Consider the following 72,089-nt stretch of genomic DNA (forward strand, 5'->3'; position numbering starts at 1 on the left):
GCTTTTGTTTTTAATCTGTTTTACAATAAATAGCAGAACTTCACTATGGCCCGTTTTTTTTCATTTTCTTCATGGTAATTTCTTCTGTTGGAGTCCATTCCTGGCCAGTCCCATCCAGGTACCAGTACAGACCTTAGGCCACCAACTGTACTAAAGCTCCACCTGATCCTTTTTCCAAACGAAGGGTCGTGGTGGTCTGGTAAGTAGGCACTTACCTCTACCTCTCACCGGGTGTCGCCAGTTTGATATCTGTTCCGTGGTGATGGTTTCTACTTTCAAGTCAACCATTTGATGCATTGCAGTCGACAAATCTGCAGCAACTGCATGATGCTACCATGTCAACATGGACCAAAATCTTTAAGGAATTCCAACACCTTCTTGAATATATGCCACAAAGAATTAGCGACGTTCTATAAGCAAAAAAGGGTCCAACCTGGTACTAGCAAGTTCTACCTAATAAAGTGGCTGGTGAATGTATATAGTAAGCTGAACTCCAGCAAAATTACCTTCAGTCAGACTCAGGGCCGTCTTTAATATGGTTTGGGCCCTGGGCAAACATTTTTTTTGGGCCCCCCTCCAGCTTATTTTGGGCCTGGCTGGTTCACATGTATGTTTTGGCGGTCCTCATTTGTGCAGGTACAGCAGTCCATTGATTTGAATGGGCTGCCATGCCTTTGTTTCCTGCAGAAAAAAGGTGCATTCAGCATTTTAAAAATACAGTTGCCTTGAAATCCATTCTGCTTTTGCACCATGCTACTTACCTGCAGTTCTTGCACACACAAACGCACTGTGTTTTTAAAAGCGTGACCTAAACGTCTAAAAATGCAGCAAGTTTGACAGTGCGGGAACTGCAGATAAGTCACAGCAGACAGCAGAATGGACAGACAGTGCTGTATTTCAGTGCTTGATGGGCATAGGTGTGCCGTGTACGCAGCCTATTACATGAGGCATGCGCTTTTCTTTGCAGGAAACGCAGGCATGGCGGCCCATTCAAATGAATGTGGGCGGCCAAAACACATACATGTGAACCAGCCAGGCCCAAAATAAGCCCATCAAGCAGTTAAATACAGACAGTAATGCCATGTGCTCTGAGGCCTTACTCAGCCTGGACTGCAGGTCTGGTCTGTGATTTAAAGAGTTCCTCTATTTTACACATGGCATGGGGTCCCATAGTGCTAAAGCAGAATGGACAGACGGTGCTGTGACCCCCATGCCATGCCATGTGTAAAATAGAGGAACTTTTTAAAACACTGACCAGACCTGCAGTGAATCATCAAATATTATAAAGACTTTGGGCACACTCTACAGAAAACTTCTATTTACAATATAGATTAGCAAACAGTGACATACCTTGAGGAGCAGGACATGAAGAAGTCAGCCTCGGGAAGAGCAAACTGGGGATGTTATAAAATCACATTCTAATTCACTTTTATATACAAGCAGCACCCAGTGGCAGGAAGGGAGAAGTGCACGTCTAAAGGGAAGCCAGGGGTGCTGTACATTTTAAAACACTGGGAAGGGAAGCAGTACTGTCACTGGCTGCGTGCCGCTGATGATTTTCAGCCTGATTTGTGGGCAGCACAGGGGCTTAACGGGCGGCAGGGATCAGGAATTATGGGGCCACTTACACAGCTTCAGGCATGGGCCCCCTGGAGCAGAGAACCGGGGGGGGGGTGCTGCCGCCTGAAATTGAAAAGCAGGGGGGGGGGTTCCGCGAATTTAGAAGCAGGGGGCCCTTTACAAAAAATAAATAAAAAATAAATAAAAATATATATAAAAAAAGGGGTGTAGCCATCCGGGGCCCTGGGGACCTCTGAGCCCTTTAATAAAAAGAAAAAAAGAAATAAAAAATATATATATTTTTTTTAAAAAGGGGGTTGCCATCTGGGGCCCTGGGGACCTCTGGGCCCTTTAATATTTTTTTTTTATAAAAATAAATTACAAAAAAAGGGGGTTGCCATCCGGGACCTCTGGGCCCTTTAATAAAAAATAAAAAAAATATATATAAAAAATAAACATTTATAAAAAAAAGGGGGGGGTTGCCATCCAGGGCACTGGGGACCTCTGGGCCCATTAATAAAAAAAATATAACAAAAATAAAAAAATAAACATTTATAAAAAAAATTAAAAAGGGTGTTTGCCACATGGGGCCCTGGGGACCTCTGAGCCCTTTAATAAAAAAAAAAAATTATATATATATATATATATATATATATATATATATATATATATATAAAAGAAATAAAATAATATGAAAAAAAAAATATATAAAAAAAGGGGGGTTGCCATCCGGGGCCCTGGGGACCTCTGGGTCCTTTAATAATAATAATAATAATAATAATAATGATATATTATATATATATATATATATATATATATATATATATATATATATATATATATATATAAAAGAAATAAAGAAATATATAAAAAAATGTTTTTTATAAAAAAAAGGGGGGTTGTCATCAGGGGCCCTGGGGACCCCAGACCTCTAAAAAAAAATTGGCCCTTTAATAAAAAATAAAATAAAAATATATTAAAAAAATATATTTTTTTTTATTTAAAAAATAAATAAAAAAAGGGGGGTTGCCATCTGGGGCCCTGGAGGCCTCTGGGCCCCTGGGGACCCCTAAAAAAAATGGTCCCTTTAATAAAAAAAACTAAAAAAAAAAAAATTGTCCCTTTAATAAAAAATAAAATAAAAATATATTAAAAAAATATATATTTCTTTATTTAAAAAAAGGGGGGTTGCCATCTGGGGCCCTAGGGGCCTCCGGACCCCTAAAAAAAAAAAAAAAAAAAAAAAAAGGTTTTTTTTTTTAAAGGGGGTTGCTTTGGGCCCCCAACAGTGACAGGGCCCTGGGCAGCTGCCCCATTTGCCCTGTGGTAAAGACGGCCCTGGTCAGACTCCTCTCCTGGACTTGCTTATTCTAATTTTGCTGCACACTGTAAACTTTTTTAAAATGTGCATTACAAGCTTGGCTTGTTTCCTGGCTGAAGCATGCCCATTTAGCCCAGGGCTATTGAATTAAAATTCATGGAGGTCAACTTCGTAAATTTTTTCCAGTGAATGTTCAAATCTTTGTGCAATAGACTTAAATTAAATCCTTCATATCACTGTACCGATCACTGACTCTTTATTAAAACAAGGAAGGGGCCAGTAAATGACACATTTACTGGCTCCTTCCCCACTCTCCATCCTAACAGATCCCCACAGCAGCCAGCCAGAGGTGGGAGGGGGAATTGCGATAGCACCGCAGAGGGGGCCAGGGAAGGACACAGGAGTCCTGTATCAGAAGAACAGGCATAGGGAGGCTATGAGAGCGACGTGTGGAGGAGCCAATGCCATCCATTTCTCTCCTTCAGCCGCTGAATGACTGCTGGAGGGATAGAAGGGTTCAGCTGCACGGGGGGGGTCGGTTTGTCTACATGCCACCGCACCCACCACCCTCCTATCCAAGATTGGTTCCTTTACATGCCACCGCATCTACCACCCTCCTATCCAATTAACGGGGGGGCACAGAAATGGCAACCCCTGCATGTGCCCCCCTGTTGATGCGTGCTGAGCAGTATTGTCCTGCCTACATCTTCTGGCTATAAAGGAATGCTCCTGCAACCTCAGCACTAGGGAATATATACTGAATATATAAGCCCAGACCAAACAGTTTGAACATTTGTCCAAATGTGGATGCTCAAAGGGAGCGGAACATCATATATAGTAGTGGTATTCCTACAGTACAGTTTCTATATATGACAGCTTACTTCCTGTCAGTGGTAGTTAAGGAAGTGGCTGGCTATGGCACACGCCACATCCTTAGCAACCAATTAGGTCACCCGGCCTCATTAATTTACTGGCTAGGAATGCCTGGTCATTTAAACAAAGGAGTGGGTACATTGCTGACAACACTGACCAAATAGGATCACATGACATCACCTGGGAAGCCGTGACCCTTTGCTTATATCTATTGGCTGGATGCCAATCCATAGTGAGAAACAGGAGTGGATTGTGTTAGTAGTCAGTGGAATTTCTTGCTTGTGGTGAGCTATTGGGTGCCGTTCTTCATGAATGATGTAAATCAGTATTGCTGTTGGCTATCGAGCCACTGGCCATTAGTATCAGAGCCAACCCTCGCATCGCCGGTTTCTGCTATGGAGATGAGCAGAAAAAGGTGATGTTATACGCGGACGATACCCTCCTTTTGTTGGGGGATACGGACGCCTCCCTTAGGGAGGCTATGGTAGCGATCACAGAGTTTGGCCGATTTTCTGGTTTACTTATTAACTGGTCAAAGTCGGCCTTGCTTTTACTGGACGGTGATGACACGCAGGTAATTAATTCCCTGTGCCCTATTCCCATTACTTCCTCCTTTAAGTACCTAGGGGTACAGATCACAGCTAGGCCACGGGACTTCATTCATCTCAATATATCCCCCTTGTTACTACGGTTCAGGGACAAAATTAAAACTTGGAAGGCCCTGCTATTGTCGGTTGCAGGCCGGGTGAATTTAATCAAGATGATACTTATGCCACAATTGTTGTACTTCCTCCATAACACCCCCATGGTCATCCCCTTGAAAGTTTTTCACACGGTTAATAGTATCTTTCGTAGCCTCATCTGGAAAGACGGGGCTCCTAGGATCAAATTAGAGCACTTACAGAGACCTAAGGATAGCGGGGGATTGGCATTGCCAAACCCCTGGCTATACTATTTGGCGGCCCAGATGCAGCAGCTGGTCGGCATGTTTCGGCCGGCGGTGCGATCCTCTGCTCAAAAGCTCCTGGAGCACACCGTGGGCAGAAGTCCGATCCCTGAGGCGCTGGAGGCACAGGCCTTTGCCAAACCACATAAGAAGTACCCCACTTTTAGTCTAACTCAGAAGGTATGGAACAAGGTCAAATATGTCCAGAATGCGGAAGGCTACACGAAATACAGTCCAATATGGCAAAATGACACCTACACTGAACTGGCCAAGTTGCAATCGGGGACCAGATGGAAGCAATACGGGGTTACACACCTCACACACATATTCCGTAATGGAGTGCTACATACGTTCCCTGCGCTGCGAGAGGAGTTTAGCTTGCCGCAGTCAATGTACTTCTCCTATCTACAGTTGAGACATGCAGTGGTGGCGCAGGGTCGCTCTTCTGTGTGGTGCCTGTCGCCTACCCCTGCTTTTGATCTTTTGGGGGATGCTGGGACGTCAAAAGGCTTTATCTCCCAGTGCTATGCCATTCTGTTGCAATATGTGATGAAGCAGCATCCCCTGAGGATAAGAGAGAGGTGGGAAGCAGATGCGGGAGAGTTGGATGGTGAACAGTGGGAGGAAATTTTTCAGGCGGTGGGCAGGTGCTCCTTGAATGTATCACAAAGGCTCACCCAGTTGTATATCCTATTGCGTACCTATTACACCCCACACAGGCTTAATAAGATGAATCCGCAACTTTACCCTACCTGTACACGTTGTAAGAGAGACCATGGAGATTTGATTCATATGCTATGGAGATGTCCCAAACTCCACACTTATTGGGCAGGAGTTGTGAGTACCGTTAACTCAGCATTTGGTGTGGCTCTTCCACAGGACCCGAGGGCATGTCTCTTGGGGGCTCTGGAGGAGTACGAATGGGAAGAGGCGGACAGGGAAGCGATACACAGGGTGTTGTTCCAGGCGAGGAAGCTCATCATGGTTCATTGGAGAGCAGATGCTCCCCCGACCCATGCTGAATGGATTGCCAATATTGGGACAACGATGAGGAGGGAGAAACTGGTATATCAACACAGGGGTAATGCCCACAAGTTTGAGAAGTTATGGGCAAAGTGGCTGGATGTACCGGGTCTAGCCCCGGTGGACTTGGTGATGGATAGGTTGCTGGGTATTAATGTTGGGCGAGATATGGAATGGGAGTGGATGTCCCGAGAGCGCTGTCCGGAGTGATGGTGGGGGGGGGAATTTACCTCCAGAATGGGGTTGCTATGTCTGTACATGTTATTTTATCTCTGATCTTTATTTCTATTTTGTTTATGTCCTCGACATGTCGAGGGGATTTTGTATGCCTTGTACCTCTGCAAACTAAATAAAACTTTTGTTGGATTTTAGAAAAAAAATCAGTATTGCTGGATGATATGATTGATCTTAGATGTATATTGTGGGAATTGTGGGGTATTTTATTCTTTTTAAAAGACTTGTCAAAAAATGTGGTTACATTTTTTGTGAATCATTAGGGGTACCCCTTGTTAATTCGCACACATTTTTGTTAAAGGGAGCTTCCAGAAGCCAGGAGCCCACCCACCTGCAAACCCCTACAACCATTGGGCCAGGGTTCTGGGGAAGAAAGAGGCCCTTTTCCTCATTGACATGGGGACAAGAGGCTTGTCCCAAGTGCACACTTACATTTAAAGCGGATGTGCCACTAAAAAAATATATTAAAAGCCAGCAGCTACAAATACTGCAGCTGCTGACTTTTAATATAAGGACACTTACCTGTCCTGGAGTCCAGCGCCGATCGCAGCAGATGACGAGCCGATCGCTCGTCACCCTGCTGCTCCCCCCTCCATCCACGGTGAGGGAACCAGGAAGTGAAGCGCTCCGGCTTCACTGCCCGGTTCCCTACGGCGCATTCGCGAGTCGCGCTGCGCCCGCCGATTGGCTCCCGCTGTGTGCTGGGAGCCGAGTGTTCCCAGCATACAACGGGGGACGGACGGGAAGCAAGGAAAAAACCCGTCTTTTGCCCGTATCGTAGGGCCGGAAGTGGGTGCAGATACCTGTCTGTAGACAGGTATCTGCACCCCCCTCCCCCCTGAAAGGTGTCAAATGTGACACCGGAGGGGGGGAGGGTTCCGATCAGCGGGACTCCACTTTAGGGTGGAGAACCGCTTTAAGTGCATAAAAACAACATTTGCCAGCATAAAATGGTAATGATTGCCAGCGATTTTCTACAGCCATGACAGCACTCAGCTCTTCCGGGACGTTGGCGGAAACAACGTCACAAGTGTGGACTGACTGGGCAGATGAACATTGCCTCTCTTCACTCAACACTAACGTTTGCATCTTTAGCTTCAGGCCATGCTCTTTCAGGGATTATGAGAAATGAGAGGAACCACAATAAATCACAGCGCAAATAAATCAGAAACCCTGAAAAGAACTCTGAAGTGGTCCATGCAGAGTACCTGTGTCCTCCATCTTCCCCTCGTATATCACAATCCACCTGTACCCTTCTCATCTCCTATGATTTCCCTATATATGACATTTGCATTTATGGTGTTCGTAGCTCCCCAGATACGTTTACAGGCATGATAGCTAGGATAACCAAAGCACTGGATCCATATAGCAATAAAAGTGAGTCACATACTTGTAAGCAGGGATGGGGTGCGGTGATTCACAGAGGGAGACACACGTAAAGTTCTCTGAACAAAAGCAACGTTTATTACCGTGAGGTGGAAATCGTAGCAGTCATCACAATAGAACGGCAAACAGTTCCTCTCCAGGCCTGGAGACACAAATATGCAGTACAGAGTCTGTAGTTCACAGCTACGTGGATTTCTGAGCTCCGCAGGCACTTCCCGCGTAATGGCATACTTTCCGCACTCACATCGGGACACCGGTTTGCCTGGTAGCAGCTGGCGTCTTCCACCTGAACAGGGTTAACACTCAGGCCTACGTAGGAACCCTGCACTATTCTTCACAGCAGGGTCTCTGCCTCAATCTGCCTACAACCACGTTCTGCCCAAAAAATGTGTCAGAGCTTCCTATATAAATAAACCACCCCAAAATGGCCGCCCAAATCTCTCGAGATCTAGTGCGGCCTATCAGGACACCGGGCTCCTCCAAAATGGTGTTGGAGACATTCCAGAGGTCAATAGTGTTAAACATAAGTACATACATAAACATAACAACTCAACTGCAGTGTGAACACATACGATTACTTTACCACTTGCTCTTGCAGCTAGCTAGGCTGCCCTACCACTGACAGCTGCTTACATACTTGTGCCCTTTCTTTCCTGGCCAGCCCCCATGCCATTTCGCTGACAATCCTTTTTTTTTTTTTTTACTTTTAGCTCCTACTGTCATCAACAAAGCACCTGAACCTCAGCCAAATTCGTCCAACCCACCATAAACCAAACCCAGGGACGCTCGGCACGCTTGCATACATCTGAACATCATAAGTCATTTGGCTGATGCTTACATTCGGATTAGTCTTTAAGCCTCCTGTTTACACCGGTATGTCATGCGATTTGACTCATGTTGCAGAGATTATGAAAAAAGGTTTGTGCACTACTTTTTCCAACTGCACAATGAAAGTGGCGCGATTTCAAAGCCGCACTGGTGTGAACAGAGGGCTAAAGAACTTTTACTTATGTTGAGCCAGTCTTGTGTAGCAGCAAAGGGCACCACTCGATTACAATGTACAGCTGAATACCTATATTACAAGGCCTGCTGCTGACCACAGATTGTGGGCTGCCAATGTGTTACCATACTCACATATTTAACTGTTATTTTAATAAACGTGTCTTTTTATAATGAACAAGAAGATCTGTGTGTGCTCTTTACTTGCTTGTTACCAACATGGTAAAGCATATCTGACTTGCACTACTGGCTCAGCCTGTTCTAGTGTGGGCACTTCTATGCAGAGAATTGCAGGAAGCGGTTGTATAAAATTAGATTTAGCTAGTTGTAGCTATGTTTAAAACGTCTATTTATAGTGAGCATCAGGCGGGAAAAAAAAAAAAATGAAAATCCACACATATATGCATACAGTATGTTTTACACAAAATGTAGTTGTTTTTTCAATTGCAAAGCATGTGTGTTATGGGACCTGTTCAGATACACACAGATGAAGTTAATTTACTATTGCTGGAGAGTGCAAAATCTGGTGTAGCTGTGCATGGCAGCCAATCAGCTTCTAACGTCACCTTTTTCAAGTAAGCTTTGACAAAAAAAAAAAAAAAAAACCTGGAAGCTGATTGGTTTCTATGCAGAGCTGCAGCAGATTTCGCACTCTCCAGTTTTAGTAAATGAACCCCATAGCATACCTCTCAAACTATTAAGACAGGAACAAGGGACACCAATTAGCAAAAATATGTACGGTAAGCATATGACACACCCCCTGCCATGCCCCCTTAAAAAGGAGAATTCCATTAAAAAAAAAAAAAGGTTTAATAATAATAAAAAAATGTATATATATATATATATATATATATATATATATATATATATATATATATATATATATATATATATATTTTAAACCCACAAGTGCCATTTTTTTTACCACTACTATTAAAATTCACAAATGCAGCAATTTAGATGAATTGTTTAACGCTGGGAAATACTTTTTGAAAAAGAAATGGTGCATTTTATATACAACTAAATAGATCTCATTTGTCCCTCCATTCTGTGTGGAGAAAGGAGGGGCAGAGGGACTTTGTTCCCAATCAGGGACAGTTCGGAGCTATGCCATAGTGCCTGACAAGGTTCTTTTTTTTTTTTTTTACCAGGGAAGAGCCTGACAAGGTTCTTACATTGACTGGTAGGACATATTGGGACTCACTCGTAGTTCCCCAGCAACTGTACCTCTGTTGTCAGCACACCTGCCTGATACTAAACAACATCTCCGGTTTTAAACATGGCCTGTCTACATTCAGCAAATGACATTGTGTTTTGCAGATCAAAGATTTGCATCGGTTTGCATACTGTACAAGGTTCTTTTGCATAGTAGCTAAAAAGACTTAAAGGAACACTAAAGGTAAACTTTAAATAACAAACATGTTATACTTACCTCCACTGTGCAGCTCGTTTTGCACAGAGTGTCCCCCAACCCTGTCTTCTGGGGTCCCTTGGCGGCTATCTCGGCTCCTCCTCGCAAAAGCTTTCCACCTTCATGTAAGCTCCCTCGCATGGTGGAAAGCTTTTGCGAGTGCGCTCCCGTGATACAGCGGCGGGCATAGCCGCCGACTGTATCACTCGGCCCCGGCGACGCGTTATCCACTGTGATTGAAAGCAGCGCCAGCCAATGGCGGCGCTGCTATCAATCCGTCCAGCCTAGCCAATCAACGGCCAGGCTGGAAACCGAAGAGAATTACGTAGACGCGCGTGGGACTTTCGAGGGGTCAGGCAAGTAAAACGGGGGTTCGGGGGGGGGGGCGGTACCGTCGGATGTTTTTTCACCTTAATGCATAGGATGCATTAAGGTGAAAAAACATTTTCCTTTACAACCCCTTTAAATAAGAGAAGTGTATCAGAGAAAAAAAAAAAAAAATGTATGTGTATAATTGCTACACAATTAGGAGATACTAAAATGATGAGTGAAAGAGTAGATGACAGAGAAAAAAAAGATCTCCATTGCAACAGAGTTCCACAAATCTTCTAAGTGGCCTTCTGCACAGAGCTTGAGTTCAGCCTAAAAGGCAGCCCTAGTACTGTTAATACTTTTCTGCATTAGGATTTTTTTTCCCCCCTTTATGAAGGGGATAAAGAAAAATCACTTTACAACGGGATTCTGTGTTTTTCCTTACAATACCGGGGTAAGTCATGTGAATATCAAACACTCAAGAACAAGGCCCTCCGTAACACTCCAACTCCCTTGTGGGGGAGTGTAGCGGCTGGCCATGCTCTTGAATGGAGCCATGTTGGGATGTGGTTAGGATCTCCTAGCTGCCCTCTGGATCTCTGCATTTACAGTTGTCCCCTTTTGGGACCCTTTCATCATGGGATCACATCACAATTCCAGGCTTTGTGTTTTTAACCTTCATCTGTAGGCTTGCAACTGCCAACTTCTGTATTTATGGCCTTGAAACAAGTCAGACACTAAGGGCTCTTTCACAGGGAGCGGATCCGTATTGATCCGCCCCGTGTGTGTCCGTCTGCTCAGCGGGGATCATCCGTAAATCCCCGCTGAGCTGTCGGCGGACAGGGCGGTCCCCGCACACTAAGCAGAGACCGCCCTTTCTTTCTTTCTTTCCTCCGCTCTCCCCTATGGGGAATCGGATGACTACGGACCGTGTGTCCGTATTCATCTGATCCGTTTCGCCAGACGGAAGAAAAATAGGGTTTTCTTCTGTCTGAAAAAGCGGATCTTTGCGGAGGCGGATCTTTACGCCCGTGTGAAAGGGCCCTAAGACCGTTACACGGAAATGTATGAGAATTGTATACTGTATGGGAGTTTTGTACCCCTATGGTCTAAGCCTAAGTGCATGTTTTTGAGACATGGTCTTCGGTTTCGGAATTTATTTTTTATTTCAGGTACTTGTATAGCGCTGTCAATGTAAACTGCACCACACACACACACAAATATTATTCTTATAAAAAAAAATAAAAAAAAATAATGAATATACATATATATTTATTATACTATACATACATACATACATACACACGTGTGGTGTTTTTTTTTTTTTATTTTATTTTATTTTATATTTGGTGCCAGGAAAGTCCCATACACACCCATGATACAATTTGTTGGATTGTTCATCCAAAGTCTGTTTATTTTGTTCCGTATATCAGGGAAGGGTTGGAGGCTTTCGTATGGTATTATTACACATCCAAAACTTTTTTTTTTTAGTACAGTAGGGAAGGGTCAGAATTTCTAATAAATGTATTTTTTTTTTTATTTATGGGTCAGTGACAACTGCCCCCCATTTCTGTGGTCACAGCAACAGGAAGGTAAAATAATTATCCAGTGAGGTCACCGCAGAATTTTTTTTAACTACAATGAAGTGACACTTTTATTACAGCCTTGTGGAAGGAGACAAGCCACAATTGGAAATATGCCCACTGAAGCTGCCCAGAGATACAGGAAGCGGGCAGGCAATGCACCAGTGCCAAGGCAAAAACATTTTTTAGCGAGTCTGACCTTTAACACTTATTAAACATACCTGGGCCGTGTAATAGGTTCTAGTAACCATGATACTTCTTTTGCTGTAGACTGCTCAGGGTCATGCAATCTATTTCTAAGGGAACCCTAATGTAAAGTATCAGCTGCTCTGGAGGTGTAACTGAAGCATTGCATTGTTCGGAGTTTGTAATTACACACCGCTAGAAACTAGACAATGTAAATATGTGTCACACAGCAGCCATTAGTGATCATCACATAACTTTCTGTTGCTTTTAGTATATGTCAGCCTTACTAAAAAAAAAAAAGCAAGTTCAAAAGAAAACTATGATATACTACTGCCTATTAAGCCATTTTGTCTGAGCAGAGCCACAACATAAAGAGTTGATGACCAACTGGTCTTTCACCATTATTATTGTCATAGAGGCCTCCTATGAGTTACAAGAGACAGGCCATCGCATGACTTTCCTTTACAAATGGTGTACACTGCATTTTATTAAACACACACACACGCGATACCAGTCATTACAAAAAAAACAACAATTCGTTATTTGAACATTCGTTATTTAATTACACTTGCATATATAAAATAAATGGCATTGCACATTTTTGAGCTACCTGGCACCATCGCAGGTTTTATAGGTTAACACTTTTTGTGCCCTCAGCTACTTGTTCACTTGCATATGTTCCTGTTGAAGAATTCGAAATGGCTCAAGGGTACGGCCAATCATGCAGCAGTCTTAAGGGATTTCTCTGTCGGTGGCTTAACGATTCTCGAGTTTTGTAGTCCCTGACCTTCCAAGGTTTTAAGCCTGTCTCTACCAACTTTAGACACATTAATGCAAATTACAGGAGTCATTGTTTCTTATCTAGGAGCCTGTAGGAAGTGTTGAGGAGCAGGGAGTATCTCTACACCGACTATAGGAAAAAAACCCTGCTGCAATTTTTTTCGAAATAATCCACAACTTAGTTTTGGAGTTTGCCCAGGCACTTAGCTTAGCTTAGGCTCCAGATCTTGTTGATCAAATCAGACCATAGGGCAAGATAGTCCAAACAAAGATCCATCAGAACAAGGACTACTTTTATATCAGTCCCACATTTGGCTAGCAAAATTCAGGCCTATTGGCAACCTGGTACAAGGACAGAATTTCAGGCATACCTTTGAAAAGGCATCTAATAAACAAACATTGACATGATGCACGGATAAGGAGAGAAACATCAATTTAAGAATAATCAGATTTAAAATAGACTCTACAAACATTCTTTCAAACTAACCAAGCTTACATTTGGACAAGGAAAAAAAAAGAAAAAGAAAAAAGAAAAAAAGGACAATAAAATGAACAAAAATTCATAGAATAAGGCTTCATGAAAAGTTTTTTCCTCCTTTTGTTTTTATGACCTTACTGACAATTTTTTGGCAGTTACATCTACATTTAGTTATATCGAGACTCTTAACAGGACTAGATGTGTATTCTCATTTGGGTTAACGTCTTCAAAAGTGACCCTCTCGATAGTCTGGAAAAAACACAAAATATAGTGAAGGCACAAGTACCATGTAAAAGATTAGTTACAATTACCTTCCAATTTTCACTCTGTTCAACAGCTATGTCTGCTGTTGGCATCTGAAATATCCAAGTGTGTTAAATGCCTTGTGCTTTGTTGAGTGCTGTGGTTCCATCTGCCATCCTCTAAAAGACCCAGTAGTGACAGAGGCTTGTAAATGAAACCATGGCATTCAGCTGGGGACCAGGAGTTCTAACTAATGGTATAGAGGCCAGCAGACGGAACCAAGCATCCAACACAACTGAAGGATGCCAGTGGCAGCCATTACACATGAGCAGAGTGTAGATTGGAGTTGCTACCTGCCCGACAGGTATAAATCTTGTACAGGGTGCTTGCACCTAGATTGTATCAGACTAGTGAAAGGGTGGATTTAACAATAAAAAACAGGTTCCATTGTGTTTTATTTATAACAACTTTTACCCCCAAAAATTTTAAATAAATATATCATACTTGGTTGAGCTGTTACCACATCACAAGTAAGTTCCATCAAAGAATTTGACGGGAGTAGATGCATGTCTAACAGTCAAAGGGTGCCTGGACAATACAAAGGTTCCACAATTTTTAAACTTTGCAGCAAGTTATACCCAACAACAAACTGTCAGCTCTACTGTTAAAACATTTGCGTACACGAGTTCTAAAGCGTACATAACTCAGAACTGTATGTTCGAATTTTCCTTATAGAAAAGTACAGCAGAAAAATTTACCAACTTCATGAATTCCTTCTTAAATTTTAACCCTCATTAAAAATAGTTCCTTCATCTTGCAGATCTGAGCCAGACATTAAATATCTGATCTGCTACCGGAGTGTTGAATGTAAGACATTAAATACTGTCAATATTTCATATTTAAATGAATCAGATTACCAAGAGGCATCAATAATTTAGCCACCTAAGTGCCCCATATGGATTACTGCACACATTATAGAAGTGCAAGTAGTATTTAGTGATCATAGTGTAGATTAATAAACAAAAACAAGGATTGTACCAGCTAAAAACATGTGCCTTGGCATTAAGAACACTACAAACTTGATCCAACAATTCAGAAAACGATTCTCTTATTTTAAAGTCTTGGACTATTTGGCAACTGATCATACCCAGTGGAGGCAGACCAGCCCCTTGTGATTGCACAAAATGGGATCACCTTAACAAGAATCCCATGTAAAAAAAAAAAAAAAAAATTATAATAATTGGGGGATTTTTAGAGATCTTAAGTTTAAAAGTTTTAAACCAACAAAAACTTGCAGACGTTCTCTGCTCCTCAATCACTTTGGGAAGTCTTTTTGTTTTGTTGCTCAGAGGGTAAGTCACCGCTTGGCTAGACCAAGTTTAAGAGAAGGCTTTTAAGAGATGACACAAGAATTTCGACAACATGAACAACACTTGCAACAGGGATAGCAGCAACAAGGTTTTTCTTCATATTTTGGAGGCGCCGAGGTGTATTGTTTGTCCAGATCAACGGTGTACATGGAAGTTGGGTGACCTCCATTTTGGGACTTGTCAGAGGCGTATGGATTATATGGTCGCCTCCATGAATCTTGGGTGTGGATTTTGTTGCCCTCCCACGAAGCAGACATTGGGGGTTGGATGTTCACCCTGTCTGGTGTCGAGTAGCTGGGGTAGCTTGGTACTGCTGAGGGGTTTGTAATAACTACCCCATCGAGGTCCTCGCCAATAGCGTTCCGGACAAAGCTGCTCTTGAGTTGTGCTCGAGGTAGATTGACCCCGGCATAGGGATTTGCGATGCTGGCTCCCTTGTCCATTTTTAAAGGTGGAAGGATTCAAAAGTTTATCTTCTGTACGCAGTAAAGTGTTTCAAATTAATACCACCTAGGAAGAAATAAAATATATTAAATCACAGGTACATAATAATAATAAATAATAATAATAAAAAAAAAAACACACACACACACACACACACACACACACCTCTAAGACCCGGTTCACACTGGGGCGACTCGTCAGGCGACGCAGCCGCCTGACAAGTCGCGTCCCATTCTAGTGAATAGAACCGTTCTAATAGGAGCGACGCAAGTCGCTCCGACTTAGAAAAAGGTTCTTGTACTACTTCGGGGGCGACCTGCATTGACTTCTATACAGAAGTCATTTTTCATGTCGCCTGGCCGAGTCGCCCCCGAAGTCGTGCCGCCCCTGTGTGAACCGGCTCTAAAAGTTCGAGGATTCAAAATTAAAAACAAACCCTAGCCAATATTTCCTATTGAAAATCTGGCATGGGAGAATATGAAATGTGCCACTTCTGTACTTTTCTTTTGAAAAACGTTAGCTGCTTGGTTGTCATACCAAGTCATTAGTTTCAATAGTGCGAGTTATATATACACAATATATATTATACAACAAGCATGCAGACCCTGCTTGAGGTCAGAGACTCTGAAAAACAGCAAAACCAAAGAGCCAGTCAGCTGATATTTTTTCTGGGGCTAAGAAGGCCGTTTCCATGCGTCATTACGAGGTCCTCCATAGTGGTTGTCCTAGTGACACAGCACATAGTAAGGAGGTTTGGGATACACATAGCATTTAAAAAAAAAAACAGAGATCGCAAGAGAAGTCCCAACTCACTGGTCTGCTTTAAGTGCAGTCTGCTCACTTAAAGCGGAGTTCCAACCACAAGTAGAATTTTTTAAATGTATGTCCTTTCATCCTGCGTTTTTATAATATAAATCCGTTCCACTTACTATTTTACAATCCGCCGCCGATCCGCATAGATATTTAAAAAAGATAGTTTATAGAACTATGTCTACACCGTTGTCATTTTGCTTGTGGGCATTGTGAAGCTTACAAGCACTTACTTCCTGGAAGTCTTGGATGGGGAGTGATAATTGGACAGCGCACTGCATCCTGGGAAATGATGACACACATTTCCCAGGAGCATTAGGCTGCATTCACACCTGAACGCGGCGTATTGTACCATTTGCCGCGACAAATTGCGGCGTTTCTGTCCCACGATTTGCCGCGACAAAATGCGTTGTTTTTAGCCTACAATACGCCGGAGGGGTGATTGAAACATTGCCGGCTATGCCGAACGCCGAATGCCGCCTGAAAAAAAGGGTCCGGGACTTGTTTTGAGCTTCAGGCGTACGGCGTTTCGGCGTGGAGATGTGAACCATCTCCATAGCCGACAATGTTAAATCACCCCTCCAGCGTATTGCAGGCTGCAATAGCGTCGGGCGTAAAAACGCCTAGGTGTGAATGGAGCCTAAGAGGGAGATGATGTCAGAATCCTAGGTGGTTTCAAAGGCAGATACACACACAAAAAATAATATCAAAACCCACTACACCACTACCTGATCCTGCCACTTCCTGTATGCCCTCTATGACAACCGTGGTCAATTTACGTCCCTTGGTCATCCACAGCACTGCATCTCTCCCCCTCCTTCCATGCCTGTGCTTATCTCCGCCCTGCCGCTATTATACATTAAAAAATTCTCAATGCTCTATGCCAGCCCCTCGATTATAGCCTGCACACTGTACATGCATTTTAGAAAAACGAGCGTTGTAAATACGGATTTATGCGACTCTCAGCCGGTTTCCAGGGCTACTGCAGGAGAGGCTGATCGGCCATGTGATCTCCCCTTGTGACGTCAGAGGGAGATCATGGCCCCTCCTGCAGTACCCATCAGAGGTATAGAGCGGCCACGAGTCATGTGACTGGCCTGAAGATCACTCTAAAAATGCTATTTACAAAGCTAGTTTTTTTTTTTAACTGCTTGCCGACCAGCCGCCGCAGTTTTAGGGAGGCAGGTCAGCTCTGCTGGGCGAGATCACGTAGCTACAAGTCATCTCCGGCGGGCGCGATCTCCGCCGGGCACCCGCGATCGCTCGTTACAGAGCGAGGCCCGGGAGCTGTGTGTGTAAACACAGCTCCCGGGCCTGACAGGGGAGAAATGCCTGACCGTCTGTTCATACAATATATGAACAGCGATCAGTCATTTCCTCTAGTGAGTCCACCCCCCCTACAGTTAGAACACACCCAGGGAACATACTTAACTCCTTCCCTGCCAGTGGCATTTTTATAGTAACCCAATGCATTTTTATAGCACTGATCGCTATAAAAATGCCAATGGTCCCAAAAATGTGTCAAAAGTGTCTGCCATAATGTAGCAGTACCGGAAAAAAAAAAAATATATAGCTGATCGCCGCCATTACTAGTAAAAAAAAAAAATATTAATAAAAATGCCAAAAAACTACCCCCTATTTTGTAAACGCTATAACTTTTGCACAAACCAATCAATAAACGATTATTGCAAATTTTTTTTTACGAAAAATATGTAGAAGAATACGTATCGGCCTAAACTGAGGAAACAAAAATTGTGTTTTTTTATATATTTTTGGGGGATATTTATTATAGCAAAAAGTAAAAAATATATTTTTTTTTCAATATTGTTGCTCAATTTTTGGATTATAGCGCAAAAAATAAAAACCACAGAGGTGATCAAATACCACCAAAAGAAAGCTCTATTTGTGGTAAAAAAAAAGGACGCCAATTTTGTTTGGGAGCCACGTCGCACGACTGCGCAATTGTCAGTTAAAGCGACGCAGCGCCGAATCGCAAAAAGTGCTCTGGTCTTTGACCAGCAATATGGTCCGGGGCTGAAGTGGTTAAAGACATGTACAGTGTGCTATGCCAGGCTCTAATAGAGGGTCTGGCATAGACTTAGTTCTATAGGTTCACAAACACTTTACTGCAAAACATGTGTAAAATGTTCTTAATAAAAAAAAAACACTTCATTCTATATTTAAATGTGATTATATATGTACGTTGTCTGCAGGCTCTACTCCTTACTTTGACGTCACTGGCACAATAACATTTGTTTTTTCCTGCACTGAAGGCCGACACCCAAATGAATTGAGACAAGTACCCAAAAGTAGCATATCAATGTTTTATTATTATTGACTAATGGCTACAATTAGTCATTATTTTATATTTGTATAGGGTTGTAGCCATGTATTGTAAGCATGACTGGTATGTAGGGCAGAGTGACATCATTCCAAAACCTTCACGCAACTCATAATTTTATTGCAGCAAATTGCTTTGTTCCTCCCAACACTCTTACTAATATTCCTAGCTGCTTAAAATACGGTGTTGGTTTATACAAAGGGGATAGGAATAACAGAAGAAAAACAAAAAAGGCAAAGAATGCTTGCTCCAAAAAAAAAAAAAGTATAAATATATATATATATATATATATATATATATATATATATATATATATATATATATATATATATATATATATATATATATATATATATATATATATATATATATATATATATAATCAAAAAAGGAGGAGGAGTTGGAAGCATGGTATGTTCAAGGTACAAAGAGCGTTGGAGGGGAAAGGGGGTGGTTATGAGGCAGCCTCAACCACAAGTGCCGAGGCACAGCATGGTTAACTGGAAATTGTTCTGGGCCCTTGTAGATTTTGGCAAATAAAAAGATTTTTCCCACTTTGGTGATGTCAGCACCTGTCCATTTGGAGTAAACGATGCTTAATGTTCTTGTATTAGTTGCATTATTAAATTCGGTCTATGGGGCTTGTTCTCGGACATCTGAAGAGGACAACTTTCTCCAGGCAGGAACAAAATCTTCCGATACCCTGGCTGCAGCTGGCGGGATCAATTGGGCCACTAAACAACGTGTCCAGTGCACAACCGTCTTCAAAAATTTGGGACCAAGCAAAACACTAGAGCCTTGTGAAAGCATGTTCCTCCATTGTGGGGACACTCATTGTTTAGAGTTAGGACCACAGATTAAAAAGGGGCCTTGGCACGGCTCTGTGGCTCACGCATGCGTTTGCAAATGCGTGCGGACAAAACCCCTGTTTTTAACGCATACTGTTAGACAGGTTAATTTGGTTGTTCTGCAGGCTGGTCGGTAAGAAGGCTTGGTTTTTCCCTGGGCATTCCCCAGGTTTTATTGTTACTTGCGATCATAAACCCTAAAGGTGAGGAGAATGAAGGAATCTGGGAAGGAAAAATGTAAAAGGTTTGTGGAAGGATATTTAGGGACTGAGTAGTGGTTAAGCGGGTCATACATGGATTGAAATTACGCTAATTAAGCAGAGACCAGCCATAGTCGATCTATGTATGGGCTAGCTGGTTTTACACAAGTCAATCTATTATCGGACTTGAGTACAACCAGCCTGTCAGGTTTTTCCCAAAACAATCAGTGCTGCCACCTATAGTTCGCAACACTGATCATTGTACTCACAGGCAGAACACAATAACACTGCAGGAGTTGTTTCCCCATCCACAGGTCAGCAGGTGAGAGGGTGTGTGGGGACAGGCTGGGGAGAGATACTAGTCAGTCCCTGGGAAGGCCCTGGCTAGTATCAGAGCCAGATACACACAGGTTACATACGCCACGATTGTTAGAGCGAGAGCAATAATTCTAGGACTAGACCTCCTCTGTAACAAAAAAAAAAATTAAGCATCGCTTAGTATACAAAAATAAATTGTGCTAACTTTAGTGTAAAAAAAAAAATATATATATATATATGTTTGGGGGTTTTGAGTAATTTTCTAGCAAAAAAAAAAAAAAAAAGATGATTTTTACGTGTAGGAGAGAAGTGTCATAATTGGCCTGGGTGGCAAGGGGCTAATTACCATACGTAATATACAAATCATTATTATAAGCCCTGTGATCTCAGTCTGCTGCAGAGTGTGTCAGCTTGTATTTAAACTGGCCGCTCTGTATGTAACTTCTGCCAGGCTGCGCAAGCAGCCCCGTATCACCGGAACCATAAATAGGTGCCCCATATTTTGAGCAGTGATGGGGTGGGTGTTCAGCTACATACTTCCCAAATGTGTAGTCTCTGTGACCCCTGGTCGCCGAGCTACAATTCTCGAATTCGTTTTTTTTTTTGGGCAAATGGGCCTATCTTGAGGAAAGGGCCTGGAGCTGCAGCTCCAATAGCCACTATGTTAATCCGGCCCTGAGTGGAACCCCAAATTATGTGTACAGCAGGGCTGCCGCAAGGCCACACTACACAATAACAAACGTAAAAGGAGACCTTTTCTGAAGAAAACATGGAATATGCCACGCTGATCAGTAAAAGTCAGCATGATGTCCAGTTGATGTTCCACTAGCATTTGCAGAACCCCAAAGGCTCTGTTCTTGAATTGATAATTTTTCTATGGTATGGAAGACAAGAGTTTGATTCAGTAGCTCAGCAGCACTGTTCTGGAATGTATTTCCTAGCTATGTAGGGCCCAAACAATTGGCTGCCTTGCCCTTGCCCCCATACTCGTACCCCAGGGTTTGACAAATTTGCTTGGAATCTAGGAGCCAGCTAAAAAAGTTAGGAGCCATAAAACGCACCCCGTCCCGACGAACTCGCGCGCAGAACGAACACATACGTGAGCAGCGCCCGCATATGTAAACGGTGTTCAAACCACACATGTGAGGCATCGCCGCGATTGGTAGAGCGAGAGCAATAATTCTAGCTCTAGACCTCCTCTGTAACTCAAAACATGCAACCTGTAGATTTTTTTAAACGTCGCCTATGAAGATTTTAAAGGGTAAAAGTTTGTCGGCATTCCACGAGCGGATGCAAATTTGAAGCGTGACATGTTGGGTATGAATTTATTCGGCGTAACATTATCTTTCATAATATAAAAAAAAAAAATGGGGATAACTTTACTGTTGTCTTATTTTTTAATAAAAAAAAAAGTGTAATTTTTTTCCAAAAAAGTGCTTGTAAGACCGCTGCGCAAATACGGCGTGACAGAAAGTATTGCAACGATCGCCATTTTATTCTCTAGGGTGTTAGGATGAAAAATATATATAATGTTTGGGGGTTCTAATTAGAGGGAAGAAGATGGCAGTGAAAATAGTAAAAAATTACATTAGAATTGCTGTTTAACTTGTAATGCTTAACTTGTAATACCAACGTCCACCACCAGATGGCGCCAGCTTACACAAGGAAGAGCTGGGGACTTCACAAAAAAAAAAAAAAATTTTATTTTTTTTTGCCCACCTTCCAAGCCAAGTCGCCAGGAGGCCATTTCTAGTCGCCATGGCGACCGGGATTTGTCGAGCCCTGTCGTACACCATTATAATGTTCATGTTGCCAATACATACCGGTAGTACCCAGACATTTATCACTCCATCTCACAGCGGCCATTATATTCTAGAAGAATTGGTCCCAAGCTACAGTATCTCATCAGGAGGGAAGCCCAGCTCTGCGAGTTGCTACTCTCCATGCCGACACATACACACCTTTCACGATTAGGGATAGTCTGACATGGAGCCTTGCAAGCCACAGATATGATGAACAGGTGTCATAGAATGACCAGTACAGAATACAGGGTTAGTTGTTGAAAGCTTCCAGTGTGCAATAAATCTTTGATTTTGAGGTTCTGATTTTTAACAGTTAAAAGGGGAACTCTTATTTTTAAAGGAGTGTGCAACCTATGAGGTCACTTATGCATTTTTCCTCCTGCTCCATATTTGACGACTATTACACACGTAGAGATAGAGAGAGATATATATATATATATATATATATATATATATATATATATATATATATATATATATATATATATATAAATAAAATACCCGCACACACATCCATAAATGCTTTCCTGCTCATATCAAAGGGTCTTTGCCCTTTCTAGCCATCGGCAACACAGATATACATAGCAGGAAGATTTCATGTAACAGATCCACCTGGCAGGTAACCTATTCCATCCGTAACATAACTCGAGAGCTTGATAATGACACCGCTCTCTGGGAAAGGTGATGTACCATGGCCAGAAGGTGTATGCAAAGCGAAGCCTAGGAGATTAACCACAGGAGATTGCATGGGACAAAAAAAGAAAATAAATAGCTTTTCTGTCATACAAAAAAGTTTCACAGAGCAGACGGCAGACGTAAAAAAAAAAAAAATCACTGTTGTATATTTGTCGAGTAACCAGCGGTTGAAACATATCTATTTGCATATCTAGAGTCCAATGATGAAGTGAATTGTGGCTATGAAGGTATAAGAATCATTGAGATCATGGTGAATAGCTGGGAGGAGACACACAACATATCTTCAGTACATGTCTCACTGCTGACAAGTTCCTGGAATGTTGTCTATATCAAAATAATACAAGTGTCAGATTTACAGTAACAGTTAACATAACTAGTGGAGAGGCCAAGGTCTCTTCCTCATGACTGTTTTATGGCCACAAACAAACGCCCAGCTCATTAGACAGTGATTAGACCTCTGAAAGATAAATTATAAACTTTTGAAGTGGCTGAGCTCATCCACACTCCCTTTTCTCCCACAACTACAAAACACTCCCAATCTAGGTCTAGAGACCAGTGGCATAGCGTGGGGGGTGCGAGGGGGGCCTAGGCCCCGGGCGCAAAATTTGGGGGGGGGGGGGGCTCGCAGTATGTGTCACTCGTCACAGAAAAAAAATAAAAAAAAATGTTCACTCCATTATGTTAATACCATGGCCTATTTGTAAAAAAATCCAAAAGCAACCCAATACAAAAATATACATCTTATTATAGCCAAACGTATAATTATGCACCATTAATGCTAGAATCCTCCTATTTATCATCTTGGCACCTACCAGCGGCATCAGCTTTACCTGTGCCCTAACATTTTTGAAAAAAAGTCATTGGTGGACAGTTTTATCCCGTCCAATGTCACCCAGCATGTATGGGACTTTAGAGACCCTGCCACCAAAATAATTGCAGGAAAAAGCAAAAAGGGGAATATAGAGCAGCCTTTTTAACACAGAGGAGCCCTCAATATAAAAATCAGGTCTCAGGGAACACCACCTAATAAATGACTATACCCACAGCTTAGTGTACCTTAGCATCGTGATCAAAGGGGAAACTGCTTCTTAGGCAGGGGCGGACTGACCATTGAGTCACTTGGGCACTGCCCGAGGGCCTCATGCCACTGGGGGGACCCATCAGGGTTGCCAGGCTTAGTAAAACCAGGGACAGTGTGTAAAAATCTGTGTTTTTTTTACATCTGTCCCTGATGTGTCCGAAACCGACATGCTTTTGATGTGAAAATCCTGAGATTTTAGCTGCCCCGCCTCTGCACTGCCTCCTGGTGTGGTGGCCATCTGTAAGCCCAGGGGCCCCATAATCTTCTATTGCCCGGGGGCCCCATGAGTTGTCAGTCCGCCCCTGTTCTTAGGCTCCTTTCACACAGGCAGTCTGGTCAGGTCCAGGCAGACCTGATCGAACTCTACATTTTCCTCTTTGGGCAGTCGGATGTAAACAGACTTGTGTATGTTTACACCCGGCTACCTCCAATATGACCCGATCCAGCAAAAACAAAGGGAAGGTGGATCCATTCCCTTCCATCTGGCCAGATCCAAGGGCAGTCAGGTGTAAACAGACAGCAGGTCTGTTTACATCCGACTGCTCATAGAAGACAGCAGGCTGTGTCTGTGTCCGCTCTGTATAAGTGGAGCAGACACGGACCGGTCACCCAGCAGCTCCACTCAGCTTAGCAGGGGATCAGTGACAGATCCTGTGCAGAGCAAAACCAGATCCAGCCCGTATGAAAGGGGCCTTGATTGATGGCCAGTGGGTAAAATGTCCTGAAAGCTGAAAAGATCACTGGATGCAAGTGGTAACTTACTTTAGAGGTAAAAATTGCTTAAAAAAACCCCTAGCAACCTCTGGAGGAACCCCAATGTTCTTTAGAGAGTCACAACTCAGTCTGCTGGAGCTTCTGATATCACATCAAAGATGGTGGCACCCAGCAGCAGTCTAGGACTTTCAGATATTCTACACAAATAAGGCTTTTACAGTTAACATGCATAAAATCAAAGCCCATACAAAACGTATACGATGATTGAAGATGCTCTGTTGGCTAACCAAACAAGTGCAGGATGTGTAAAACAAAACAAAACAAACAAAACAAAACAAAACAAAAAAAAACTCTGAGCTTTGGTACTGGAAAACTGGCAGTACTCTACAGAGGCCTACACGGGACGTGGCATATGCAGTCCTACCTTCGGGCTCTGTGACAATCTGGGATTTGCCAGGAATTACAGGCAGCTCATATTTACACTAATCCATCTCAAAGGACCAACAATGCAAAAATGACAGCCTGCTTTATGTGAAGGACCTACTAATATAACGTATGCTGATAACTACGTGTAACCTTAGTAGGACCGTGTTGCATTATTGTCCACTTTGAAAATATGCAGATTTGTCCAAACTGTAGAGAATCTTACAATTGAGGCTTTAAAGCGGAGGTTCACCCAAAAAACAAGTATATAACATTGCATTCAGTATACCTCAAACATGTACAGTATGGTTTTTTTTTTGGGGGGGGGGGGGTAAATACGGTATTAATCTGTATTTTCCTCCAGGCTTCCGGGTACTCGCTCCCGCGGGACTGGGCGTTCCTGTGCAGTGCCGCAATGTCATCTGGGACTTCGCCCATATGATTGACGTGCCTGAGAAAAACTCCCACCGGCGGATAAGGCGCATCATGACTTTCCGAAAATAGCCGAACTGCGAGTCGGCTCTATACGGCACCTGCGCAGTCAGCTCTACACGGCTCCTAGTCGGTGCGCAGGCGCCGTATAGAGCCGACTCACAGTTCGGCTATTTTCGGAAAGTGATGACGCACCTCATCTGCCGGTGGGAGTTTTTCTCAGGGACATCAATCATATGGGCGGAGTGAGTACCCGGAAGCCTGGAGGAAAATGCTGATAATACCATTTGTACACCCCCCCCAAAAAAAAGGTATACTGAATGTAATGTTATATACTTGTTTTTTGGGTGAACCTCCGCTTTAAGCCTGGTACACACGACCGGTTTTCCCAGCATGAAAACTGCCGAGAACCTGCTCTCCATTATCTCATCGGGTTTTCCGGCAGAGTGTTTCCTGATGAGAAAACCGGTCGCCTGTATGCTTAACTGTCCCAGGTAAACCCGCGCATGCTCGATAAGAGTTTGATGCATGCGTGGTAACATACAAGTTTAGTGTGGGGTGTAGCAAGATGGCATTTTACAGGGGGGGGGGGGGGATTGGACAGTGTCAGTGTGTGTTTTTTTTTTACAATAATAATTTTTTTCTATTTATTGCTATATTTTTTTTTTAATCAGCCCTGTTGGGGGGCTTTGGTGAGATACCAGGGGGTCCAAACAGACCTCTGACATCTCCCCTTTGAGACAGGGAAAGGGACACAGATTCCCCAGTCCCTTATGGTCTGTGGCTCTTCAAATAACCGAGTACCACAACCATGCAGTGCTTAGGGGGTGCACAGACCCCCCATCCCCAAAAATGGACACGAGGAGGGCTTGATTTACTGCTACTCCCCCTACCCTTTTGTCTGCCCACCCACACTCCTATGCACTGCATTCTGTGTCTCAGGAAATGGATGTGTGGGCTGGAAATTTGAAGCTCAGCAGATATATCGCGGATGAAAGGTAGCGATACCCGAGCCTCACCATCCAATGTCTGTGACTAAAGTGTACCCCCTCCATCAGAGCGAGTGGGTACACTAAGGTAAAAAGGGACTCAGATGTAAGGGGGGGCTTTGGAAACCCTAATTTAAGGGGGAAGGCTTAAAACATGCAAGTGGGAGGTTTGACGAGCAGAAACCTTCTTACATCAGAGTCCACAGCGTTTACCATTACATTTTTTTGCCATGCGCCACTAAAAAGTGTTCGGGCTTGGCTTGAAGAAAAGGTGCCAACTGCTCTTCAGAAAGAAAAACTACATTTGTTATTTTTTAGAATTTTTAAAATGTTTAAAAGTTATTTTTTTTACAGTTTACTATGCTCCAGTGATGAATGGAACCAGGCGCGTTCTGTACAGATTGCTCACTGTGTTCATTCAGGAAAGGAATCCACATAGGGGGGCCTGACAGCAGATGGAAGGGGGCGCAGATCCTAAAACTGATCCCACTGTAGCCAGAGGGTGAAGGAGGAGGAAAAGCCAGAGGGTGCTGCAGGGGGATCCACAAGGCAGTACAGCCAGCCCTCCTGCTTGGCAGGTGTTTGGGCACCGGGAAAAGAAGGTTGGCTGTACTATCTTATCAGCCATCCTGTTGATAAAAAAAATACTGTATCTACAAATGAGCTTCCTAGTGAGAGTGTCACTGATCGTCTGCTCCCTGTCATAGTGAATGACGATCAGTGACGTCACACACCAAGCCACACCCCCACACAGTCAGAATCACTTCCTTAGGTCACACTTAACCCCTTCAGCGCCCCCTACAGATTAACCCCTTCACTGTCAGTGTCATTTTCACAGTAATCAGTGCATTTTTATAGCACTGATCGCTGTAAAAATTACAATGGTCCCAAAATGGTGTCACAAGTGTCCGAAGTGTCCGCCATAATGTCACAGTTACAAAAAAAAAAAAAAAAAAGGATGATCGCCGCCATTACTAGTAAAAAAAAAATATATTATATATATTAAAGCGGTTGTCTACCTGCTGTCTTTTTTTTTTAAACCTGAAAAGCAAAAGCCATAATCAGCTAGTATGCACCGCATACTAGCCGATTATGAAATACTTACCTTGGAACGAGGTGAGAGGAACTTACCTGGTCCACGCCGAGGGAGATGTCATCATTCCTCGGCGTGTCTTCTGGGTATCGCCGCTCCAGCGATGTGATTGGCTGGAGCGGCGATGTTGTCACTCCCGCGCATGCGCGCAGGAGACTTCTCTTCGGCAAGGTCTGGTGGCTGCCGGCCCTTTAGCCGAGGATCCCCCCTTCGCATGCGCCGCTGCAATCAGCGGCGCATTGCGGGGAGGAATATCTCCTAAACCGTACAGGTTTAGGAGATATTCTTTATACCTTCAGGTAAGCCTTAGGCCCCTTTCAGACTGGGGCGGGAGCTGCGGTGGCGGTATAACGCCGCTAAAAATAGTGGCGCTATACCGCCGGAATTGCCACGGGTATCAGCCGCTAGCGGTGCGGTATTAACCCCCGCTAGCGGCCGATAAAGAGTTAATATCGCCCGCAATGCGCCTCTATAGAGGCGCATTGCGGGCGGTATTGCCGCGGTTCCCATTGTTTTCAATGGGAAGGAGCGGTGAAGGAGCGGTATACATGCCGCTCCTCTCACCGCTCCAAAGATGCTGCTGACAGGAGATTTTTTTGTCTCCCGCCAGCGCATCGCCTCAGTGTGAAAGCCCTCGGGCTTTCACATTGAGTCTGCAGTGCAGGAGTTTTTCAGGCGGGATAGCAGCGCTATTTTTAGCGCTTTACCGCCTGAAAAACTCCTCAATGTGAAAGGGGCCTTATTATAGGCTTACCTGTAGGTAAAAGTGGCAGTACAGACTTTACTACCACTTTAATAAAAGTGCCATAAAACTACCCCCTATTTTGTAAACGCTATAACTTTTGTGCAAACCAATCAATAAACGCTTATTACGATTTTTTTTTACCAAAAATATGTAGAAGAATACGTATCGGCCTAAACTATGGTAAAAAAATATGTTTTTTTTAATATATTTTTGGGGGATATGTAAAAAAAATAGATTTTTTTTCAAAATTGGCGCTCTATTTTTGTGTTTAGGGCAAAAATCAAAACCGCAGAGGTGATCAAATACCACCAAAAGAAAGCGCTATTTGTGAAAAAAAATAAAAAGACATAAATTTTGTTTGGGAGCCACGTTGCACGACCGCGCAATTGTCAGTTAAAGTGACGCAGTGCCGAATCGCAAAAAGGGGCCAGGTCCTTTAGCAACAAAATGGTCCAGGACTTAAGTAGTTAAGAGAGTGCTCCTAATCTCAGCTTGTTACCTGTATACAAGACAGAAAATCTTGCTGATTCATAGGGGGGGGGGGTCAAATACTTATTTCACTTATTAAAAAGCAAATCAATTTAGAACTTTTTTCTGAATATTTTTGTTGGTTTTCTGTCTCTCGCTGTCAAAATAAACCTACCATTAAAATGATAGACTGATCATTTGTCAGTGGGCAAAACGTACAAAAACAGCAGGGGGATCAAATACTTTTTTTCTTCATTGTATGAATGGTCAGTGAAATCTGTGCACGTGTATACAACTGTTCTACAGAATCATTGAATTCTGATTGCGGCTTCATGTCTGTGGGTACATTAAAGTGGACAATGGGGTCCACAAAAAAACAAAAACACACACACACACACACACACACACACACACACACAAGATCCATTTCTGCATGCACGATTGTACCGCATTCCAGTGCAGGAAAAATGCAGCATGGTCTACATTTTTCCCCTGGAACTGGCCACACTGGTGTGAACTATGCCATTTGAAACCTTATAACCTAACTTTCCATGCGTTTTTGATGCAGAAAAAAAAAACGCATCGGACTGCATGTGGTGTGAACGGGCCCTAAACTAACATACAAGTTACCGTATTTATCGGCGTATACCGCGCACTTTTTTGCCCTGAAAATCAGTGCAAAATCGTGGGTGCTCGGTATATGCCGATACCCGCTTTCCCGCGCCGAGTTTGAATACTGCGCCGGCATATACCGAGCGCAGTACACTCGTGTATAGTCGGGCAGGCTCGGCTCCTCTCATGCTCACGTCCTGGACGTACAGGACGTGAGCATGAGAGTAGCCGAGCCTGCCCGACTATACACGAGTGTACTGCGCTTGGTATATGCCGGCGCAGTATTCAAACTTGGCGCGGGAAAGCGGGGAGGACGCCGGACCCGACGAAGAGGACACCCGAAGCCGCAGACGGACGCCGGACCCGACGAGGCCGCAGACACCAAAACTGTAAGTACTAAAATGTTTTTTTACAGGAATGTCGGGTCCACTTTAGGGGTGCGTGCTATACGCCGGAGCGCGCAATACCCCGATAAATACGGTATGTATTCTTAAATCAGACAAGGACCTTCTATTACGCTCAGCTTTCTCCAAATTCCTTTTTTCCTGCTGATGTGATCCAACTTCGGTGGTCCCTCTGGATGTAGGAATGTAGCCATCCTCTTGCTCAGTCACCCCTGAGATGGACTAGGAACTGGTAGTGTACATATATCTCCCCTCTCTCTTCTTCTTCAGGGGCATTAAGAGTGTAAGGATTGATTTTGGAGAATAGGAATACTGTTTAGTGTCATTTTTATTTCCCCCATGAGAACTACGCCAACTGGGATTTAGATTACCAAAAAAAAAGATAGATAGATATAGATACATACACAGGGCTTTTTTTTCCAGGGGGAACTCAGTTCCACCACCTCTGGCTCAGAATCTTGGGTGGGACTGCTCACCACAATCACTTGTAAACACAGAAGTCCGGTTTCTGTGTTTACAAGTGACAGCTCTGCACTCTGTGTGTAATGCAATCCTGGTATTTAAAGCGGGGGTTCACCCAAAAAAAAAAATTCTAACATTACATTGAGCCGAGTTGAGAGAATGACATTAGGCTGTTTTTTTTTTATTTCCTTACCGTACATACCGTTTTATCTATATTTTCACCGCGGCTTCTGGGTATGTCATCTGCGGGACTGGGCGTTCCTATTCACATGTTGATTGACATGCTTCCGACCGGCGCATACAGCGCGTCACGAGTAAGGATGAGCTCTGGCGTGTTCGCATATAACACGTGCAGAGCCTGCCAGGAAGTGTGCACGGCGCTGCGCTAATCACAGCCAGGGAAACATTTCCCGATGCTCGCCTGCAGGGATCGTGAAATGTCTCCCTGACTGTTATTAGCGCAGCGCTGTGCACACTTCCTGGCGGGCTCTGCACGTGTTCTATGCGAACACGCCAGAGCTCATCCTTAGTTACGAGTTGCCGAAAGAAGCCGAACGTCGGTGCGCAGGCGCCGTATAGAGCCGACTCGCAGTCCGACTACTTTCGGCAACTCGTGACGCACTGTATGCGCCGGTCGGAAGCCTGTCAATCAATTAACATGTGAAATAGGAACGCCCAGTCCCGCAGATTACATACCCGGAAGCCGCGGTGAAAATATAGATAAAACGGTATGTACGGCAAGGAAATAAAAAAAAAAAAAAAAACAGCCTAATGTCATTCCCACAACTCGGCTCAATGTAATGTTAGAATTTTTTTTTTTGGGTGAACCCCCACTTTAATGCCCTTTTAAGACCCTCCTACTGTTCATGAAATTTGACTGACCACACCCACTATTAGATGTGATTTGGATGGTGTGTGTAAGGTAAGGGGGGGTTTTGGGGGGCCGTAGTTGAATTCCAGCACCTATTGTTTGAGAAAAAAAAAAAAAAAAAAGGTGCGTGTATTAAAAAAAAAAAAAAGGTGCGTGTATTAAAAAAAAAAAAATCACAAAAACAAATCGATATTGGCAATTACCACCATGGGGACGATTATCAAAGCAGTCAGACTGGGCTTAAAGTCAAACTAGAATGGTGAATGGCAAGGTCTGCCAACAGCTCCAATAATTTGATGAGGTTCTAATGGGCAGGGGGGCAGAGAAAAAAAAAAAAGGGGGGGGGGGGAGGCGCGACATTAAATTGTGATCAATTACAAAAAACACCCAATCAATTAACATACACAGACCTTTACTTCCACATACAACTAATGTATCCCCCCCCCCACAATCTGACAACAGGTGTGGCCTAGAAAGTTCTTGATACATCCATATGGGTACAGCCCAAAGTCTCTGAAAGATTAATGACTTTACAGCCAATAAAACGAGTCTTTGGACCGATCATAGTACAAAAAAAAATAAAAAGGAGAAAATGATTTCATGCCGGGACAAAGGTCACCAAGCGCCAATGTCCTGTAGGATAAAGACCTCATAGTACACCTCCAGGACCGTGAGAGCCCACCAAAGTCACCTTGCTCATTGTTTACCTGGGGAGCCAAGGGTCAGCTTCCGTCGTTGCCTGGAACTAAGCTAAACCCAACATTCCCAAATAGGGAAACCTTTGAACAGCCAGAATGTCAGGTGTAACTGCTCAGCTCAGGTGGGTTCAAAGTGGACTTACCTGTACTGTGATCATTCCAGGACTAGTCTAGATCCATAAGCAGCAGACTCTGGGTGGAGGGGGATCCTGGATCCGGGTGGAAAGGGGATCCTGGATCTGGGTGGAGGGGGAGGATACTGGATCTGGGTGGAAAGGGGATCCTGGATCCGGGTGGAAAGGGGATCCTGGATCTGGGTGGAAAGGGGATCCTGGACTTGGGTGGAAAGAGGATACTGGTTCTGGGTGGGGGGATACTGGTTCTGAGTGGAGGGGGATCCTGGATCCAGGTGGAAAGAGGATCCTGGATCCGGTTGGAGAAGACGAGGAGATCTGGAAGGAGCGTCCCTGTGAATGTGGAGAGAAGTGTGCTTGGAAAGTGTTGCACCTGCTGAGTTTTCTCCGTCAGGGGGAGGGGAGCCAGTATCAGGCTGGGTGTGACATACAGGTTTCACATAGCTGACTCTACAGTGCCAGGGCCACTTATTGACAATTCAAATGAGCCTGCAAGCCCCACCTGGGTGGAGGGAGGAGGCGATGGGCGCTCCTCTGATAACCATCACAGCTCATCCACCAGGAAACAAACCAGGATTTCAGGATCTCAGCTAAAAACTGTCTGCGTTGCCCAGAGAAATAAATCTGAATAAACTTGCCTGGAAAATGACGTCTGTAGAATTATGACGGCCATAGATGTGGCAATTTCAATCAGATTTTAATCACCAAGACGATCAAAAGGAACTGAAAAGCAACCACTTAATAAATGATATTAATATTGAAAATGTCGGCATTTTTATAGACTTAAAATAATAATTCCGAACACATGTGCCCTGTACACACGAGCGGGATTTCCGTCGGAAAAAAAAGTTGGATGGTTTTTCCGACAGAATTTCACTCAAGCTTGGCTTGCATACACACGGTCACACAAATGTTCTCTGAACTTTCAAGCGTTGTGAACACTGTGACGTACAACACTACGACGAGGTGAAAAAAAGAAGTTGGCGTGGCAAAGGGTGTGTCCTATGCCTGCATACTTTTGCTAATAGATGTCCCTCATTCCCATCTCAAAAAGTTTGGAGGTATGAGTTTGGGGATGATCCTACCTGTTCCAACATGACAAGGAAACAAGGTCCATAAAGACATGGATGAGTGAGTTTGGGGTGGAGGAACTTGACTGGCCCGCACAGAGTCCTGACCTCAACCCAACAGAACACCTTTGGGATGAAATAGAGCCAGGCCTTCTCATCCAACATCAGTGCCTGACCTCACAAATGCTCTTCTGGAAGAATGGTCAAACATTCCCATAGACACACTCCTAAACATTGTGGAGTTAAAGCTGTTATAGCTGCAAAGGGAGGGCCAACTCAATATTGAACCCTACAGGCTAAGACTGGGATTCCATTAAAGTTCATGTGTGTGTAAAGGCAGGCGTCCCAATACTTTTGGTAATATAGTGTATATACAGCCCCCCCCCCCCCCCCAACCCTCTGTATGCTGTCAGTAGGTAAGGCTCCATTCACACTAATGCTTTTTTTTATGCATTTTGAAGAAATGAAGGGAATTTTTTTAACATGGGTTCCTATGGAACATGTTCACATCAATGCTTTTTTGTGCCTCTGCGTTTTTGGAAAGGGTCGGGGACTTTTTTCCCAGCAAAAAGCAGCGTTTTGCATGTAATAGAATTCAATGGACCTGCATCCAAAACGCATTTTGCCGCGATTTGCATTTTTTTAAATTAATTTTTTAACCTGTTTATAGCTGGTTGTTAAAGGAAATGTAAAAAAAATAAAATTACTGGCTAAAAAAAAAACGCAAAACGCAAATCACGGTAAAATCGCGGTAAAAACGCACGTCAAAAAACGCAGCAAGCATCGCAAAAAGCATTGCAAAAACTCTCAAAAGCAACATGCATAGGTGTGAATCGAGCCTAAGAGCTGGTCTGCACCTTCAGCTTACCACACACATTACCATCTGATTGTACAATCTACTTTAGATCTGCCAACAACTACGCAGTACAAGGGTGTGCCTGATTGGATACAGATTGAATGGATTTAGGTAGGTCATCATCTTACAGTTTAGGCACATCTAAAGTTGATGGTATTGTCAGATTATAACATGCACTGTAAGCATTGTAGTGTGAGCTCCTTTTTCCTTATTACTTGTTGTGTTTGTTTTTGTTTTGTTTGTGTTTGTTACAAAATAAGTACTCCATATATTAAGAATACCTTGCTTGCATCAAACTGACCAGGACTTAGGCTGCATTCACACCTGAGCGTAGCTTATTTGGTCGTTTTTTCCGGCGTTTTGACGTGCGTATCCATGCGTATTTGCGCGTTTGCATACAGCGTCGTCCAACGTTTATATATATATATATATATATATATATATATATATATTAGCAGAGAATCTAGAGAATAAAATGGCGATTGTTGCGATATTTTATGTCACATGGTATTTGTGCAGCGGTGTTTTAAAACGCAACTTTTTGGGAAAAAGACTTTCATGAATTAAAAAAAAATAAATGAAAAAGTAAAGTTAGTCCAATTTGTATAATGTGAAAGATGATGTTACGCCGAGTAAATAGATACCAAACATGTCACGCTTTATAATTGCACACACTCGTGGAATGGCGACAAACTACGGGAAACTAAAAATCTCCATAGGCGACGCTTTAATTTTTTTTTTTACGGTTACCAGGTTAGAGTTACAGAGAAGGTCCAGTGCTAGAATTATTGCTCTCGCTCTGACGATCGTGGCGATACCTCACATGTGTGATTTGAACACTGTTTACATATGCGGGTGCAACTTCCGTATGTGTTTTCTTTGCTGCGCGGGGACGGGGGTGCTTTAAATTTTTAATTTTTTTCTTATTTATTTTATTTACATTTACATTTACATTTTGTTTTCTTTTTTTTTTTTTTATAATATAAAATTGTGTTAAAAAATTAAATAAAATGTGTTCACTTTTATGGCTGTCACAAGGAATGTAAACATCCCTTGTGACAGTAATAGGTACCACCTTTTACTGTCACAAGGGATGTTTACATTCCTTGTGACAGCCATAAAAGTGAACACATTTTATTTATTTATTTTTAACACAATTTATATTATAAAAAAAAAAAAAAATAAGAAAAAAAAAATGTAAGGTGTCCCTGCGAGCTCGCGCAGCAAAGAAAACACATACGGAAGTAGGTAGGTACTCTTTATGGAGGGATGGGGGGTCTAAAAGACCCCCCATCCCTCCTTTGCACTTCAAAGTATTCAGATCGCTGAAAATAGCGATTCTGAATACTGTGTATTTTTTTTTTAAACCGGACCCATTGGCAGCCAAGTAAACCGGAAGTGACGTTGTGACGTCGCTTCCGTGTTTACATTCAGGAGACTTTAATGCACTGGAAGCGACTGATCGTGGACCGGGTCTCCCGGTGGGACAGGAGGCCCGGTCAGAGGTCCTCCGGTATAACAACCAAACGGCTGGATAGCCAATCATCTGCTCTAAACAACGGTACTGGGATTATGGTATGATCGCGGTATAACCCCCAAAAGCTGAACGCTCGGTGGGAAGGGGATAAAAAAATTAATCTGATTCCCCCCATCCACGCATTCAATGTGGATGGGATGGGTTGAATCCTTCCTGCTGAGCTATTGTATTCTCACAGCAGGGAACTTTCCCCGTCGGCAGAATACAATGATCAGTGTTGCTGGTGGCACAGGTCGTTCAGGAAAAACCCAACAGACTGGTTGTACACAAGCTGACCAATAGACTGACCACAGCTAGCCCATACATGGATCGAAATTCCCTCCTGAACCTCCTGCGTAGCCGGCTTCACAAGGCACAAAATTAGGAATACAGTGGGATGAAGATCTGTTTGATGCGTTTCCAGTGCATTTTCACCTCCTTTTTTCTTCACCTTAAGGGCCAATTCAAACCATAGAAACGCAGTCCGGATGCATTTCTGCATGCGCATTTCCGTTATATATTTTTTAATGCATTTTTGATGCTTTGCGGTACATTATTTTCCCTTTTTTTTTTTTCCACCCTTAATGGGGACATGTTCATTCTGATGCACCCCCCCCCTCTGTTTTGTTCACACCTATGCAGATTGCAGTTTGCATTTTTTAATAAACGCTTTTGAGCCATTGAAGTCTATGGAACCAAAAACCAGAAAAAAGTCCCTGGCCCTTTCCATAAAACGCATAGATGTGAACTACATTCATAGGACCCATGTTAAATGGACTGTAGTGTGTTTCTGCAAAACTGAAAACACGCTAAAAGTGCATAAGTGTATATATATATGGCCTAGGGGCCAGTTTACACCATAGAAACGCAGTCCGGATGAGTTCCAGGTGCATTTCTGCATGCGCATTTCCGGTGAATTTTTCATGCTTTGCATGAAATGGGGCTTAAATGGGGCCATGTGTGTTCCAGTGCACCCCCCCCCCCCTTTTTTTTCCTTCACGTTAAGGGCCAGTTCACACTTTTTTGGTGCATTTTTGATGCGGTCCAGTGATTTTTTCCTCATGTTTTTTCTTAACCTTAAATAAGGACATGTGTGCTCCAGTGCGTTTTTGCTGCATTTAGGTGCGTTTTTGCAGTACAGCTCAGTGCAAAAAAAATGAAGAATGTTCTACTTTTTTTTCTGGAACTGACTGCACCGATGTATTTGGAATGTGACGTGAACTGGTCCTGAGGGATTGTTTTTTTTACCTGGAGCTGTCTTCTACTAATTGTTACAGTACTAAAGCAGGCCATAGACGAGTAGAAAAACACACGATCCCTCGAAAAAAACAATCTGTTTGATTTAACATGCGGGACTGTCCCAGGCAATACGGGACACGTGGTCACCCTACATGCAGGACGCTGGACGCATGGATTCCCATGGAGGTTTTTTTTTTTTGAAGCACGTGATTAGGGCCAGAGGCTCCAATAGGCTTCAAAAAAGGGTGGGCTTTGGGGCGAAGAGCACTGCGAACTGAGCCCACCCGGTACAATTGCGAATGAATATTTGCTATTTTCACACAGATTCTCCTCCCGGCCAATCAGGAAGTGTGTCTGAGACCTGTTTGCTGATTGGCCGAAAAGAGAAGCATTCAGATTGGCCGCCGAGGAGGAAGGAGACGGAAGCCGGCGTGATGCCCGCGGAGGAGAGCAGGGGAAAGGGAAGCCGTCCGTGATGCCCGTAGCTTGTCACCCGGGTGAAGCGTTGCCCTGCCCGGGTGGCTGTGGGTGCAAAAAGAATTACAACCAGCCGCCACTGGCAAAAACGCATCAAAAGCGTGGAATTAAAAATGCAAAATGTGCCTGAAACCCACCTTCCTCCGAGGCTGCATTCACACTATTGCTTCTTGTGAATACGTGCTAAATTGCGCAATTTTCAGAAACGTGCAAAAACCATGTTGTGATTGCGGTGCAATTCATTGTTACTGACACCCCAAATGCGGCAGGCAGTCTCCCAGTTTTTCACGTGACAAATGCAGCTGTTAAAAAAAAAAAAAAACGCACACTGCTTGAAGCTGACGTAGGTGCATGGGCTACTCTGCCGCATTTGTCATGCATATGGAAACCCAGTGAAATGAATGTGTAGGGTGACAATGTGCAAAATAAAATAACAAGAATGCACATGTGTGCAACGGCTGGTGTCATGCGTCATACTGTAACGGGGGGCCTAAGTCAGTATTGTAGCACAGACATTGGCAGTAGCGGAGCTCATGTTTTCCCCAGACAGGGGCTGATCCAGACAGCGGTGTAAATAGGTCATATTTTAAAACTACATTAAAGTTATAGTTTTTTTTTTTTATGTGTTTTCTTTTTGCGGAACTGCGGAATTTTAATCCTGTCACAAAACACGCCCAGACTTGTGCTGTGATCTGCAATGTGCTTTTTTTTTTTTTTTTTAAGCAGGCGAATGGTTCTGCTTTTGTTTCTGTCGCCCTCAAGAGTGCATGGATATCATCAGAACACTACAGAATAAAACAGAACAATCCAGATTAAGGCTAAAACAGCCCATAGATGAGTCCCAAAAAACAAAAAGATCCAATCCCCCATCCACACATTCGATTTCTCCCCGTGATATTGGGACCGATACCAAGCATTTGTGCGAGTACTGCACAAATGCTCCCGATGTCTGACCCGATACTTGGCCGGTGGCGAGCGGACTCAGTGGGCGGAGAGGGTGGGCTGCGTCAGTAGGCAGATCGGGCCACCTCAGTGGGCGTAGTGGATTCAGTGGGCGGGGAGGGTGGGTGGTGTTCAGTAAGCGGATCGGGCCACCTCAGTGGGCAGGCGGCCTCAGTGGGCAGAGCCGTTACTGTCAGCTTGGACATCCTGATGCCCATCTTGGCACACCCTGCTATGCATACTAGCTCATTATGCCTTTCTCTTGCAGGCTTACTTCCTCTTCAAGCACTTAAAAAAATGTTCCTGTAAAAAAAAAAACTGCAAGAAAAAGGCATAATGAGCTAGTATGCATAGCATACTAGCTCATTATGTGGCACTTACTTGAGATCGAAGCACCCGAAGCGCTCCTCGTTCTCCTCCTCCGCCATGTCCCCTCGGAGTGTCTTTCTTGTATCGCCGTATCGCATGCGCCGTAGACATAGGTGCAGTGTTTTCTGCAAATATTTTCTGCATAGGTAGACACAGGTGCAGTGTTTTCTGCAAATATCTCCTTAACCGTTTAGGTTAAGGAGATATTTCTTGCACCTACAGGTAAGCCTTATAGCTAGATTCAGTAAGAGTTAGGCCGGCGTATCAGTAGATACGCTGACCTAACTCGGAATCTGCGCAGACGCAAATTTAAGCGTATTCTGGAAACCAGATACGCTTAAATTAGGCTAAGATACGAGCGGCGTAAGTGTCTTACACCGTCGTATCTTAAAGTGTAATTTTTAGGCTGGCCGCTAGGTGGCGCTTCCATTGTGTTCGGCGTAGAATATGTAAATCACTAGATACACCGATTCACGAACGTATGCCTGGCCAACGCAGTACAGATACGCCGTTTACATAAGGCATTTTCAGGCGTAAAGTTATTCCATCAAATAGCTGGACTAGTAATGTTAAGTATGGCCATCGTTCCCGCGTCGAAATTTGAAAATTTTAGGTCGTTTGCGTAAGTCGTCCGTGAATAGGGCTGGACGTAATTTACGTCCACGTCGAAACCAATACGTCCGTGCGGCGTACTTAGCTGCAATGCACACTGTGATATGTACACGGACGGCGCATGCGCCGTTCTTAAAAAACGTCAATCACGTCAGGTCACACTTCATATACATAAAACACGCCCCCCACATCCTCATTTGAATTAGGCGCGCTTACGCCGGCCCCATTTACGCTACGCCGCCGTAATTTAGAAGGCAAGTGCTTTGTGAATACAGCACTTGCCTCTCTAACTTACGGCGGCGTAGCGTAAATACGATACGCTGCGCCGCCGTAACTATGCGCGCCCCTACCTGAATCTAGCCCTAGCTCACTTACTTAAAGCGGGGGTTCACCCTATAAACAAGAAAAAAAAATACTCACTGTGTAATCGTACATAGACGATTCCGACTCCCCACGGGGAATGGGCGTTCCAATCCAGATCGAAGGTGATTGACGGCCGGCTCTGGCGCATCACGCTTCTCCGGAAATAGCCAAAATAGGCTTGGCTCTTCACGGCGCCTGCGCATAGCCTGTGCGCAGGCGCCGTGAAGAGCCGAGACCTACTCCGGCTGTCTTCGGGGAGCGTGACGTGCCAGAGCCGGCTGTCAATCATCCTCCCTCTCCATAGGCACGCCCATTCCCCGCGGGAGTCGGAATCTATAATGTACCAGTACACTGTGAGTACGGGGATAAAAAATTTGAGACAGGCATACTGTAGCTCGCGCTACAATGCCTGATTTTATGGTACAATGTTGACACTTAGGGTGAACTACCGCTTTAAGATCGAAGCACCTGTAGCGCTCCTCGTTCTCCTCCTCCGCCATGTCCCCTCGGAGTGTCTTCCTTGTATCGCCGTAGACATAGGTGCAGTGTTTTCTGCAAATATCTCCTTAACCGTTTGGGTTAAGGAGATATTTCTTGACCCTACAGATAAGCCTTAATCTAGGCTTACCTGTAGGTGCAAGTTGTCTGGTTGGGTTTGCAACCACTTTAAGGAATGAGTAGGTAATTGCAGGTGAAAAAAAAAAGTAGCTGTCAATTAAAACACCTGGAGGATTCTCCACCAGTGAATGCTTGGCAAAAGCCCCTTTCACTGCAGATCAGGGACTCACTGGATCAGCATGCCAGCCAGTCAACTAGCATTTTCAGGAGGAGCGCAGTGGCAGCACATTTCTCTGCGTTCAGATTTCCTTGGACATTCCTATGTATTAATATGTAACTTCTGAAGAAGATAAGACAGTGTGTCACTCCCGGTGGAGACACATTAACCTGATTTCCCTCTGTGGTATCTTTTGGCAGTCATGAAAATATGACACTGTGATCATTCAAGACGTCAAACATTAGAAGCTGAAACAACAGGATCCACCACGCAGAAAGGTGCTTGGATCTATAATAAATACTTTCTGAAGAACTGCTCCAACTGTATTTATTAACTCCTAGCAGACAATTTTAGAAGGGGGAAAAGTTTACATTTTTGTCACATTTTTTCTGTGTCTGACTCCAATGGGGCTATTTAACTCACTTCCTGTCCCAGTGACAACCATACCAAGTAGGGATTGTGGTCCTACTGTGGCAGAATGGCTCAGATATTCTAACCCTTCCCTACTCTACTCTGTTTGTGTCCCTGTCATAACATTTTTCCATTTCTTCCTGTGTAACAGAAAGTGAGTAGAAATTTCCTTAATAGGTACACAAATGGTAAGTAAAACACAGAAGCTCTAACCCACAGACTCTATATTTATACAACTTTGGTCTCACGTTAAAAATATGTGCTACAGCACCTACAGTAATTGTAATGCATCTGCACTTACCGTTTTCTCACAAATACCTGTTGATCCTGCAAGCGAAGTCCACCGACTTCCTGTGATGGTGTGGCAACAATGCTGCACTGTTCCTGAATTCAGAGCAGTTGTCTTTCTCAATGAGCTTGTGCCTGCTTGCACTACAGTCTCATGAATAAATGGTGCAGGGGGTGTGGTTACAGCATCATCATTGCTGGTTCACAAGCTTGTAGTTTGTCAGAGAGCATTTGGCCACACCCAGTCCTGCAAGCTGCTTTCTGAATGGACAGGACTGCCCATGTTGCTGAGACCCTCCCACTGTGATCTGCAGTGTCTGGGAGGGGGAGTGTGTGAGACCCAAATGAAGAAGGATTTGGCCCAGTCAGGGAAGATAAAAGAAGTCCCATTTACATTTTCAGTCTTGTGCTATACATAGTAACTGGATTTGAAACTTGTCTAGCTTGTCATACAGGATCCTTTAGTTGTACTTTACATTAACCATGTAACCCTGGGCAGCCCTTTAAAGCTTAAGCTTGGGGACAGCTTGGTATGTGCGCTGGGAGCGTACAGCTAGCGCAATCTCAGCACACAACTGTTGACACCAGGCCTGGACTGGCCACAGGGCATACCGGGCATATGCCGGTGGGCCGCGTCGGCCTGCGGGCAGCAGGTCACGTCTCTGTAACGTAGGGGGGGTCTGTATGGCCTGTATTGTAGAGGGGGGTCTGTATTGTAGAGGGGGTCTATAATGTAGGGGGGTCTGTACTGTAGAGGGGTCTGCACTGTAGGGAGGGGGTCTGCACTGTAGGGAGGGGGTTTGCACTGTAGGGAGGTCTGTGTAACATGCAGGGCGTCCAGAACTGTTAGGGGGTGTCTGTGTAACAAACTGTGGGGGCTGTGTAATGTAAAGGGGTCCAGAGGTGCAGGGTGTTGTGTAATGTAAAGGGGTCCAGAGGTGCAAGGTGCTGTGTAATGTAAAGGGGCCCAGAGGTGCAGGGTGATGTGTAATGTAAAGGGGTCCAGAGGTGCAGGGTGCTGTGTAATGTAAAGGGGTCCAGAGGTGCAGGGGGCTGTGTAATGTAAAGGGGTCCAGAGGTGCAGGGTGCTGTGTAATGTAAAGGGGCTCAGGGGTGCAGGGTGCTGTGTAATGTAAAGGGGTCCAGAGGTACAGGGTTCTGTGTAATGTAAAGGGGTCCAGAGGTGCAGGGTGCTGTGTAATGTAAAGGGGTCCAGAGGTGCAGGGGGCTGTGTAATGTAAAGGGGTCCAGAGGTGCAGGGTGCTGTGTAATGTAAAGGGGCTCAGGGGTGCAGGGTGCTGTGTAATGTAAAGGGGTCCAGAGGTACAGGGTTCTGTGTAATGTAAAGGGGTCCAGAGGTGCAGGGTGCTGTGTAATGTAAAGGGGTCCAGAGGTGCAGGGTGCTGTGTAATGTAAAGGGGTCCAGAGGTGCAGGGTGCTGTATAATGTAAAGGGGTCAAGAGGTGCAGGGTGCTGTGTAATGTAAAGGGGTCCAGAGGTGCAATCTGTTATGTAATGTAAAGGGGTCCAGAGTGCTGTGTAATATAAAGGGGTCCAGAGGTACAAGTTGCTGGAACCCCACATCTCATCATTAACCGGTGCAGCGAATCAGGTTGGGTGCTCTAGACAAGACGCCCACATCAAAGAGCCCACACAGAAAACTGAGTGTGCCGACTTTAGCACAGCTGTGGATACCATTATCAGTTCAGCCGTTGGATGTATTTGCAGCTTGGCATCATTTCTAACACAAATTAATATTTACAATTTTGTGATGTAAATTATATATATTTTTTTTCAGGCTGCAGAAATTAACACATTATCTACTTGCCCTTATTTTATTAAAGTCTCTCTGTATCTTTCTATGGCCAGGTATGTCACCTTTTCCTGTTTTTGTAATGAGTAGGTCTTGGCTGTCAGTTACCTAACAAAAGCCTCATGGTGTGTCCAGAAAGAGATCTTGGCGGGTTCCTGGAAATTCCATAAATTCTTGTGATGTAGATCCTAAGTTGTCACTAGGAGGGACACAAAGAAAGAATCCTGGAATGTAGTCACACAAGAAATGCTGATTCTGCCCATCGGCCTACATATACATACTTGAGAACTGAGTCAGGGTATCATGCTGATGTTCAGGAATCCTACGTACATCTCAGGAGTTCCGATCTCATTGGCTGCCTACCTGTTCTGGGTTCTTACTGGAACTGTGAGTCTCAGCTCTGGATGTTTGGCACTTACTGTACCGTAAGGGCAAAAAGAAAGTAAAAGTTTTCCAAAAAGCGCCATAATCCACAAATGGCACGCTTCATAGTGGCAATTTGTTTTACAGTGCAAGTGTAAAAAAATAATTTTCAGCTTTAAAGTGGATGTAAACCCCAATTATTATTTGTTTATGTCACAATGTAGAGTTAAAGATTTCCTATCATCTGTGCCCAGTCTTGCCACAAAGAGTTAATCCAGCTCTGAGCAATCCTCTTTTCTTTTTTCAGTGAAATAAACGGACAAACAGGAGAAAACTTTAGTCCGTTCCTCCACCTCGCTGTGAATGACAGGTTATTTACATATCTCATGCAGTAGCCTGGAGACAGGCATTATTTTTTAATTCCCACCCCCACTTCTTTTCTGAAGTCATGTGGTTACTTTTCTGGATTTTTATTGGATGTTAGGGATCATAGCAGAATTTAGAGTAAGTAATGCACAGGAGAAAATGCATGTTGACAAGGGGAGTGTAGAGGAGGGCGGGGAGTCTACTGACATCACGACTCCACCCACCGAGCTCCGGCCACAGATCCACCCACAGAATCTGCAGTTTTTCAGTTCTTATAACAGACAGAGGGGATATATTTGTTAGGTAAGGATACATGCAGGAGGCATCTATATTCTTAGAGATCAGCACTGTGGCAGTAGTTTAGAAAGGATGAGAGTGGGTTTACCTCCACTTTAATGTTTGTATTAAAAAGGCTTCACTCAACTAAGCCATCCTCAAAAGACCACTATGCATACACCACATAAACCCATCTCACCGTGCCCAATTTGAGCCCCAACAATGGACTTGACCTACACCATAACCGACTCTTCTATACTCATTCGTCTTTTGGAAACCATGAATCATGGCCTCTACCTCCATAATCATACATAGATAAAACCCTGAATGAATAATTTTGTTTAATTTACATGTTGCTCCAAGTTGTTGGTTATACGAACCTGTAGACTAGGGTTGCCACCTGTCCGTTTTTGACCTGGACAGTACGGGATTTGAATCCAGTGTCCGGTTTTGAGTTCATCTCAAAACCGGACAAATCATTAAAATCAGATTGCGGCTTTCTCCATTGCTGGCTAATGAGGAGAAGATTTAGTGCCCCCAGTGGAGAGCGGAGACAGTGCTTTGTGTGTCTCTGAAGGCACAGTGAGTGTGACACGGAGGAAACCTCCGGCTGGCTCAGGTTACTCTCTTCTTTTTTGTAACACAGACGTTGGCTCAGCTCTGGAGGTAGGATAAAGATCAGGTGATTGGGTAGCTCTGTGTCTAGTCGGACTGTGTGTAGTGTGCTTGGGGTGGGGAGGGGCTCTTCATTATTCAATGCTCTCCAGCTGTGAGCTGTCAGATCTCTGCATGGATAATTCTATAAAGTTTACTCATCTTCTGCGTTTTATTGCAAGTTCTCCATAGTTCACAAGTCATATGACAGCTATGTGTGGTAGTGCCGGTGTATTTCTGCAGTCACCACTCCATGCAGCGCAACCACGCTTACAACGCACTGCATCGCATCTGTGTAATCCTGACAGTACTGTGTGAGGCTTCACATAGTACTCATACCTAAGCTAAGGCGACCAGATTTTTTAAATGAAATCCGGGGACTTTTCTTTTTTTTATTGGCAAATGATAAACTATTTTGTAAGCATATTTTCCTCAAATGATACGTAGCGCTTACCCCCGAAGGAGCCGCTGGTTGATTTGGGACCGGCCTATTAAGTTACCCTGGCGTTGTCTAGGGGTGTAGTTGTGAGAACAGAGATAGTGAGCGAAGGTCCAGACGGTGAATAAAGGGTTTTTCCAACGCTTTATTTTCCAGGCCAACACGGCCAACATCAATTGGGAAGGATAAAGTTGATGAGTAGATAGAGAGGGAGAACCTTGCAGTATCAGGCCTGGATATTAACCACTTAAGCCCCGGACCAATATGCTGCCTAAAGACCCAAGGGGTTTTTACAGTTCGGGACTGCGTCGCTTTAACAGACAATTGCGCGGTCGTGCGACGTGGCTCCCAAACAAAATTGGCGTCCTTTTTTCCCCACAAATAGAGCTTTCTTTTGGTGGTATTTTATCACCTCTGCGGTTTTTTATTTTTTGCGCTATAAACAAAAATAGAGTGACAATTTTGAAAAAAATGCAATATTTTTTACTATTTGCTATAATAAATATCCCCCAAAAACATATATAAAAATATTTTTTTTCCTCAGTTTAGGCCGATACGTATTCTTCTACCTATTTTTGGTAAAAAAAAAAATCACAATAATCGTTTATCGGTTGGTTTGCGCAAAATTTATAGCGTTTACAAAATAGGGCATAGTTTTATTGCATTTTTATTTTTTTTACTACTAATGGCGGCGATCAGCGATTTTTTTCGTGACTGCGACATTATGGCGGACACTTCGGACAATTTTGACACATTTTTGGGACCATTGTCATTTTCACAGCAAAAAATGCATTTAAATTGCATTGTTTATTGTGAAAATGACAGTTGCAGTTTGGGAGTTAAACACAGGGGGCGCTGTAGGAGTTAGTGTTCACTTTGTGTGTGTTTACTACTGTAGGGGGGTGTGGCTGTAGGACTGACATCATCGATCGAGTCTCCCTAATAAAAGGGATCACTCGATCGATGCGCTGCCATAGTAAAGCACGGGGAAGCCGTGTTTACACACGGCTCTCCCCCGTTCTTCAGCTCCGGGGAGCGATCGCGACGGGGCGGCTATAAACGAATAGCCGTGCCGTCGTCCCGGATCGCTCCCCGAGGCTTACCGACCGCCGCATGTACCGGGGGGGTCCCGATCGGACCCCCGACCCACGTCAAGCAGAGGACGTATAGGTACGTGCATGTGCCTGTCCGTGCCATTCTGCTGACGTATATTTACATGAGGCGGTCCTTAAGTGGTTAAATGGAGCAGTGAGCACTGCTCTGTATAGTACCAACTTGTAACTCGTCACCACTCCAACTGAGTGGGTAAAGTGCCGCCGTACAGACCCGTTTCTATAAGCCTGGCAGCCAAGATGTCACTTAGGATTTCTGGGAGGAACAGGCCTGTCTCTAGGCCTGGCTCTAGGGCCCCTATCACAGGCCAATTACAATGACTGAGCTAGATAGATAGAGCGAATCCTCCCAGTAGATTTCTGCAGTGGTCACCAGATGACAGAAAACATACCTGTCAGTACTCTGGTCACCGGATCCCCAATTGGTTTGTCCAAGCTCTGTTGGACGACCTGCCTCCGGGTCCTTCTCAAACCGACTCCCCAATCGAACAGCACCCAGCCTGGGATCCTTTCAGTAGAACCGGGAACCCAGTAAGTCACTGGGGTCCCCTTGTACCTCCGGATGAGGGTTTGTGTGGCCTGCAGTTTTGGCCAGGTGGGCCACGCCGGGGGGGTCCTTGGATGTGCGCACCCTGAAGGTGGATGCCGCACCTGGAATGGGACCCCGCGAAGCTTTTAGAATACATGACACCTGTCACAGATATACTCCTCTCCAGCACGCCCCGCAAGGGAAAAAGCTTCTCTGATTGGCTGCTAGAGAAACTTACTCTGCCAGAACCCCTCTGGTGCCAACTGCCAGCCAGGGATGGCATTGCATCCCTGGACCACAGACTGACCCAGTGGACTTTTCTGGTATGACAGAAGTCCCAAATTTCAAACAAATAGTGAATGGGAGCAAGGTAACTCTCCCATTTCCCACTAACTTTAGCGTAGTGCCCATACTGAAAGTAAGGGGGCGCTTCAGATATATGCAGTGTATGTGTTATGTGTGTGCGGAATGATTGTATGATATATACGTTATTTCTGAAAATCATTTCATACCAGCCCCATAGGATTATTATACCAGCCCAACAGCAGAAAGTCATTATTTTCTTGTTCATAAAAGGGAAAACCATGCATTTTAAATCACATTTGAAGAGTGCTCAGCCTCCCAGCCTTTTCAGTGCCCAGCAGTCCAGCCTGTTCAGTGCCCAGCATCCCAGCCTGTTCAGTGCCCAGCATCCCAGCCTGTTCAGTGCCCAGCACCCCAGCCTGTTCAGTGCCCAGCACCCCAGCCTGTTCAGTGCCCAGCAGCCCAACCTGTTTAGTGCCCAGCAGCCCAGCCTGTTTAGTGCCCAGCAGCCCAGCCTGTTCAGTGCCCAGCAGTCCAGCCCGTTCAGTGCCCAGCAGCCCAGCCTGTTCAGTGCCCAGCAGCCCAGCCTTACCTGTGATCAGTGCATAGCGAGCGAGGAGAGGAGACAGATTATACAGAGTGGGGATCTCCTGTTTACCCCGCATGGCCGCTGTTCTCAGACGAAGTCCCGCCTCATTTGATAGAAGTCACCAGTGTGCTGCCTATCATAAGAGACGGGACTTTGCCCGACAGCCGAGTAGCGGGAGATCCCTGCTATGTATAGACCAGTGACGGTTTCCTCAATCTGGGGACTGTCCCCGGAAACCAGGGACATCTGGTCACCCTACCATATATACATATGGCTGATGGAAAAGTACCCTATTAAAATGATTTATCATTACAGGCATTGATATAGCACTGATAATTTACAAAGAGCTTTACATTCTAGTCATTCGTATCAGTCACTGCTGACAAGAAGCTTACAATCTAACATAGAATAAAAAAAATATACCATGAAAATAGATGATGTGATGTAGTGATTGTTCGCACCACTGAGATGTACCAATCACAAGGCCGCTTTTGTGTGCTGGGGGACACGGTGCAGATGCTCCAATCCTGACTCATCACAGTATTTACTTTTTTTTCCAGAGTGACACTTTAATACATTTGTACTCACCACAGTGGTGTTGAAATGCGGTATTTCGGGTAGCAACAAGCTGCACTTGGTTACTCAATACTTTGAGAGCTCGTCCATTTTGGTGACATGCATGGAACATTCAGTATTCAGCTGCCACGTTATATAACATAACATGGTCAAAATCCATTGCATATCTTCCCGATGAATCAGCAGAGCTGTTCAGAGATCTATTTCCTCATGACTGCTAATAGAAAGATCCTTTGTTGCATAAGTGTCATGCAGTCACGTTTCTATTTTTACATAAATGATATAAAAATATAATTTTTTTTTTTTAAATATAATAGTTTTTCTTTCAATAAAAACAAATCAGGACCAGGAAACCTATTTAGGTTCATGCAGGTGGCAAAGGGGTGGTAAAAACAGATGGTCGATCTATATTTATAACGTCCCTGACAGCCTACCTGCAGATTAACTTCCTATCAGGTCCGCTCACATTGCCAGGGTCGTGATGGGTCGTGATGGTTCATGGTATGGTACATGTCACATTTGGCAACTGGTGCCATTTGTCGAAGGCACCCATTGAAGTCAATGGGATGGTGCCACACCCACATGCCTAATTCTTGGTTGTGTGCGGGCAGCGTGGTATTTCAATGTAAAGTCTCCCTAAAGCGGAAGTAAACCCATCTATTTGATAGTTTAAAAAAACAGTTAACATTCCCGGCATGCCGAAAATGCTAGATGTCACATTTGCTTGTGCTCTCAACCAAACTGTCAAACCATCCAATGGCTGGTTTCATAACTGATCACATGTGCAGCATCATGGCAGTTGCTGATTAAACAGAGGCCAAGATGGCAGCTTCCTTGGCTGAAAACAATAGGAGGGTTTACTTCCACTTTAAGATCCAAAAAAGAGTAGAGTAGGTAGATGAGGGTAGAGTAAGGTAAAGTCCCCCGATGGTGTGAAAGGGCCCGGCCAAGAGCCATAAATGTAATCTTTTTTCCAAGCTGGTTTTGACAACATTTATTAACGTCAGGACTGCATGAGATCATCAGATGTATAAAGTGAACTTCTTAATGCATCAAGCTATCCAAACCAAGCATACAATGAGAAAATGTTGTCTGCCAGCCGATGAAAAAAATATGGCAAAGCAAATAAGTAGATACAAAGATCTATCAGCAGCTGAAGTTATATGCAAATCCTTACTATTACTCTGAAAGTCTAACTTGGTCCTGACCCCTTTCCTACGGATGGTCCCATTTACCAATGGAGAATAAGAGAGAAAGTGGGAGGTGTTTGGGGCGATTGTGAAAGTACCCTGTCTGAGATTATATGTGAGAACCCCACGGGGGGGGCCGCTATTAGATATGAGGGGCATCCCCATTGAAAGCAAACTGGGGCTGCCAGCTCCCGCAGCTAATCGTGCCGACTTGCATGTGATCACTGCTTAATTGACTACATGCCAGTGGGTGCAATAAGCTGCGGGAGCTGGTATCCTCCCATTGCTTTCAATGGGGATGTCTCTTGCAGCTAATAGAGGGACCCCCTCCCCCTGCTGGGGTCACACAAATATTGTCTAACATAACAGCTACCATTTTATTTTTATGCAGGGATGTGGCAACAGTATGGCCAAACCGTTGCTTTCTAAATGCCCCACTTAAACTTCTGTTTTTTTATGAAAATTGGGCCAGATCCTCAAAAGAGATACTCCGACTTAAGTGCTGTTCAGTCTGTGTGTAACTTTGGAAACGATCCTCAAAAGGCTTTTTCCAAAGTTAGACAGAAGATCCGGCATGTGTAATTGAATTACACTGCCGAATCTTAGGATGCAGTACCGCATCCGCCGCTGGGGGCATTTCGAGTCGAAATGCCGTTGCTAGTATGCAAATTAGCACTTAAGGCGATCCACAAAGCTTTCTAGCTTCCTTTTTGCGCCGTAAGTGTTATTTTGCAAGTGTAAAATTAGGGCTCGTTCTACAAAGTGTAAAGTTAGTCACACCTTGTAAAGGCCCATTCCAGCGACGGCATTTGGTATGCTTTCCCGAGGGAGAACTCCACGTCAATTTGTAAAAACAAAACCGGCATGGGTTCCCCCCCAGGAGCATACCAGGCCCTTAGGTCTGGTATGGGTTGCAAGGGGACCCCCCCTACGCCGAAAAATCGACGTAGGGGGTCCCCCTACAATCCATACCAGACCCGTATCCAAAGCACGCTACCCGGCCGGCCAGGAAGGGAGTGGGGACGAGCGAGCGCCCCCCCCCTCCTGAGCCGTGCCAGGCCGCGTGCCCTCAACATGGGGGGGTTGGGTGCTCTGGGGCAGGGGGGCGCACTGCGGGCCCCCCCACCCCAGAGCACCCTGTCCCCATGTTGATGAGGACAGGACCTCTTCCCGACAACCCTTGCCATTGGTTGTCGGGGTCTGCGGGCGGAGGCTTATCGGAATCTGGGAGTCCCCTTTAATAAGGGGGCCCCCAGATACCGGCCCCCCACCCTAAGTGAATGGATATGGGGTACATCGTACCCCTATCCATTCACCTGGAGGCAAAAAGTAAAAGTTAATAAACACACAACACAAGGCTTTTTAAAATATTTTATTATTCTGCTCCGGACGCCCCCCCTGTCTTCGTTATTAGCTCAATTACCAGGGGGGGCTTCTTCTTCCGCTCTCCGGGGGTCTTCTCCGCTCTCCGGGGGGGTTTCTTCTTCCGCTCTCCGGGGGGGGGCTTCTCCGGACTCCGGGGGGGGCTTCTCCGGACTCCGGGGGGCTTCTTCCATCTTCTCCCCTCTTCCGCTCTTGACTCGGCGAACCCCGGTTCTTCTGCAGCTCTCCGGTGCCTTCTTCTTCAGCGCTGGCTGCCTGCTATGTTTGTGTGTTAGCTCGATTTCAAACAGGCAGCCAGCGCGGTCTTCTGTGGCGTCAGGGTCTTCTCTTCCTTTCTTCCGATGTTGCCTCGTCGCCTGTTGTCGCTGTAATGATGGAAGCGCGCCTTGCATCACATTTATATAGGCATCACCGTCCCATCATGCTCCGGCAGGTACCCACGTGGTGGGTGCACGTGGGTAGGCACCCACCACGTGGGTACCTACCGGAGCATGATGGGACGGTGATGCCTATATAAATGGGATGCAAGGCGCGCTTCCATCATTACAGCGACAACAGGCGACGAGGCAACATCGGAAGAAAGGAAGAGAAGACCCTGACGCCACAGAAGACCGCGCTGGCTGCCTGTTTGAAATCGAGCTAACACACAAACATAGCAGGCAGCCAGCGCTGAAGAAGAAGGCACCGGAGAGCTGCAGAAGAACCGGGGTTCGCCGAGTCAAGAGCGGAAGAGGGGAGAAGATGGAAGAAGCCCCCCGGAGTCCGGAGAAGCCCCCCCCGGAGTCCGGAGAAGCCCCCCCCCGGAGAGCGGAAGAAGAAACCCCCCCCGGAGAGCGGAGAAGACCCCCGGAGAGCGGAAGAAGAAGCCCCCCCTGGTAATTGAGCTAATAACGAAGACAGGGGGGGCGTCCGGAGCAGAATAATAAAATATTTTAAAAAGCCTTGTGTTGTGTGTTTATTAACTTTTACTTTTTGCCTCCAGGTGAATGGATAGGGGTACGATGTACCCCATATCCATTCACTTAGGGTGGGGGGCCGGTATCTGGGGGCCCCCTTATTAAAGGGGACTCCCAGATTCCGATAAGCCTCCGCCCGCAGACCCCGACAACCAATGGCAAGGGTTGTCGGGAAGAGGTCCTGTCCTCATCAACATGGGGACAGGGTGCTCTGGGGTGGGGGGGCCCGCAGTGCGCCCCCCTGCCCCAGAGCACCCAACCCCCCCATGTTGAGGGCACGCGGCCTGGCACGGCTCAGGAGGGGGGGGGCGCTCGCTCGTCCCCACTCCCTTCCTGGCCGGCCGGGTAGCGTGCTTTGGATACGGGTCTGGTATGGATTGTAGGGGGACCCCCTACGTCAATTTTTCGGCGTGGGGGGGTCTCCTTACAACCCATAACAGACCTAAGGGCCTGGTATGCTCCTGGGGGGGGAACCCATGCCGGTTTTTTCTTTGAAAATTGGCATGGAGTTCTCCCTCAGGAATGCATGCCGCTGTCATTTTTTTTTTCCCCCGACGCAACTTTAAGCCGTCGCGATCCTCAAAACTCGGCGTAACGTAACTTCGCGCATGCGCAGTACGGCCGGCGCGGGAGCGCGCCTAATTTAAATGGGACTCGCCCCATTTGAATAGGAACGCCTTGCGCCGGCGGAATTTTAGTTACACAGCCTGAAATTTCTAGATAAGTGCTTTGTGGATCAGGCACTTAGGTAGAAACTTTAAGGCAGTGTAACTTAAATTGGATTTTTTAAGTTACGTCAGGTTTTTGTGGATCTGGCCCATTATGTTTTGTGCTCAGGATACACAGGGTTAGATGCTATTAAGTGAGCAAAGTAATTTGGTTAGCAAATAAGCAACCCCATTATTATGAATCTACATGTATAACATAAGTCTACATAACTTTGTTTTTTGCAATTACCCTTTAAGTTGTCCTTACCCCTCGTATTATCCCCCCAAAGACTTATACTTACCTTTCAGTGCTGGTGTCACACAAATATTATCCAACATAACAGCTACCATTTTATTCTCCAGTGCCTCTTCTTCAGAAAAAATAAATTATATATGTATATATATATATATATATATATATATATATATATACACACACACACAGTGTCTCACAATAGTGAGTACACCCCTCACATTTTTGTAAATATTATAATATATCTTTTCAAGTAACAACACTGAAAAAAATACACTTTGCTACAATGTAAAGTAGTGAGTGTACAGCAGGCCCGGACTGGGACAAAAAATAGGCCCAGGCATGGGGGCTTGCGGCGGTGGCGCTTCACGGCGGCGGTTAATGATGGGATTCCAGCACCTTGTACCTCTGGACCCCTTTATATTACACCCCCTACAATACAGACCCCCCTACATTACAGACCCCCCTACAATACAGAGCCCCCCTACAATACAGACCCCACTTACAATACAGAACCTCCCTACATTACAGACCCCCCTACAGTACAGACCCCCCTACATTACAGACCCCCCTACAATATAGACCCCCCTACATTACAGACCCCCCTACATTACAGACCCACCCTACAATACAGAACCCCCCTACATTTCAGACCCCCCTACAATACAGAACCCCTCTACATTTCAGACCCCCCCTCCAATACAGAACCGCCCTAGATTACAGACCCCCCTACAATACAGAACCCCCCTACATTTCAGACCGCCCTACAATACAGAACCCCTCTACATTTCAGACCCCCCCTCCAATACAGAACCGCCCTAGATTACAGACCCCCCTACAATACAGAACCTCCCTACATTTCAGACCCCCCTACAATACAGAACCCCTCTACATTTCAGACCCCCCCTCCAATACAGAACCGCCCTAGATTACAGACCCCCCTACAATACAGAACCCCCCTACATTTCAGACCGCCCTACAATACAGATACCTCCTACATTTCAGACCCCACCTACAATACAGAACCCCCCTACATTTCAGACCCCCCTACATTACAGACCCCCCTACAATACAGAACCCCCCCTACATTTCAGACCACCCCTACAATACAGAACCCCCCCTACAATACAGAAACACCCTTCAGACCCATAATGTACCTCAGATCAGCGCGGGACTGCATGTCGGGTCCCCTCCCCCTGTGTAGACATAAAGGAGGAGGGGGAGGCGGCTTCACTCTGCTCGGCTGTGTGAGACAGCCGAGCGGAGACTGATCAGATCATCAGAGCCACGGCCACTTGCCAGAGAGAAGGGGATCGTTGTGGGTCCCGGCCCCCGGATGTGCTGACGGGTGTTACTTTAGTGCAGCTCCGACTCGCAGCTGAGAGTGCACTGGGGGGAGATGTGACATGCGGCCCACAGGCCACCGTGGCACACCGGGCGTATGCCCTGTATGCCCTATGGCCAGTCCGGGCCTGGTGTACAGCTTGTATAACAGTGTACATTTGCTGTCCTCTCAAAATAACTCAACACACAGCTATTAATGTCTAAACTGCTGGCAACAAAAGTGAGTAAATGTCCAAACTGGGCCCAAAGTGTCAATATTTTATGTGGCCACATTTGCAGGCTTTCTTGTGCATCATCTTTAGAAGAGCCTCCTTCTCGGACAACAGCCATACAGAACAATTTGATGCAGGGTGCAGTGTATGGTCGGAGCACTGACAGCACCACCTCTTCAACTTCTGCAGCAATGCTGGCAGCACTCATACCTCTATTTCCCAAAGATAACCTCCCGATATTTGTGCAGGTAGTGCTGTGGTTGGCATTCGAACCAACAACCCTGGTGCTGCCAGGTGGAAGTACTAACCACTTAGGCACTGTACTGTTTGGGGGTGCTGGGTGATTTTCTAGCAAAAAATGCAGCTTTTGATATGTATGTGAAAAAAATTCACAATTGCCCGGGACAGCAGGCAGTTAAATTAGTCAAGGACTGCTTACCAGCGAGCAACTGTTAAGACAATGAACATTTTGATGAGAGGTATGTAATGTCCAATATGATGTATACAGTGTATTCAGTGCAGGACTCTGTAGGGCTGAGTGCAGAGGTCAGGAGTATGTAACGCACAGTGTTGTAGTCAGTGCAGGGTTTAGGAGCACAAGACACACAGAGCAGGGGATAGAAGTGTGTAATTCAAAGAGGGGGTCTGGAACACAAAATGAAAAGCGTTCAGACGTCAGGGGTGGGTAAAGCATGGTGTAGGGATTGAGAGATTGCAACATTTCCCCCTCAAGCAATACTCTTTTCCACTTTACTGTTTTAGCAGAAATCACCAACCCCCCCCAAAAAAAATCCAGCACTGTTTGGCAGACTCACTTCAATTCCTCGCTACCTTCTAGTACAAATCTTCCTCCCAGTACAAATTTTATCCCCCAATCCCATCTCCTAGCACAAATCGTCTCCTCCCTCCCAACACAAATTCCTCCCGCAAATCCTTCCTTCCAGCACAAATCCCATTCCCCCCTCTGACACAAATCCCCCCTTTAAAATCATTCCTTACAGCACAAATCCTGTCCCCCAGCCGATCCCCTTCTAGTACAAAACCTCTTTCCTCCCTCCAGCACAAATCCTCTTCCGCTATAGCACAAACTCCTCCCCCACATTTTTTCCCCTTTCAGCAAACATCTCTGTGACCCACCACCCCCACCCCGAATCCCCCTGCAAAAGTCCTCTTAATTTTCTTGTACAAATCTTTTTCATCCCCCCCAAACAGTCCTCCCAGACAATCACCTTCTAACACAGTCTAATCATTCCTCCTCCCAGGATAAATTCTCCATCACAAATATTTGTTACCTGCCCCTCCCCTAGGTTATTGTGCCCCCCAGTGCAATTTTCAGACCTCAGATCAGCACAGCTCACTGCAGGGGGACATCCCTCCTTCTAGGCTCCTCCTCCTGTTGTGTCATGGTGCATATCAGAGAGGAGGCGGAGCCTCCTCAGTTTTTTTTTGGTGGAGAATGCGGGCATCGATGAGCTTCCAATCATAATAATAGAGTGGGTGAACATCTGCACCTGGGACCCAGGGCACATAGAGAAGGGAAATTACTGCTCAAGGCAAAGTGATAAACCTCTTCACCAGATCTGAAGCCACGGGTGCTGGCAATGCATATGATAATGCAAAATTAAGGAAAAATATCTGGACAGCCGCACTCCAAAAATGTTGCTTTTATTGTAAAAATACAGCATACATGTCACAGTAAACAGGATAACCCCCTACTGACGCGTTTTGCACCAAAACTTAGTGCTTAATCATAGACCCAGGGCACCCCGCAGGAGATGTGGGGCTAGTGTCCGGTACTGGTGCACCCCTGTGAGGTACTTTGGTGGAGCCCAGTGCTGAAACTCATTCTGACACTGGACTCCAGCCTGGATCCGCCGGGGGGGCGGGATTTAGTTGAAATCTTAGGACGGTGCTGCGGAATCCGGGAGTGTTTTCCCTTTACATTTCCACTCACTTCCTGCACAAAAAAAAACAAGAGATGAAGGTGGGATTCATCATTTTTTCTCTATGGGGGGAAAAAAAACATAAAGAAAAAAAAAAACAGTTTAAACTCAGATATAGTTAAAGATTGGGCGTCTCACCCCCACCCTGCGATGATTCAATCAGAGCCTTAATACTTTCTGTCTCATTAGAAGAATGTCATTGCTTCAGGGAAATCGTTTTTTTCTGTGTCTTTATTGGTGTTTATTGTAAACAGGCTTTTCCTTATAACTCGTAATAATAGAGAACAACAAAATCTTCCTTTGTTTTCAGGCAACAAAATGTTTCAGGTGTGTCCAATGTAACAGGCCGATCTAACAGGACAGTCTAACCGGTTACCGCTCTGGTAATTCCATCCATACATAACAATCTGAATGGACAATTTCTGTACAATTTAGCATTGTACACATAAGTGTGTGCAGCCTATTGCATTAGGGCAAGGGTGTCCAAACTTTTTTCAAAGAGGGCCAGATTTGATGAAGCGAACATGCGTGAGGGCCGACCATTTTGCCTGACATTCTTTGGACCATGAAAATTTGGTCTAAGTGTGTTCGTCCGAGCAACTAATGCACTGCCCAACAAGAATTCTCTTGCCTTTGTAGCTGTGTGTGCTGAAGAGATGAGCTCAGGTGTGATATTTGGATATATGTATATCCAGGGCTTTTTTTCTCAGAGAGTAGGTGCAGGAACCCTTAACTCCGCCCCTACCCACCTCCGACCAACAATAGAACCCCTTGCAAAAATAGATCCTCTCCAGCAACAATAGATTCCCCAGTAGCCAACATCAATAGACCCTCCAGCAGCCAGCAACAAAGACCCCTCTCTCCACATTCCATACCTCCTAGCAACGACTGACCCCCCAGCAAAAATAGATCCACCACGAGCAACAGAAGAATTCCCCAGCAGCCAGCATTAATAGATTCTCCAGCACACCCCAGCACCTCTTTCCATTACATACATTCAGTTTGGGAGGTGCCGGAACTGCTTTCCCCCCGCGTTCCTGCTGAAAAAAAGCCCTGTGTATATCTTTTGTGGCCCCAACGAATCCCCAAGCTCCACTGAAGACTAAGGATGAGCTTGGGCGTGTTATTTTTATAAACCATATTTATCTGTGAAGCAAAATATGGGTCAGTGCCCATCAATGCAGCCTAATCAGTGCTCATATGCAGCCTCACCATTGCCATGAATGCAGCCTCACCATTACAATGAATGCAGCCTTATTATTGCCATGAATGCAGCCTCACCATTGCCATCAATGCAGCCTTATTATTGCCATGAATGCAGCCTCACCATTGCCATCAGAGCAGCCTGATCGATGCCCATCTGCAGTCTCGGAGGGGACAGGGAGGGGGCGGGATGGGCACCAACAGATTACATACAATTACGTCCAATGACAGCCTAGGAGATGGGACTTCCTATTACAGAGTAAACAGGGGATTCTCCTTTATGTAATCTGACGGCGCTTGTCCCGCTCCCTCCCTGCCCCCTCCGAGGCAGCGCCGATAAATCCGGTATATATATTTTGTGGCACTGAGGGCCACAAAAGATTTATATATCCAAATTACAAGGGGGGCCACATTAAACAGTAATGCGGGCCGCAATTGGCCCGCGTGCCGGACTTTGGACATGCCTGCATTAGGGTGTGCACCCCCAACGCTCAAACAAACATGTCTTTCTATACAGCTTCAGTTGCACGGGACATTGAATGAATGGGAGGTGATCTGTGCTGAGCAGCTTCTTGTTCATTCAAAAACTGAAGCATAGGAAACACAGTTTCCTATGCTTCCGCTATGAATGGACACAGTGAGTGAGTGTGTCCATTCAGAAAAAGAAGGCACCGGTAAATTACATTTACCAGTCCGTTCCCCAGCTTTCCATCCTCTAACATCCCCCGCAGCAGCCAGTGGCAGAGGAGAGGAGGGAAGCCAGTAGACATGTGCATGACCAACAAAATTGATAAATTTCATTCCGTTATGACTCGTTAATCTAATTATTTTGTTTAGTTAAATTCGATTGATTGGTTCAATTCGTTTTTGAAATTCGTATTCGGAATTCATAATCTGAATTTTAAAATTTCTTCAAAGCCACCGATTTTTTTCGATTAGAAACTATCAAATCGATAAATTTTCTTATTGGTCGAAACAAAAATTTTATATTGTTTTAGATTCGAATGCAGCAAAGTGAACAAACAAAAGAAAGATCTTCATCAAATGATTACAAAGGGGCAGATCCACAAAGATATTACGCCGGAGTATCTCCTGATACGCCGCGTAATTTCAAATTTTGCGCGTCGTATCTTTGTTTTGTATCCTCAAAACAAGATACGACGGCATCTCGGCTAGATCCGACCAGCGTACGTCTTAGTACGCCATCGGATCTAAACTGCAATTTTTCGGCGGCCGCTAGGTGGCGTTTCCGTCGAATTCCGCGTTGAGTATGCAAATTAGCTAGTTACGGCGATCCACGAACATACGTCTGGCCGGCGCATTGTTTTTACGTCGTTTGCGTTCGGCTTTTTCCGGCGTATAGTTAAAGCTGCTATTCTGAGGCGTACTCAATATTAAGTATGGCCTTCGTTCCCGCGTCCAATTTTGAATTTTTTACGTTGTTTGCGTAAGTCGTTCGCGAATAAGAATTTGCGTAGAATGATGTCACCGTCGTAAGCATTGGCTGGTTTAGGTTTAATTTCGAGCATGCGCACTGGGATACCCCCACGGACGGCACATGTGCAGTTAAAAAAAAACGTTGTTTACGTCGGGTCACAACGTATTTACATAAAACACACCCCCATTACATCCATTTGAATTTTGCGCCCTTACGCCGCCAGAGATACACTACGCCGCCGTAACTTACGGCGCAAATTCTTTGAGGATTCAAAATAAAATAAATAAGTTACGGCGGCGTAGTGTATCTTAGATACGCTGCGCCCGGCGCAGAGGTGCGTGAATCTGCCCCAATGACTCTTTAACCACTTCAATACAGAGCTTTTATACACCCTTCCTTCCCAGAATTTTTAGCTTTCAGCGCTCTCACACTTTGAATGACAATTACTCTGTCATGCTACACTGTACCCAAACAAACTTTTTATAATTTTTTTTCTCACAAACTGAGCTTTCTTTTGGTGGTATTTAATCACACCTGGGTTTTTTATTTTTTGCACTTTAAGCGGGAAAAGAGAGACATCTTTGAAAAAAAAAATATATTTTTTTTAGTTTCTATTGTAAAATGTTGCACCCTAACAAGCCAGAAAAGTACAAATACCCCCAAATGACCCCTTTTTTGAAAGCAGACATTCCAAGGTATTTAGTAAGAGGCATGGTGAGTTTTTTTAAGTTGTAATTTTTTCCCACAATTCTTGGGAAAATTATAATTATTATTATTATTATTTTTGGAAAGCTAACACCCCAATGTATAATCTATGAGGCATAATAAGTCTTTTGAATGGTTATTTTTTTACCAGAAGTTTTTGGAATATGTGGAATAAAATGGGCGTGGCCCCTTAGTTCCAGTGAAGGGAACTCTTAAGGCATCAGCATACCAAGACATTTTGCACAATTTCATGTTCCCAACTTTGTGTGAACAGTTTGGGGATGGCCCCTTCCTGTTCCAACATGACTGCACACCAGTGCACAAAGCAAGGTCCGTAAAGACATGGATGAGTGAGTTTGGGGTGGAGGAACTTGACTGGGCTGCACAGAGTCCTGACCTCAACCCGCTAGAAAACCTTTGGGATGAATTTGGGAGCCAGGCCTTCTCGTCCACATCAGTGTCTGACCTCACAAATGCACTTCTGGAAGAATGGTCAAACATTCCCATAGACACACTCCTAAACCTTGTGACCAACCTTCCCGGGAAGAGTTAAAGCTGCAAAGGGTGGGCCAATGCAATATTGAACCCTACGGAAAAGTAGTAGTTCATGTGCGTGTAAAGGCAGGTGTCCCAATACTTTTGGTAATATAGTGTATACACATCTCCTTCACAGAGAATGCTGTTAATATCCTAAAGTGAAGATATTAAGGATTTAGGATGAGCTCCGGCGTGTTCGCACAGTCCACGTGCAGAGCCCGCCAGGAAGTCGGCACTGCGCTGCGCTAATCACAGGTAGGGAGACATTTCACGATCTCTACAGCTGGGCATCGGGAGATGTCTCCCTGCCTGTGATTAGCGCAGCGCGGTGCAGACTTCCTGGTGGGCTCTGCACGTGGACTATGGGAACACGCCGGAGCTCATCCTTACCCGGGATTCTCTAATTTAGAGAGATTTCCTCTCGCTTCCTGTTTTGGCTATAGGACAGGAAGTGAAGGGAAATCTCTGCAATGGGACACAGATGACAAATAAACCTGAAGGGTTATACATTTTGCCTTTAGTTCTACTGTAAAACTAGGACAGGTCATGTGGGGGGTGTATATACATACAGGGAGACCTTCACAACAACCTGTTAAATTTAGGTGGGGGCCTATTTGGGGGGCAGGAGACAGAGGTTTGTGGTGTCTCTGGCATGTGTGGTATGTAGTTATAGCAGATTGTCAGGTCCCGCTCTCTCTATGGACCTCAAGCATCTCAGCGCCACACCTATGGCTCACAATGCCTCCATTGTCCCCTTAGGCCCGCTTACTCACATCCTTCCTTCTGAACGCTCTCAGTTTATTGGACTCCAGTCAAATGTCTAAATACACATTTGAAGCACATATAAAGAAAATAGTTTCTAGCTGACAAAACAGTTGTAAAGTTCTATAGATATTATTATGTTCACCATAACCATGCTGTGCTTTACGGTCACAGAGCACATCTGCAGAGTCAGTGCCACTGCCCCACCCACTACATGATCTTTACACTACAGTGTCCATCCCAGCAATAGGGACACCCCGGCTGAGCCATATTATTATTATTATTTAGGTACTTATATAGCGCCGTCAATTTACGCATCGCTTTACATATACATTGTACATTCACATCGGTCCCTACCGCCGTAACCCGCTGCAGGTAAGTGCCAGGAGGGTGGGGGATGCACATTTGTAGCATTTGATGGGCAAAGTGGCAGCAATTGATGGGCATAGTAGCCGTAATTGATGGGCACACTGACAGCAATTGATGGGTACAGTAGCTGCAATTGATGGGCACACTGGCAGCAATTGATGGGCACAGTGGCAGCAATTGATGGGCACACTGGCAGCGTTTGATGGGCACAGTGGCAGCAATTGATGGGCACAGTGACAGCGTTAGATGGGCACAGTGGTGGCAATTGATGGGTACATTAGCTGCGTTTGATGGCACAGTGGTGGCAATTTATGGGTACAGTGGCTGCGTTTGATGGGCACAGTGGCGGCTATTGATGGCACGGTGGCTGTGTTTGATGGGCACAGTGGCTGCGTTTGATGGGCACAGTGGCTGCAATTGATGTTTTTTTTTTTTCAGTTTGTTTGCGCCCCCCCCAAAAAAATTTGACCACCAGCCGCCACTACCTGTGATCCATGGGAGAAATACAGCCAAACGAGCTTTGGCTATACTTCTACTTTAAAGTATTCTTACCTGCTTCTTCAAAATGTACAATTTTAGCAGCTGCTGCAAAATGAACTCCCCCACATGCACAGGAGTGACGTCATCTCTGTTTGACCAATCAAAATGGAAAAAGATTGAAACCGAAAATGTCAGCGGCCCGCAAGGGTGTTTGTGGGCATCACATGACTGGAGTAGAGATGACTTATATGATATAGTTCCACTTTACCTTGAATATAACTCCAAGTCTAATTTGTTAATTGGATGGCGGGGTGTGAAATGTAGAAATGCGCACCAGTGCACTTTCCTAGCTTTCTACAGCAATGTTTATTAACATTTACACACCACTCACCAGTGAAAGAGGCCTGGAGCGAGGGGATTGCAAAGGAGCTAGCAGAGGGCAAGGATGACGGGAGTGATAAGGGAACAGCAAGGGGTTAAAGAAAATAGTTCAGAAAGGGAGGATTAGTGGTTGGAGGAAAAGATTGGGATGGGAGGGGTTTCGTTTATTTAAGGGGCAGGAGGGGTGACCCGGGCAACACTGCAGGGGATCGTTTAGAGGAGCAGTTTCCCACCCGCTCTCCCTATTTTTTCGGTGTTCGTTTTTATTTATTTCAGGTGCGGTGCAGCAGGACACATCATGGCAGCGGACAACTGGCGGTGGTGGCAACTAACCTATGAGATGGAAGTGTGGGGGACTCATTGGTGGTATGGGCCCCCTGGTGCATTCAGTTAACACAGGTTAGCTGAAGTTGGTAATGGTGGCACTGCGGCTAACGGGTTGTCTCCGAGCTGGTGTTATCACGGCTGGAGGCCTAGTACGGTAAAAGGCCCGCAGTGAAGAAGTGGAACAGTTATGTTGGGAAGTGCCGTCAAAGACCACCGGGGGGAGCAACTGATATTTTAGGATTTTGTTATGGTTAAAATGTTATTTATATATTTAATATTTGTGAATAAAAAAGCTGCTATGGCCAGTTATACTCCAATTCAAGTGTGGTCTCGTTAATTATAGGTGTGGTCTCGTTAATTATAGGTATGGTTAAGTGGGGGTTTAGGGTCGGAGTATGATAAATGGTGGCAGTCATAGGAAGGGTGTACATCTACCCTGGTCATGTTTCAGGGCTTCAAAAAGGTGAATTGCAGTCACTGGTGACTCTATGGTTGTATGTCACGTGACCTCACAGATGTCATTAGGTCACATGACCCTCAGCTACTCTGTATTGTGGCAGTTGAGGTCAGCGGTCATAATTTACTTTGTGGTAGACTTGGGCTGATATTAATGGGTCACCCCACCCAATAATTTTTTTTTTTCTGGTGGATGCCGGAAGATTGAACCATCTGGCACCTATGTCTCTCGGAGGACTCGATTGGTAAGTTCACTGCCAAGCCCATTATGAGGACTTCCCTCTCTCCATGCTGGATTTCTTGTTTGTTTTATAAGATGGAGAATGTACCAGGAGGACCTGGAACACACAAAGGTAGCTAGGATCTCCAAACTCCCAGCGGAGTTTCACTATGAGGCCTCGTACACACGATGGGACATGTCCGATGAAAACGGTCCGCGGACCGTTTTCATCGGACATGTCCGCTGGCGGATTTTGGTCTGATGGCTGTACACACCATCAGACCAAATTTCCCGCGGACAGCGGACACGGTGACGTGGCCGCGCCGTCGCCGTGACAATGACGCGGCGACGTGCGCGACCCTGGAAGGTCAATGCTTCCACGCATGCGTCGAATCACTTCGACGCATGCGAGGGCTTTCGGCCGAGCGGACATGTCCGGTGAGTCTGTACAGACGACCGAACATGTCCGACGGACAGGCTTCCAGCGGACATGTTTCTTAGCATGCTAAGAAACATTTGTCCCCTGGAAACCTGTCCGATCCGCCGGAAAATTGTCCGGTCGGCCGTACAGACGACCGAACATGTCCGCGGAAACTGGTCCGCGGACCAGTTTCAGCAGACATGTTCGGTCGTGTGTACGAGGCCTAAGAGAGTGTCAAACATATAAGAACAAGTCAGCTGACTTAGCCCACTGTTTTCTGATCCATTTGAACCTTTTCTGTTTTGCTCTCCTTTGTGTATTTTTACGTTATTTACTTTTCCTGTTCAGTTTCTCCAACTAGAGGTTAAACATTCCCGATCTGTGATGACATGTGATGGAATGTCACTGAAGATCATCCCCATGTACCAGGATGATCACACGTGTACACAGAACAATGTGCTTTTTATATCTTTATTTATATTTGCTTTTATGTCTTTATAATAAGGAAGCACACACATAGCAGCCACATTTGTCATACAAAATGCATTTCATAGGGAGTTTATATAAACAACACTGTTTTTTTTATTGCTGTGTCCCCACTGGGAAGATTCATCCTCTCTATTCATGATTGTAACTGGGACACACAGTGGGGCAGATTCAGGTACCTGCGCTAGGGTGACCATGTGTCCCGGATTGCCCGGGACAGTCCCGCATTTTGCAGGTCTGTCCCGGGCACCTTCATTCCAGGACAATACAGTGTCCCGCAATGAAACTGACACAGCCACCTCCCGGGCCAATCTGATGACACCAAAAAAGGCCACCAGATTACCGCTTTACTCACCGACGGTACTTGCCCTAGCCGGGAATGCCTGGAGGAGCACAGTCCCCGCCCCCTTCTTGTGATTGGAGAAATCATAAATCCCACCAGATTTTTGGGAAGGGTGGTGTCCCTGAATGGTAGTTTGGAAATGTGGACACCCTAACCTGCGCGCCTAGTTACGGCGGCGCAGCGCATTGTGTTTACGCTACTCCGACGCAACTTACAGGAGCAAGTGCAGTATTCACAAAGCACTTGCTCCGTAAGTCGCGGCGGCGTAGCGTAAATGGGGCCGGCGTAAGCCTGCGTAATTTAAATGTGTAAGGAGGGGCGTGTTTTATGCTAATGTGTTATGACCTGACGTGATTGACGTGTTTTACGAACGGCGCATGCGCCGTCCGTGTACATGTCCCAGCGTGCATTGCTCTCAAGTACGCCGCAACGACGTATTGGTTTCGACGTGAACGTAAATTACGTCCAGCCCTATTCGCAAACGTCTTACGCAAACGACGTAAAAAAATCATATTTCGAAGCGGGAACGACGTCCATACTTAACATTGGCTGCGCCTCCTAATAGCAGGAGCAACGTTACGCCGAAAACGACTTACGCAAACGACGTAAAAAACTACCGCCGGGCTCGCGTACGTTTGTGAATCGGCGTAACTAGGTAATTTGCATAATCTAAGCCGAAAACGACGGGAGCGCCACCTAGCGGCCAGCGTGAGAATGTACCCTAAGATACGACGGCGTAAGAGACTTATGCCAGTCGTATCTTAGGCTAATGTCGGCGTATCTTGCTTTCTGAATACAGAAAGAAGATACGCCGGTGCAGATTTGAATTTACGCGGCGTATCTATTGATACGCCATCGTAAATTCTCTCTGAATCTACCCCAGTGATGGAAAATCAAGACTGGTAATTGTCACAGGACATGGGGCGATTGCTAACAATTGGGATCAACTGTCCTGATGTAGTGCTATCCCTGAAAGAGCCACTAGCTGGTCTCAACCTTCATAAGGCCTAAGCCCTTCCGAGACACCATGCTGAGTATACAAACACACAATCTAACAGAGAAATTACAGATAATGACACTAGTACCTAGCTAATATGCTTTTTCAAATAATGCAAACACTAGACCAATTAGTAAAACTAAGTAAATATATTGTCATAGGTAAAGACAGCCAGAGATAGGGGGTAAAATGAACAATAATAGTATTAATACACTTAAAATACAGGACAATTGCTGGGTCCAGGTTTTAACAAGCAGCTTAAATTGTAACAGAGCCATCTAGAGTATCATAAGGGCAGACAGAATTTCCGTTTACGTCGAAACCAATAAGTCTTTGAGGCGTAATTTGGAGCATGCGCACTGGGATATGTCCACGGATGGCGCATGCGCCGTTCGTAAAAAAACGTCAATCACGTCGGGTCACGATTCATTTGCATAAAACACACCCCACCTCTTCACAATTTGAATTAGGCGTGCTTAGGCCGGCACATTTACGTTACGCCGCCGTAACTTGGGACGCAAGTGCTTTGTGAATACAGCACTTGCCTCTCTAACTTACGCCGGCGTGGCGTAAATACGATATACTACGCCGGTTCAAACATACGCCGCCCTACGTGAATCTAGCTATATGACTACAATGTTCAATTTTACGTTTTGTGGCTCCCATATCCCATACTGCAAGTTTTCTAAGAATTATTTTATGCTAAAGGCGCCACCTTGTGTTTAAATATGATATGACATTATTAGGAGATCGAACGCCAAGTGTTATTTTTAAAAGTGTTGTGGAGCATTTTTATAAATAGTTTTGTTAGGCATACATGTTATTAGTTTTATTGTCTTTATTGAGAGCAGCAAACCATTTTTTACTTTTCTCAGCTTTTTATCATGATATATGTTTTTTTCTTCTAGCAAGATTCTTCAGTTGCTGCAGACTCACTGGGGCTCCCTTTGAAGCTCCCAGATTGACTCCTCCTCGGCATAGTCTTGGAGTGCTGCAGACTCACTGGAGCTAGGGTGCCCACATGTCCCGTATTGCCCGGGACTGTCCCGCAATTGACATGTCTGTCCCAGGTCCCGGGCACCTTCATTCCGGGACAATACAATGTCCCGGAATGAAATAGAGGACACAGCCACCCCCTAGTAACTATATTTCCGGAACTGGTTGCTAGGGCCGGCTCTGCCTGGCAACTTGCAACCAGTGACAGTTTACTCTCAGACACTGAGGCCGGGAGCGAGGCCTGCGCCTAGTGCAGCACTGCTGTCCCCACCCACCTTGGCACCTCCTCCTTCTCCGGCACCCAGCGGCAAGCAACAGGGACTGATGTGATCTTCACTCTCCAGATAGTGACGCCACTCCTTTCCTTTGTACGTGGCTCATGCAGAGGGAGTGACAACAGCACTGCATCTGGTGGTAGGCTATGGGTGGCAAGCGGCACTGCATCTGGTGGCAGGTTATGGGTGGCAAGCGGCACTGCATCTGGTGGCAGGCTATGGGTGGCAAGCGGCACTGCATCTGGTGGTGGGCTATGGGTGGCAAGCGGCACTGCATCTGGTGGCAGGTTATGGGTGGCAAGCGGCACTGCATCTGGTGGCAGGCTATGGGTGGCAAGCGGCACTGCATCTGGTGGTGGGCTATGGGTGGCAAGCGGCACTGCATCTGGTGGCAGGCTATGGGCGGCAAGCGGCACTGCATCTGGTGGCAGGCTATGGGTGACAAGCGGCACTGCATCTGGTGGCAGGCTATGGGCAGGGCTGGACTGGGAAAAAAATTTGGCCCTGGACTTCATCCAGACTGGCCCACTTTGACAGGTCTCTCCCATGGTGGCCGGACAACTCCCACACCACCCCCCCCGGCCACCCAAGCCCCCCTTCACTAGCAGTTCTACTTTATTAGAGTAGAATGGCTGGTACTGGTACTCTTATGGGCAGTACCAGTGGGGAAGCTATACATTATTTCACCCGGGGCAAAGGATCAGTTTGGTGCCGCCCCTTATGGGACAAGATTAAGCAGAAGTGAGAAACTCCCAGGCCATAGCTGTTGAGTCAGCTGTCTGTCCCCTCCCCCATGCTCCTCTGTCTGCCCCCCTGCTCCTCTGGTCCTCCCAATGCTTTTTTGTCCCCCCAGGTGAGGGGAGGGAGAGAAGGTGAGCGCTGCGGGAAGGGAGAGACAGAGGAGCGGAGGGGGGCGGCGGTCTGCTGTCACTGAAGCCGGCCCACTGAGTCATCGGCCCACCGGGAAACTCCCTGTAGTCCCAATGGCCAGTCCATCCCTGGCTATGGGTGGCAAGCGGCACTGCATCTTGTGGCAGGCTATGGGTGGCAAGCGGCACTGCATCTGGTGGCAGGCTATGGGTGGCAAGCGGCACTGCATCTGGTGGCAGGCTATGGGTGGCAAGCGCCACTGCATTTGACGGTAAGTGGCACATTCACCTGACAAATAACCCGCTGCCAAATTCCCCATCAACCCCGAGACTACATTTCCCCCCGCCCCCCCATCTTTTTTGGGGGGAAGGTGAGAGAGGGGGTGTGTCCCTGAATGTCACTTAGGAAATGTGGCCACCCTAACTGGGGCTCACTTTGAAGCTCCCAGATTGACTCATCCTCGGCATAGTCTTGGAGTGCCGCAGACTCACTGGGGCTCACTTTGAAGCTCCCAGGTTTGGCTGGTCTTCAGTAAAGCCTTGGAGGCAGGGCTGCTGTTAGAAATCACGTGGGGCCCCATACAGCCTACCAGACAGGCCCCCCCTTAAATAAATCAAAACAACATTTTCACAATAAATATACTAAAACAATTCTTAGTGGACACGAAGATAACAGAGAAGCTGTGTGAATTAGCCATTTTTTTAAATTTTTGAACAAAAACATTTTATAATTTTAAAAAAAAAGTTGAAATGTTTTAAAATTATTTTATTTTACAAATATATATATATTTTTTACAAGGCATTAAAACAATACAGGGTTACAATTTATTTTTAATGAGACAGGGAAGCCGGCAGTTGTGTCTGTGTCTCTCCCTGCAGCAGCATAAAGTTGGCGGGAGGGAGAGAAACCGGTTTTCAGCTGCTGCAGAGAGCCGCACAGGGCATCCTGTAATTGCCCTTCCTTCCCTCTGGTGTTTGGGCCCCCCTATGTGACCGGGCCTCCTACAATGGGACTGGTGCCCCCCCCCCCCCTATCAGCGGCCCTGCTTGGAGGGCACACAAGAACCATGTGGAAGAAGCAGGACTGGCATTTAATGTATCCTCCTAGACACCCTTATTCTAACATGTGAATTAGCTGCATTATGCTTTATGGACCCAGGGCCATGGAGCACCTGTCTGATGGAATCCTGTCCCTGAAAACTCCTTTGGTAGGTATATCCACTGCGGGGGAGGGGGGTTGAAGGCTGCTAGAATGGACATGTTCCCTGGATTTTGATAAGGGTGGCAGTACTGTTGTTCAAAATAAATTGGACTTTGTTAGGGAAGCACAATGCCTCCTTTCAGATGCCAACACATGTACCGGATTGTGCAATATTACCCTAGAAGGCTTCAAAGTGGAGTTGAAGCTCCTTGTAAAGAGAGCCCTAGCTGAAAAAGTCATCCATGTTTAGCAATTTCCATTAAGTTCATCTTATTTAACCTACTGAAAATCCACAACGATGGTAATAATCCTCCTGGTAGGCTCATAATCACTGCCATGGACAGCATTCACATCAGTCCCTGCGCTCACGGAGCTTGAAGTCTAAGGTTTCTAAACTCACATTCATAGAAACACTATGTACAATTTTAGACAGGATCCAAATAACCGACCAGCATGTATTTTGGAGTGTGGGTGGAAACCCACGCATGCACAGAGAGAACATACAAACTCCAGGCAGGAAGCGACGTGGTTGGGGATTTGAACTAGCAACCCTAGTGCTGCTAGGCAGAAGTGCTAACCACTTAGCCACTGTGGTGCACATAGGTGGATGGACCCCCCTCTTACACAATTGTTATACATGTCAATACCCCATGAAGTTGGCCTTTGTGAACTCAATTATTTCTTGACCATCACCTCTGAATTACATTTCAGACAAGCCCAATTTATTTTGGAATGTACCATGTTCTGTCTGGAACACAATTATTTTGTGTTCAGTAGTTTGTATTACATTCAGACCCATGGTACAAATTTTTCACCTAGTTACACAAGTTTAACCATGGGTTTTTGGCAAAGAGATTACATCTGGAATAATAATCCCTTCTCTTCCCAGACTATGGGCCAGATTCACAGCGGAGATACGACGGAGTGCCCGCGCTGCCTCCCCGTCCTGTTCCGTGATAGACGGAACACTCAGTTTCCCAGCAGAGCCTGTGTTCGGTGTTCTGCCTATCACGGAGGTCCTCCGAGGCTGAGGATGAGAGGACCTCTGTGATAGGCGGAACACTGAACAGAGGCTCTGCTGGGAAACTGAGTGTTCCGCCTATCACGGAACAGGACGGGGAGGCCGTGCGGCTTTTGAACAATGGACGCCCGCAGTCTGACTGACTCTGCATCCGGCAAATAAGACGACCCACCACTTTTGGGCGATATTTTTAAGTACAAAAGGTCTTCATATATGCCAGAAAATATGGTAGGAATCAATCTTCTGGTGGTATGAACATGTTTATCAACCTTCTGGGAATGTTCCAATGTAAAAAGAAAACATATCTAACCTGCAAATGTGTTGTACATGGACAAAAAAACTGTAAAACATACCAGATCTCTGCGTTTTACAATTGCTCTACAGAATTTGTGGTTTATTGTCTAACCTTTTCCTGTGGTCTGTTGTATGTGCGGCACACAATTAGGGTCACTTTGGTGAACATGGCAGGCTGATCAAACCACAAGTGTACCTAGACTTGTTTTGAATAAACAGCGTCACAATAACTCAACAAATGGACTTTCTGTAGGTGTCCTTGAGATCATATCTAAGAATCTCTTCCTGGCTAAGTTCTTCAAAAAACTCTGAGAGGGAAATTTTTTGAATGTATAAACTAAATACTTTTTTCTTTTGTTTAAATACGGAATGGTTCAACAATGGATTTTACAGAAAAGACATCCGCTTACATCTGATCCGCTGACATCCATTTTTAAACCCGCTCCCCCCCTCTTTAAACAAACTGTATATAGCTGGTTGCTAAAGAGGGGGCAGAGAAACCAGCCACTGCGTCCTTAAGAACAGATGAGTCATCAGCTGTCAGCGAGCTTTCCAACTGACAGCTGTATGTAAAAAAAAATTGCCGGCAAAGAAAAAAAACTGCGCAAAAATTGGCGTGTCCCCCCCCCCCCCCCCTGGTCAATACCAGGCCCTTCAGGGCTAGTATGGATTCAGATCAGACCCTTATCTGAGCATGCCACCGGCAGGTCAGGAAAGAGAGGGGACGAGCGAGCACCCCCTTCTGAACCAGGGGAAATTAGTGCTTTGGGGGGCTCTGCCCCCGACCCCCCAAAAGACCTTGCCCCCATGGGGACAAGGGCCTCTTCCCGACAACCCTGAATGGTGGTGGTCAGGGGCTGCGGGTAGGGAGCTTATTGAAATCTGGAATCCCTCTTTAAAAAGGGGACCCCCATGTGATAGTATATTGGGTACATCATACCCCTACCCATTCACCACAAAAAGCAGTGAAATGTAAAAAAAAAAACAAGAGCCGGTTTTTGAAAAGTCCTTTATTACAAAAATAGCTCCGAGGCATCTTCTCCTGCTGCAGTTTTTCCCACCGGTGCCGTCTTCTCATTGGTTGTTAAGGATGTGTGGCCGTCTTCCCAGCCCTCTCCTTAGTAGCCAGCAATATAGAGGGGGTTATTTACAAAAGGCAAATCCACTTCGCACTACAAGTGCAAACTAAGTGCAGTCGCTGTAAATCTAAAGGGAAGAGCTGAAATGTGGGGAAGCTCTGCTGATTTTATCATCCAATCATGTGCAAGCTAAAATTCTGTTTTTTATTTTCCTTGCATGTCCCCTATGGATCTACAGCAACTGCACTTCCAAGTGCACTTTGCACTTGTAGTGCAAAGTGGATTAGCCTTTAGTAAATAACCCCCAGAGTGTTTGAAGTTAAGTCACTTTTTTTTATGTGAAAAACAGATGTCAGCAGACATGAAAACGGAAGTAAAATTTTACATCCGTATCCGTTTTTGATACAAAAAAAAAATGACTGAACTGAACTAAAAAACTGAACGTCAATGTGCAAGGACCCTTATACAATTCTCTGCTTTTTATTTTTTGACACTCTATTGTCAGAGTATGAAACATTTAGCTAGATTCAGGTAGAGTTAGGTCGGCGTATCAGTAGATACGCCGACCTAACTCGGAATCTGCGCCGTCCTAAGTTTAAGTGTATTCTCAAACAGAGATACACTTAAACCTATGTAAGATACGACGGCTTGCACCGTCCTATCTTAGGGTACAATATTTAGGCTGGCCGCTAGGTGGCGCTTCCATTGCGGTCGGCCTGGAATATGTAAATCACTAGATACGCCTATTCACGAACATACGCCCGGCCGACGCAGTACAGATACGCCCTTTACGTAACGCTTTATCAGGCCTTAAGTTATTCCATCAAATAGTTGGAATAATAATGTTAAAGTATGGCCGCCGTTCTCGCTTCGAAAATTTTACGTTGTTTGCGTAAGTCGTCCGTGAATAGGGATTTACGTCCACGTCAAAATCAATAGGACCGTGCGGCGTACTAAGCCGCAATGCACACTGGGAAATGTAGGCGGACGGCGCATGCGCCGTTCCAAAAAAACGTCAATCATGTCAAGTCAAGGCATATTATCATAAAACACGCCCCCTCAGCCTATTTTGAATTAGGCGCGCTTGCGCCCGCCGCATTTACGCTACGCCGCCGTAAGTTAGGAGACAAGTACTTTGAGAATACAGTACTTGCCTCTCTGACTTAAGGCGGCGTAGCGTAAATACGATATGCTACGTCGCCTTAAAGTTGCGTGGGGCTACCTGAATCTAGCTAATTGTTTCTAATTAGTATCCCTTGCTTTTAAACATTTAATTTGCTTGTGTATTCTTTGCTCCACACTCCCTCTGCTGGCCAGTCCTTGTACATTTTCCAAGTCTTAGCACATAGACAAATATTAAAAGGCATACAAAAAAATCTATTAGATATGGAGACTGGATACATATATACATATGAGTGAGTGAGTGAATGAGTGAGAAAATTATATAGCGCAACACATGCAAACTGAATCGCCTCTGGGCGCTTAGTGTCCATTCCCTAACTAAACTTTTGCCCTCAGAAGACATGGGTTTTTATTTTTTTTCAGAAGGCCAGGTAATTCACCTCCAATCAGATGCTGGTTGTTAGAGCGTTCCATAGTCTAGGTCCTTGGACTGCAAATCTTCGTTCTCCTTTGGACTTGTATCTGGCTTTGGGTATCTGTATGATTTTGTTTAAAAATAAATGATAAACACGCTATAATATCCATCAATCACTTTAAACCCACTGCTGGCAACTTTTATTTGCATTCTGATAGTTGCCACCATCCCAAGTAGAAATCCATCATACACATAAACCTGTCCTTTCAGCTAAGAAAGAATTGTGCTCTAGTTGGGGGGTATACTGAAATGGCACATAGGGTTCCCCCCAGGTCCATACCAGGCCCTCCAGGTCTGGACCAGACCCTTATTCGAGCATGGAAAATAGGAAAATAAACCGCGCTAGGAATTTATAGATAAATAGCTGGAAAAACAATTACTAGTTATTAAACGAAACATGTATTAACGATTATTGC

At 45.2% G+C, this 72,089-nt stretch overlaps 1 protein-coding gene and 1 long non-coding RNA gene across 2 annotated transcripts; both read right to left on the minus strand.

Annotated features, from left to right (window-relative positions):
- Positions 1 to 14,728: 14,728 nt before the first annotated feature.
- Positions 14,729 to 15,148, minus strand: LOC120914592 (cysteine-rich tail protein 1-like). Its single transcript, XM_040325273.1, has one exon. It carries the CDS (start codon positions 15,146 to 15,148, stop codon positions 14,729 to 14,731), a length of 420 nt encoding a protein of 139 aa, XP_040181207.1.
- A 5-nt stretch (positions 15,149 to 15,153) lies between these two features.
- LOC120914099 lies at positions 15,154 to 40,411 on the minus strand. Its single transcript, XR_005743614.1, has 2 exons — positions 40,222 to 40,411; positions 15,154 to 15,215 (listed from the first exon to the last, which is right to left on the minus strand). It is a non-coding gene; the product is annotated as an uncharacterized LOC120914099 (long non-coding RNA).
- Positions 40,412 to 72,089: the final 31,678 nt, after the last annotated feature.

Source organism: Rana temporaria, chromosome 9, assembly GCF_905171775.1.
Source record: "Rana temporaria chromosome 9, aRanTem1.1, whole genome shotgun sequence".
In the NCBI taxonomy this organism is placed as follows: Eukaryota; Metazoa; Chordata; class Amphibia; order Anura; family Ranidae; genus Rana; species Rana temporaria.

Coding starts and splice junctions, on each gene's coding strand:
- LOC120914592 (XM_040325273.1), bottom strand. CDS start 15,148: ATGGACAAGGGAGCCAGCATCGCAAATCCCTATGCCGGGGTCAATCTA.